The sequence below is a fragment of the Cajanus cajan genome, chromosome 6, assembly GCF_000230855.2.
Source record: "Cajanus cajan strain Asha chromosome 6, NIPB_CcT2T_4, whole genome shotgun sequence".
Taxonomy (NCBI): Eukaryota; Viridiplantae; Streptophyta; class Magnoliopsida; order Fabales; family Fabaceae; genus Cajanus; species Cajanus cajan.
In genome coordinates, this window is record NC_138522.1 from 1813839 (window position 1) to 1885927 (window position 72089).

The following is a 72089-nucleotide window of genomic DNA, read 5'->3' on the forward strand; positions in this document are numbered from 1 at the left end:
AAATAGGGGCCGGAGCTAAAACTAGGACAGAACCTCCTCCTCTAGATTTCCCTTGGTCTTCAAAGAGAAGAAGAGGGAAAGAAGAGAGTATGAGAGAAGAGAGGATGAGAATGAGAAGTGTTTCTTGGGATGGTTTGCAATGGAGAAGTGAAGGCCTATTTATAGCCTCCAAAACACATTAAAAAATGTAAAATAATGGAGAAAAAGATAGACAAAACTAAGTGGAATGAATTAGTGGAATGAATTATAGAAGTTGGTGGGATGAATTAATGGAGTTGGTGTGAATTAATGGAGTTGGTGCCATGTTCTTTTCCGCACCGACTTTGGCTACTGATTTGGACCTTATAGACAGCCGAATCTGAAAATATTTCCTTCATGAAAGTTGTAGGATTTTCTCTTATCTTTCCATAGCCACCAAGTTTGTATCATTTGAACAACCACCGACCAAGTTATACCCCAAAAACCGAGACTTGCCAATCAGCCCAGCGAGAAACAATTGTATAAATAAAATTCCAATTTTGACCTCCTAAACGACCGATTTTGCAAATGGCTATTTCTGCAAAAGTTGTGCGTTTTTCTCTTAGATTTGCATTGACACCAATTTTGCATCATTTGGACCATCACAGCCCAAGTTATGCCTCGGACACTGAGACTAGTCAGTCAGCCCAGCGAGAAATGATTCTTAAAAAAAATTTCACAACTATCTAATTAGATCTAACAACACACATATCTTTCTAAGCATAAATGGAGTATGAATTATCTATAATTGAATTAAAATATAACCACCAAATTATGACCAAATACCACATAGTAATAATGACAATAATAATAATAATAGTAATAATCATGTTGAAAACTGGGATGTTACAACCCGGCTGGTCACTACACACTACACAGTACACCTGAAAACTGGACAGAAAGGAACAAGTGTATACATATAGTGTCTAGAATATACATATATACATGGTCCAAGTCTGACTAGATTCAAAATGTACAAAAATACATCCAAAGCTACTACACCAAGTAGCTGAAACAACAAAACATCAACAAGAATCAGCTCTACCTACCAGCTGCAGACTCACCACTAGCCACCAACCTATCCCTGCTCTGCTCTCATACATAGTATGATCATCGCAGTCCAAACCACATGGAAACAATAAAGGGTAAGCTAGTGAAAAGAATTAGCATATAAACATATACATGAAATATGAACAGCTACAACTATCAGCACAACATCAGCATACACCTCATCAACTATACAGCATAACAGCAATAAGCACACAATGCATCGTCACGCATATCATCTCGGAGATCTCCTACTACAGCTCAGCCTTACGGCCTACAACAACTCAGCCTTACGGACTACAGCAACTCAGCCTTACGGCCTACAACAACTCAGCCTTACGGCCTACAACAACTCAATCTTACGGCCTACAACAACTCAGCCTTACGACCTACAGCAACTCAGCCTTACGGCCTACACATCTTACAACATAGCTAAACAACACAGCTCAACATTATACAATACAACATTTTCAGCAATAACAACCTACGACGTTAACAACTTACATCAATAACATCTTACATCTCAGCTAGTAATATTCAACATAGCTTAACAGCTCACAACACAACAATATTCATCAATTACAGCTCAACATCATAATGCAGCATAAACATCTCACAGCACATCAAAATCATCACTCATCTCAACAACATTCATCATTAACAGCTTAAATCAGCCTAAATAACATTCGGCACAACTCAGCTTTTCATCATACGACATTAACAACATTAATCAGCATAAACAACATTATCAACAGCATGATCAACAACTTTACAATATACAACGTATAGCATATTCAACACATAATACAGCTTATCCATCTTGTTTACAACTCATCTATCTTGTCAAATTACCCACCCAAACAGCACCAATCAACCCAAGTACCTAAAACAACTTTCAACTTAACCAAATCACTAAATGTGAAATGGCAACCTTCACAGAAAACAGCGCATCAGAAGTTATACTAATCTTACCATGCTCATCCTTATCTCACATGAAAGATGAGAAGATTTCCTAAAACTCTCATGAAGACACCAAGTCCTAATTCCTTCATCTACCTTGTTAAAAATGATAAAAACCGCAACAACTATAAATAATGCTAGCAGCTCGACCCCTCTTCACTAAAACAACCATATCTAGAGTTCTAAAACTCCTTTTTGGGTGATTCCAACGCCATTGGAAAGCTAACATCCAAGGCTAAAACTTTCATGAAGACTATAAAGTCAAATTCTGAAAATCAAACGCCCGGCGCAATTCTCAACCAGAGACCTACAGAGGTTTATTGTGCTCGGCGCAATCATCCTGCGCCCAGCACAGTATCAGTAACAGAAACATGAGATTCACGTATGATAGTGCACCCGGCGTGGTTCTCCCCACACCCAGCGTGATTCACACAGGGATTCCCCATTTCAAATCACGCCCGGCGCGAAGAACTGCGCCTAACGCAATTTCAAACAGTAACCCACACCACTTCGAAGATTTCACCCAAAACCTGCAAAAATCAACATCCCAGGCACATGCAATCGGTCCAAAACATCACATTTTCATCATACAACCCGAAAATACCATCTTTTTCAACATGCATCCATCAATCATCAAAAACCCCAAATTTTTCATCAAAATCCCGAAAACCCATTTTCATCACATACAACCATCAATCTTCAAGAAATCAACCACACCATGAGTTTAAGAACTCATTTCCAACAAACTATGCTAAGAAAACTAACTTCCCTTACCTCGGTGCGAGAATTCGAGCTCCGGGAAGAAGACGAGCTTGAACGGAGAAGAAAAGGGGAAGAAGGAGAAGTTTAAGGAAGCTCCGCACGGCTCAGCAAGAAACCCAACACCACTACTCAGCTCCTAAGATTCACCACAGCCACCCAAGATCAGAGAAAAAGGAAAATGGGGAAAAAGAGTGAAATGAGAAGTGAATGAGAGAAGAAAGTGAAAGAGAGTCGGGGAGAGAAAAATAAGGAAGGGGGTCTCACACAAAACAAAATGAACAGGTGTATTAAGACTAAATTACTTAGCCACAATCCTTCAAGTAGATGATGATGACAATTCACTCTCTTGTTTCATGTTAGAAGTTCCCACAAAGGATTTCAAACCTCTCTTTAAGAAAACACGTTTCTCAAAGTGCATTAAATGATCAATTTCATAAAGTTTTTGTTCTTTTTCAAGTTCTAAGAATGAAAAATGTTATATAAATTTTTTTTACTAAAATAATCGATTATTGTTATGAATTAATAATTATTTTATTATTTGAAAATATGGAAAATCCACCAAAAATAATGTAATCAATTATTTATTAAGATAATTGATTATTTCAAAGGTTCATTTTTTAAATAGTCATTTATTTGGCAAGATAATTGATTATTACAATAATGTTTTCTAAGTTATTAAAAAACATAACAAATAATCAATTATTATTAAAGATAATTAATTATTTTGAGTAAAAACCCAGTATTTCAATTCGTCATACCATATCCTCTTTAAATTACTTTTAAACCTCACATATATCATCAATCATCACTTTAAATGAAGAATCATTAATTAAGAATGATTTAGCACTTAGCTAATGCATAAAGCAAAACATACACAAAATAAAACATACAATAAATTACAATTTGCACTTTTTTTTTCAAGAGGCTATAGAACACATTTGTAATCATTAAAACATTTACAATTTTCTTCTTCTTCTTAAGCTTGATCAACATTGGGTTGACATGAGGCCATGTGTGGGACTTTGTCACATCAAACATGAGGTCCCAAAGGTTGCCTACCTCAACCATGTTAGACGTGGGTTGTATGACATCGAACGTGAGTGAGACAGAGGGCTCCTTGCTTTGATGGCATCAAGCATAGGGTGGATATCGCCTAACACGAGTTGCCTTAATTTAATTTATTGTTTTATGATGAAATTGGTGAACATGTATAAGATAGTTGAATCTATTACATGTTATATGATGAGTTATGTTATATGTTGTATATTGATGTATAATGTTGAATCACTATACATTGATCTATGATAGTGCATAGTAGATTAAATGGATAAAAATTGAGTAGTTGTGTTGAGAATGCTTTGACATTAAAGTTGTATTGTGTTGATTGACCTAGGGTTAGCGGGGAAGTTGTTTTTAAGGTTGCATATCCCATTGTAAGGATATTGTATTGTGGTGCTTTGAGAGTCCAATAGGCCAAAAAATCCTTCTTAAAAAGTTGACTCTTGAAGTGAATAGTTATGTCTCCTCTAGAACCTTAGTTGATGCAATATATGGGTCAAGTTAAGGCAAATTAGCTATAAATGACCAATGTTGATTTGTATGTGGACAAGGTCGAGACATAAATGTATAAAGCGACTAAATTAGAGTAAAATATAAGGTTAAGGATTAAAATCCCTAACTAAGTACTAGAAGGACATACTATTTGGAGGGTAGTTAGTGGACTAATTTCATATGTGACTTAATTATGCTAGCCAATGTTGTGGTAGACACATCTAAATTGTTTTACTTTAAGAAGAATATTAGACTTCTTAATTTAAGTGACAATATCTGAGAAACCACGTTATTAGAGATTGGTATTCCAATTGGTTGTTAATCAAGTTGGATCGAAAAAGATCGGGTTGTTCATTTGGTAAGGCCAAACCACTTAAATTGCTTACCTGTATTATAGGAGATCTCCTAATTGAAATGTGTGATGAGACATATAGTTTATGTATTGTGCATATGATGTGTTGATTAAGTTGTTTTGTTCATATGTGATGTTGACTTGTGATGAGATATGTTGTTGTGTTGCAAATTAAGGTGTTGATGTTGTGTTGTTCAGGTTGATAATATATTGTATTGTGTTTTAAAGTTGTAAGTTGATATTATGATGAATTAAATTGAGTTATTTATGTTAATTTATTTTAAACTTTAGCTTACCCTTGCATTTTTTCACGTTGTTAGATTGCGATGATCATACGTAATATGAGAGTAGAGTAGGGATAAGTTACTCTTGAAGCTCATTTTGAGGCCATGTTGATGGATAACAATAAGAATGTTTTGGAGCTATTCTTGTGTAGTTGATAAAGCATGTTGCTTGATCGACAACTAAGATTTCTTTCATACTTTTATATCAGATTACTGTATAATTATGTATGCATTGTTTTTGATTTAGTAGTTAATATACTATTATTTGTATGTATATATACCTTTTGACATGTATATATATAGGTATTGTATGAATGTAAGCCCTAGGTAGTTGTTTTTTATTTTTTTTATTTTTTACCGCTAGTAGTAATTGAATCATTAAGTGTAGGTATCACAGTGGATTGTTACAACAAGAGTAAAAAAAAAATTATACATAAAAAATGATAATATTTTTCTTAAGATTATATGATTTATTGAGTAATAATGTATGTATATATATATAAAAAAAGTTATGTAAAAGTTCAAATTAACATATTCGAATTGCATAACATGTCGAATTGGATAAAATAAATAAATTACAATGCATAATTAACGAATAAGAATTCATACGAACTACTAAAATATGTATGAGATCTTAAATTAAGACCTAGTATAATTATTTCGGAAAAAATGACAACCTACACGTATGACTCTTCGTTTTTTCTTTAATTTACGCTAAAGATATTTTCAACTGATAATTGGAAATTATCTTTTTTACACAAAAAAATTAATTCTTTTCAAAGTGGAGAGATTATTGAACTTTTTTCAACAGTTTTTTCCCCATAAATATGGTTAGGAAACAAATCTTTAATAATGTACTTAAGAAACTCAATTTTTGGGATTATTTAAAATCATTTTTAAATAAATAAAAATAACAGAAAATCTAATCAAAACTAGTTCTTACATTATCAATCCCTATATATTTTAAAAAAATTCTTAAATTTTTTTAATTTCTTATCTAATATAATTTTTATTTATCATAATTATTTATAATTTAAATTTTAATATTCTTAAAATAAATTATCTATAAATAAAAAGTTATCGTATTATAATAAATTATTTATCGTAAATATAAAATATAATTTACATGCTTAAAAATATTTATTTATACAAACTTTAAATATGATTTATATATTCAAACATAATATTTATTTTTATATATGTAATTTATTATAAATTTTATTTATATATAATAGATATAATAATATTTATTTGCTTTGTACTTACTTGATTATTTATTGGTTTCATCCGTTCTTACTTGACTTTTTACTCTACCAAGTTCTTTAAATATCTAACTGGTTACCTTTTTTTGGTGGGCATTTAACTAGTGACTTAATCAATTCTTAATTCAACTAATTAAATTGACCGATAATATCTGTTTTTAATCGTTGGAACCTTGAAAGGAGACCGATATCTGTTCTGTTTTTATTGTTTAATCCACATTAAGATGAAGATTATAAATTCATCTTTTTGTTTAATCTAAATCACGTATATTTTTTTTTATTAGAGATAACTTTTAAGTCATGTAAGATTATTATGGACGATAATTTTGTTTCTTAAAATAATTTCATACTCAAATTCAAATGATATTTATATAATATAATTCTCTCTCTCTATATATATATATGAGTAAATGTTAAATACAATAATTTTATTTTTAAATAATAATAAAAAAAACAATATAGCGTTTTTCTTGGTCCAATATAATATTGTAACGTTTTCCTTCCTCCAATATAATATTTTAACTGAAAGGCACATGCAGAAGCTTCATTGAAGGATCTGATGCCACAAATATCTCATTTTGACGCAAAGCGTACATGGATGCTTAGTTTTGAACTGCTTCAATACCAATATTTTTAATAACTTTTAAATCACCTTCTAGATCTTAACACACTTTTCGTCAAATTCCTAACTTATCTTAGAAAAAGTGTATTTTCAATTTGTATTCAAGTTGACTAGGAAACATCGAAATCCCGGACGACTATTTTAACGTATAAACATATACGACGATAATCTCTCTCCCACTTTCTATCTATCTATTTAAATTTTAAAGAGAGATCAAGTTAGACTAAAGTTTTTTTTAATAATAATTCATTATATATGCATTAAATTTTATTAATCTAAATTTTTATTAAATAAATTAACCAAAAAATTTCTATAAAACTTTAAAACTATTTGATGATTTATTAAATAAGTTTAATTTTAAATGCTGACTATTAAATTATATATATAATTATAAATATTTGGTTTATTTATTTAAAATTTGGTGTACATAATTATCATGTCAATATTATAATGTTTAACTGTTAATTAGTTAATAAAATTTAGTATATTTTTTTATCACAAATAATTAAAAAATAATACAAGAAAAGCAGTTGATTGTTTTAAAAACAAGTCACTTTTTTTTTTTAAATCACGAGTTAGGTTTTAAATTTTAATCTTCGGAAGCAAATATTTATGCCTACGGCAATACCGTACATTAGATTACAGTTAGCCGAACTCTCAATTCTCTCGTTTCTTATGAGGAAATAGATCCCCTGACTTTGGAGGGGGAAAGTTAGGGTAACTTTACACATTTAAACCATTAGATTTGTAATAGTAGATCAGATTGTGACACGTGTACATTTAAGTTAAAATATATTTTGTACACGTGTCACAATCTGATCTATTATTACAAATTCAACGATTGAGATGTGTTAAGTTACCATAACTTTGATATCTCAAAGTCAGAGGATCCGGATGCTTCTTATGAAAGCTTCGCTCCGTGTGGGCCAAAAAGTATTGAAAAGAATACTTTCCATTTTCTTTTCTTTTCATTTTGTTACTCTAAGCAAAGTATATCTCATTTCCATTTTATTTGTCAATAATTCGGTTATTCAAGTGAAACTAGATGGAAAAAAAATGCAATTTAGAAAGGAAACTAGAAGTATGCCTTTTTATTTATTTATAGAGATTAGTATATATTTCACACAAATAATATGTTATTTTTTTTTAATTTGTTTATATGTGTGTAACTACCTCTTTCAATCAATAACTAGTAACATAGCCTAAAAAAGTTAATACTCAGATAAACTATTTAACCTAATTTGATCTTTAAAAAAATTATTCAATAGACATTTTAGCCATTATTCGATTATTTAAATTAGTATTTGTGAATTATCAATTTTTTCCAATGTACTTTATCCAAAAAAAGAAAAACTGGTTGTTACAAAGGGATTTATAAAATATGATAGTTAATAGTTATTGAAAGATATAACTAAAAAAAAATCCATTACAAAAGAATAAAAACCAATAAACTAATATTCTTTTTAGTATAATTTTAGAGAGATTAGAAAGAGTTTCTATGAGGTCACTCTTATAATCACGGAAAGCGATCCTCTATTATCGTGCAATCCTTAGTCATAAGTAACTAAGTTTTCTATTATTGAAAATTGAGGTAGTTATTCAAATTATGTAATTTTTTGGTATTTTTTCTTAAATAAATTATATATTTAGTTAATCATTTTACTCGTAGTTAATGTTTGTTGTGACATGATGAATCTCTTTATGATTTAATGTTTTTTAAGAGGTTGGTTAACCCTTTTGAAATTAAGATCAAGATAAAATACTGATGACATTTATTACCAAGGAATTGAAATAAACCTTATTGATTGACTTTTGATCCTTGGCCTTAACGCATGAGTGTTTAATAAAAATTACAAAAAAATTGAGATTTTTCTTGAATAACTTAGACTTTCTCACTAAAGAATTAGGATTTAAATATAATTGTAATTGTTGAAATAATTGTATAATCATAACATTAAATGAAAAATTAAAAGATTTTATATAGAAAAGAATTAATGAATCAATTTTTGATTGTTCTTCTAATAAGTTCAAATTTATTATAATTTATTGTGTTATTTTATTTTCATTAAATTTAAATATTGAACAATTTCTAATTTTCATAAAATTATCTATTTACTACTAAAATTATATTGTATAATTATAAACCCAAATTCCTATAAATTTGATAACTTGAACTTACTTGTATTCAATTTATTAGATATAACAATCTATCATTTTTAATAGTGTTATTGGATACTACTGCAAAAGAGTATAGATAAGCAAATTTTGTGTCTTATTTATTTCACGAAGTGTGTCTGCACTTAAAAAAAAAAAAAAGTGGGAGAGTGATGTTAGGACTATGAAAGAGTGAAGATTGCAAAAGGGCAAAGAATGCTATTGAGAGGGTCTCAAAATGTTTACGTATAGTGAGAGTGTGAGAAAAAATTGGGCGAGTAAAAGAAGATAAATGCCTATTCCATGAGTGTGATAGATTGTTGGAGAGAATAATGGGCGAGAGGGAGTGTTTAGGAGTGGTTCGTTTTATTTTTTCCAGATATATAAGATAAAGAATGAGTTTTTTTTTTTTGTTGGTATTTTAGTGATAATAAGTGTTAGTGAAAGAGATTTATTCTGTGTAGGTCAAATGAGTGATCGAATCTGTTGGTTAGAAAATGAATGGTGTCTCTTAGGTAGAAAGTGAATGGAGTGGGGTAATGGCTACACAAGTGTTTTCTTAGTTTTCTTACTAGTTAATTTAAATTTAAACATTTCCTTTTATTTGTTTTGATGAATCACTTATTATTATGGTATTTAGCATAATTAGAAAGACAAAAATATTTTCAAATCTGATTTTAAATCAAGTTAATGGTGAACAAACCTTTATTATTATTCTGGGCGTAAAAAATTGGATAGATAATATACAAGTCTACTTTACGTATCTCGGAAGAAATACACTAAAATATTGTTGCAACCTTTTCGAACGAAAAACTCTAAGCTAATTAATTTTCATAATTTCATATAAAATATACACTATTGTTATGAATAATAATTAGTGGCTTAATTAGTGGATGCCAATATTCATTATCAATCATTACCATTTATATTTCTGTTATGTATTATTTCCTTTATTGTTTAATTGTTCAGTTATCACATGTACTTGTAAATAGATTAGTTCTCTCCCAAAGATAATACACCAGTCAGATTCTTTTCTCCATCTCATACTGTCTTGATTCTTCTCTCTACTTTTTCTTCCTTTTATAACACGTTATCAGCACGATAGTCTTTCTGCTATTGGTGTTGCAACTATAAGACAAAGCTGTGAAGAATTTTCTTGAAGAAGGTCATATTTTTTAAGACAAATATTTCAAGGTTAGCTATTCATTTTCCATAATAAGATTTTATCAAAAATTTGTATTGTTTACATTGTTGTGAATCAAAGTACTCTTGAAGACATTATAGTAGTCCTGAAGACACTATTAAATAAAGAAATTCTTCATACATTTTTGAAATCTGTCTAGAAGATAATATCAAAGAAGAATGTTCAACCTCTTTTACTTTATTATTATTTTTTCACCAGAAGTGAGAAAATGATGAAAAAAAATGAAATTGAAGGAATAAATTTTCTCACTAGAAGTGAGAAAATAATATGAAAAGTGAAAAATAAAATAAATTTCACCAGAAGTGAAAATTTTGATATAAATATATTACATTATATTTGATCCTTTGATATAAATGAGGTCATCACCGGAAGTGGAATAATTTTGTAAATGTCATAATTATAATGTTGAATGATATTTGAGGCACATATAAAAATTATGACTAGCGAAGCGTGTCCTCAAGCCTATTTAGGTTTTGTGTGATGTCTTGAAAAGATTAGAGTTTTTCTACATCTGTAATTTGATATTGTTCATGATTAAATTGATTAAAATAAGCAACTTGTCATGTAATTGAACTCATGTGTTACGTTATTAAATCTTAAAGGGTTTGGTTTCAAATCCTATTGATATAATTGATATTATTTATTTTCATAATGTTATGCGTCTATTATTTTAATTGATGGAGATATCATTGAATTATAATTTGATTGTGATTTGTACATAAATATAAAATTTAATGAAATTATGATCAATGTTTATTTCCTTAATTTTTTGATACAACATTTATAAGGAGAATAATTTCCCTAATTTTTAGCATTATTTTTTTTTTTATCTCCTTAAAGTCAACCTAACAATGACATAAATATATTTTTATTAGATGATTTTTATTAATAAGTATAATGAGAAATATTCATTTTTTTTTATAAAGAAAGACATAAACAAGTTATGATTTTTTTTAATGAATATATGATTGTGTTGTATCATTCATTTCCTAAAATGATAAAATAAAGTGTTAGTGAGATATGTTTTTAAATTTTTTTTTGTATGAAGCATTTATTTTTAGATAATATACATGAGATGATAAAAAGAAAATTAGTGTAGATTTTGATTTTAAATTGATGTCTAAAGATACATAACAAGAATGTCATTTTTATAATGATTTCTCAATTTGAAAAATGTATTATATTTTTCATACATCTATTTTGCTCCAGAAGTAGCAATATTTTTTTTTATATAAAAAAAAGGATTAAGAAATATCCTTAGTTGGTTTATTGTCTCTTGAAGACTAAAACAAAATATTGAGATTTTTTTATGCAAGAGACCATTTTAACTAGCATTATTTTTGTCTTTTCATATTCAATAATGCGAGAAATTAATGTTATATGATACTACAAATATAATTGAAGGCTCCAAAAGAACTAATATATTATCACTGAAAGACACGAAGTTGCATATTAAAAATGCATTATATTTTTTTAAGTCTTACAGAAACTTATTTAGTTTCAATGATATTCGTTTAAATGAGTTTCACATTGAAACAAACAATGAAGGAAATGTAGAATAACTTTATATCACGAAACTCTACTTGAATAAAAAGGAAGTATTGGAAAAATTATTTGTTTTTTCCTATGGACTGTATTGCACGTATATTAATACAGTTGAAACACATACTATTGTAAACCAGAAGTTTACAAATCAAAATAAATTTGAGGTTTGGCATGACCGGTTGGGTCACCCTAAGACTATTATGATGCAAAAAATAATTGAAAATTCATGTGAACATTTATTGAAGAACCAGGAGATTCTTCAATTAAATATTTTCTCATGTACTACTTGTTCATAAAGGAAGTTAATAATCAGATCATCACCAGCAAAAATTGGGGATGAATCTATCTTATTTTTAGAATGGATACAAGATGATATTGTGGACCAATACACCCCCATGTGGACCATTTAGATATTTTATGATTTTAATTGATGCATCAACAAGATGATCACATGTTTGTTTATTATCAATTCGCAACCAGACGTTTGCGAGATTATTAGCTCAACTAATTAGACTAAGAGCTCATTTTCCTGGCTATCCAATTAAAAAAATTTGTTTGGATAATGCTGGTGAATTCACATCTCATTCTTTTAATGAGTTAATTTTCCCAACATTAGGGGGAGAACAAAAACAGTTGGAAAAAGATATTAGTTGGAATGAATTATCACTATCTCATCTTGATCCTCGTACAAAACAATATGAACTAGAAGTTCAAAAGATAATTCATTTGCAAAATCTAGCCAACCAATTACCAAATGTATTCACAGATTCAAAAAGGGTGACTAAGTCATATGTACCAGCGACTAATGCTCTAATAAGAGTCGAAGTCCCTGTTGGACAATTTAATACTACAAACGAGTCATAAATACGCCTGAAGCGTGGTAGACCAATTGGTTCCAAGGATAAGAATCCTCGAATAAGAAAGAGAGCTAAAGAGCAAAATGACCAAATTGAGGATGTAAAAACTCAAAAAGATTCCTCTGACATAACTCATATTCCAGTTCAGAAGAAACTCAGGTACCTGAAATTATTGAAAATGAAGAGATCTCAATAAATTATGTCATGAATGGAATACGATGGAATCGAAACAATGTCAATATTGATGACGTGTTCACATATAATATAGCGCTAAAAGAAATAAATGATATTGAGGATCAAGAACCAAAGTCCATCAATGATTGTCGACAAAGAAATGATTGGCCAAAATGGAAAGATGCAATTGAGGCAGAATTAGACTCGCTTGCTAAACGAAAAGTTTTTGGACCAGTACTACGTACACCAAAAGGTGTAAAACCAATTGGATACAAATGGGTTTTTGTGCAAAAACGAAATGAAAATGGTGAAATTGTGAGATACAAAGCAAGACTAGTTGCTCAAGGTTTTTCACAAAGACCCGGTATTGATTTTGAAGAGATATATTCACCTGTAGTGGATGCAAACACTTTTCGATATTTAATTAGTTTGGTTGTACATGAAAAACTTAATTTACATCTAATGGATGTAGTTACAACATATTTATATGGCTCTCTTGATGCTGACATTTATATGAAACTCCTAGAAGGATTTAATTTGCCTGACGATGCAATTTCTAAAGAAGATTATTCGATCAAATTGAATAAGTCCCTATATAGGCTAAAGCAATCAGGTCGTATGTGGTATAATCGACTAAGTGAATACTTGTTACAAGAAGGATATAAAAATGATCCAATTTGTCCGTGTATATTTATAAAAAAATCTGAAAATGGATTTGCCATAATTGTAGTTTATGTAGATGACATAAACATTATTGGAACTCCTGAAGAGCTTTCAAAAGTAATAGATTGCTTAAAGAAAGAATTTGAAATGAAGGATCTAGGAAGGACAAAATTTTGGCTAGGACTGCAAGTTGAATACTTAGAAAATGGAATTCTTGTGCATCAAGAAGCTTATATAACTAAGGTGCTTAAAAGGTTTTATATGGACAAATCACATCCATTGTGCACTCCCATGGTTGTAAGATCTTTAGATGTTAACAAAGATCCATTTTGACCCCAAGAAAAGGATGAAGAAATACTTGGTCCCGAAGTACCATATCTTAGTGCTATAGGAGCACTAATGTACCTTGCTAATTATACACGACCTGATATAACATTTGCTGTTAATTTGTTAGTAAGATATAGTTCTTCACCTACACGAAGACATTTGAATGGAGTTAAACAAATCCTTTGTTATCTTAGAGGCACAATGGATATGGGGTTATTATATTCAAATGTTCCCAAACCAAAACTAAATGGTTATGCAGATGTAGGTTATTTGTCAGATCCTCATAATGGTAAATCACAAACAGGATATTTGTTTACAAATGGCGGTACAACCACTTCATGGCGATCTGTAAAACAAATCATATCAGCCACTTTATCTAATCATGTTGAAATTTTAGCATTACATGAGGCAAGTCGTGAATGTGTTTGACAGTTATATATGAAGATAATGATGCATGTATTGCACAATTGAAAGATGGATACATAAAGGGAGATAGAACAAAGATATTCTACCAAAATTCTTTTTTACGATCTTCAAAGGAATGGTCACTACTAGAAAATTGCAAAATAGCGACCAAAATTAGCGACCGAAATTTATCAGTCGCTATTTAGAGAATGATTTAGCGTCCGATTATGAAAAATCAAAATAGCGACCGATTTAGTGACCAAAATAAGTTGTCGCTATAAAATCAGTCGCTATTTCGGTCGCTAAATAACTTTTTTTGATTTTTTAGCGACAGAATTAAATTCGGTTGCTATTTCGATCGCTAAATTATAAAATTTGATTTTCTTTAGCGACGAAATTAAATTCGGTCTCTATTTCAGTCGCTAAATTATAAATTTTGATTTTTTTAGCGACGGAATTTAATTCGGTCGCTAAATATTAGTTAAAATTAGCGACGGAATTGAATTCGGTCGCTAAATAGTAGTTAAATTTAGAGACAGAATTGAATTCGGTCGCTAAATTGTAAATTTTGATTTTTTTTAGCGACAGAATTTAATTCGGTCGCTAAATAATAGTTAAAATTAGCGATGGAATTGAATTCAGTCGCTAAAAAGTAGTTAAATTTAGCGACGAAATTAAATTCGGTCGCTAAATTATAAATTTTGATTTTTTTTAGCGACGGAATTGAATTCGGTCGCTAAATAATAGTTAAAATTAGCGATGGAATTGAGAACGGTCGCTAAATTAGAAATTTTGAATTTTTAGCGATGGAATTGAATTTGGTCGCTAAATTAGAAATTTTGATTTTTTAGCGACGAAATTTAATTCGGTCGCTAAATCAGAAATTTTGATTTTTTTTAGCGACGAAATTAAATTCGATCGCTAAATATTAGTTAAAATTAGTGACAGAATTGAATTCGGTCTCTAAATCAGAAATTTTGATTTTTTTAGCGACATAATTAAATTCAATCACTAAATATTAGTTACAATTAGCAATATAATTCTATTCGGTTGCTAAATATTAGTTAAAATTAGCAACGGAATTTTATTCGGTAGCTAAATATTAGTTAAAGTTAACGACGAAATTCTATTCGATCACTAAGTAAAACTTAAAAAAATTTATAAATTGCTTAAAAGTGATGATAATATTTTTGTTGAGTATCAATCCCATTTTCTTTTTTTTGTAAGAGCAAGACATTAATTTATATTAAAAAAAATATTTATATGCACTCCTACGTAATTAATACCAATAGTTATTTATGTGAAAAAATATTTAGAGGTTTTTTTTTTACGATTGGATTTTTAGGAAGTTTTTTAATTAGAGTATATGAATTTTAAAATTTCTTATTTATTTTGATCCATATTTATAATATATATTTCTAACTTATGATAACTTTATTTTTAAATGAATTTTTATATTTAAATTTTAAATTAGTATTTTATTAATGATTGATAATTAGAAAATAAAACAAGGATAAATACATTTTTTGAATTTTATATCTTAGATTTAAGATGAATAAATATATTAAGTTAATTAATAATTTATTTAAAATGTTAAAATTTAATTTATAAAAATGATATTTCAAAAGAGAAGGGTTATAATAACATCGGTGTAACTTTTACTAAGTATTACATCGCTCAATAACTTTATATTAAATGTGAATTTTATAAATTCAACCGTTAGATTGAAAGTTTTTTACTCTTAGATCATATATACAAAATCTTATATGAATTCAAGATGATTTGATACTTCATTCTTGTAAAAACAAAATTGACGTAATATATTCATTTCAAATAAAATATGAGCACTTTGATTACTTTTAAGTTGTTGTTTAATTTTAACAAAAATTGATATAAACATATAAAGTGATATGAACTTTCAATCTATCGGTTGGATTTACAAAATTCATATTTAATATAAATTTATTGAGCGGTGTAATACTTAGTATAAAAGTTATACCAGTGTTATTATAACCCTTCTCATTTTAAAATATATAAATTATTACTTAAACTTTTAAATTTATAATAATTAATTTAAATTGTATCATAAAATTAATTTTAAATAGAAATAAGTAGATTGTTAATTATAAAAGTAAGTATATATAAATAAAGATTAATTAAATATAATATAATAATTATTATAAGTAATATAATTATTATATATATTATTATATATTTATAACGGTCCGGATATACCAAAATAATAAGGATCCAAAAATAATATAAGTATGAGATTGAATAGTTGAGGATGACTTAAATGAATTAATTTGTACTACTTATACTAACAACATGCATTTGCTTTTCGGTAGCTTATCTCATAAGAACTTCACAGTTAAGCGTGCTTGACTTGGAGTAATGTAGGGATGGGTGACCTTCTAGGAAGTTTCCAAAAATTATGTAATTAAGGACAAAACATGCTAAAAACTTAAGTATTGTGAAATAAAATCCTTAAGAGGCCAAATATGAGTGGTTCATAGCGACCAAATTTGCACCGTCTATAAAATTTAATAAAATAAAAAATAAATATTTAGCGATCGATTTATTCGGTCACTAATTTGGTCTCATACACTTCAATCACTTCAACCATTTAGCGACCGAAAATTTTTCAGTCGCTAAATAGCTTAGCGACCAGGGTTTTAGTGACTGATTAAATTCGGTCGCTAATTCGGTCGCTAAGGTAAATAGCGACCGATTTTTGCAATTTAGCGACCGATTTTGGTGGTTGCTAAATTGCATATTTTTTGTAATGGGTGATATAAATGTTCAACAAGTCCGCTCAAGTGACAACGTAGCAGATCTCTTTACAAAGTCACTTCCAAGAAAAGTTTTTGAACAATTGATACACAAGATTGGACTCCGTCGTCTTAAAGATTGTATGCATGAGGGGGAGAAATAAATATTTATGAATGATGTACTTTTTTTCCTTCACTAGGTATTTATCCCACAGGGTTTTTCCTAGTAAGGTTTTAATGAGGCACATTCTAAATATTGAACATCCAAGGGGGAGTGTTATGAATAATAATTAGTGGCTTAATTAGTGGATGCCAATATTCATTATCAATCATTACCATTTATATTTCCGTTATGTATTATTCCCTTTATTGTGTAATTGTTCAGTTATCACATGTACTTATAAATAGATTAGTTCTCTCCCAAAGATAATACACCAGTCAGATTCTTTTCTCCATCTCATACTGTCTTGATTCTTCTCTATACTTTTTCTTCCTTTTATAACATATATTTATTAAAATACTCTTAATTACATTTATTATAATTAATACTTTTATTTATTGCTATAGGTGTAGTTTTGGAATAAGAACATGAAATAAAATTGAATTGCTTAAAATTTGTTTATATTTGACGTGAGTCCAAAAAATTTAAGAATTTTTTGTTTACATATTGGTCAGAATTACCACATCTAATACTATTTTTAAAATACTCTTCATTTAGTTCAGCTTCTATTTTTGATAATTATTTTTATTCTTAATTCTTAATATAAAGTTCCAATGAAGAGTAATAAAGAAAAAATAATTATTTTTAATTGAGATTAACAAAATTAAATGATGATAAATAATTTTTTTAGCACATAAGTTATTTAAATTTACTTATAATTGAGTCTGAAGTAGTATTAATTAATAATAATAAAATAAGTTTTTGGGTTTAAAGGGAGTTAAATGAGTACTTAATTATATTTTTTTAATTAAATTATTCTTATGGTTATTGTGTTTATTATCCATATTACTGTACTGTTTTAAATCATATAATACCCGAATAAAGAATGATTCTGTGATACTTATTGATCTTGGAACGCCAGCTAAGAACTGAATTGGCAAAGACAGTATTAGCATGGATGGATTGGTTTGATGGCAGCTCATATGCATACACAGTAGGAGCTTTGAATATAACTGCTTATTTAAAAAAAAATGGGAATTGCACAAACAGAAACAAATAGTATAAAGACAAAGAAAATTGGAAAAATAGGAGGAAACCGGCCTCCAAACACCGAGCTTCCACTAAAGAAAAATGGCAGTAAAATACAACTAATACAAACAAAATGACATTAGTATAAGTAGTAGCAGTAACTATTAGTTATGATATGTAAATTTTAAAGCTAGTGAGACTCTAGTCTAGGTATTTTTGCTTTGTCTCTCTTCGCTTTTGTCCTATAATTTTGAAAATGTATATGTCGTAAACATTCCTTATTTACGAGTATATTATTGAAGCTTTCATCGTTGCGTCCGCAATAAAATTTATGCATACAAAATTTGAATGTTTTGACGGGAGGAAAATGACTGCTCTTCAAAAGTATAATTATTCGCTTGGCCTTAATTCAACAGCAGTTAATAACTAAATCCTAATTGGCTGATTAAGTTGACGTTTTACTGGTAAAAAGAAGAAAAAAAGAAGAAGAAGAAGAAAAGTAATGTTATATCTTTCTAATATTTTGTAAAGAAAATACTAAGTACAAAGTAAATATTTTTAATGACATACAAATATAATGCACATCAATATTATTATTGATCGTACACAAGTAGGAATATTACAAATTAGTTGGAGGATTTAATAGAAAAAAAACTTAGGTATAATTTCATAAATATGATTGGTGTAACGAGTCAATATTTATGAAATTATAACTTAACATCTAAGTAGTGAAAATAAATAATTAAATAAAAACGAAAACTACAGGATGCAAAATTAAACAGAATTGGGTTATAAATAGGCGAAATTAGTTGGTGTAATGAAAATTTTATAAAATAATAAATTAAATTAGGAAAAGGGAGAGAGTTATGTTACCATTCAGCAGTGTCTATATATTTATGCAACAAATATATACATAGGGTGTAAAAATCATAAAATAATTTTTGTCAATTTAACTTGAAAACATAAAGTCTCTAATGTGATTATAATAAAATAATGTACGTATATGCAAATATGCATCTAGTATAAGATGCTGAAAACATGAACTCTAATAATGTTAATCAAGCATCTACTCTAAACAAGCTACATCAAAGTAGCCTTAAGCAAAAGAGCGACATCTCAAGCATGATACTCAAACAAATAGTCTTTTAGTCTAATCCTACTTTACTCCTATATTAATATGATCATCATGGCTCAACAACAAGAAAAATGTAAGGGTAAGCTTGAAATCAAGAAACTACATAATATAGAAGCAACTAAGCTAACTATATAAAACAATTCCATCAACAAAATACATCAACAATCTAACCTCAATTTCAATAACAAAAATCAACATTGATCACAACTCTTTAACTAAACAACTTTCAACATGTCAACTCAACATATAAACAACACAAGTTGTTAACAACTCAGCCACATAACAACTAAACAACATATCAACTTACAATACAATACAACTTAACAATATATCAACTTAAACAACATTGTAACTTAATGTGTCGTCATGCATTTCAACTAAGAGATCTCTTACAACAAGGTGAGTAATTTAAGCGGTTTGACCTTATCACACCAACTTAACAACACAATTTTTTTGAGTTTGCTAGATCAACAATAAATTTGGATATCAATCTAAACCATAACATGATTTCTCAGATTTTATTACTTAAACTAAGAAATTCTAGTATTCCTGTCAAGAAAAGAACAACTTGGATATGAGACTAGCATGACCTTAGCATGCATAACTAAATCTATATAGAATAGCCTGACAATTATCCTCCAAATATTGTTCACATTTCTAGTAATTAGTTAGGAATTTTGCCCCCATACGACCATGAACTCGATTGATTGCTTATATTTGGCAGAGAGTTCTTGAGCAATCATGCTTGATGCCTCTTATGTTACGTTCAACATGACCAAGTTAGAGAACTCTTAACTAACTCATGCTCGGTGTACCAATCCCATGCTCGATGTTTGTGAGGCAGAACACCCTTGACTTGCCTCATGCTTAGCGCTATGAAGTTGCACCCAGCATAATGATGAATTTTGCACTTAGAAGAATCACGATTTTAGCTCAAACCTGCATCAAACTTGGTTCCAACCAACATGCAACCATTAATATCACATATATACTTCGTAAGCAATTCATTTCCGACCAAAAGAACAACATGCAACCACAAATAAGAACAATTCATCAATTTCCTTCTCTTTTCACCAATAACCACAGGAAAACCAAAATAAGAGATTTTCAACTCACTCATCAGCAACACAGCCACAAGAGACCAATCCATTCAACATTCCTTATATACAACACATCAAGAATAACACTATGAGCTTCCCTTACCTCAAAATCACAAGAGGAGAGAAATAAGGAGGAGGAATGGCGAAGAACTCTATTTTGAGCGCTCGTCGCTCGACGACACCACCAACACTTGATTCTCAACTTTGAAGCTTTGAATCACAAATCAACAACACAATCCATGCTTTGGGAAATGATAGGAGCAACCTGTGAAGTTAAAAGGAAGAACAATTCTCCTTTGACTCTAGAACTTATCTCTCTAACCTCTATGTTTCTTAAGAAAGTAAATTTATGAATTTCAAGTCATGAGAAAACCTTATATAACTTTTCCTAAACTTGGTCAATAATATAACCTCAACTCAAAACAACTACTAAACAACTAAACTCATTGTAAGAATTACTTAATCACTAGAGTTTTATAACAACTAAACCACAAATCACAAAGTTCATTTAATTAATAAAATTAACTAAACAATCATGAAACTCATATGTTACAATTGGTGTTATTCTCTAATAAGAGTTGGAGTTTTACCTTGGTATTATGTATTTGTATTTAATGTTGATCTCATTAATATGCCTTTATGCATATTACTGAGGTAAAACTCCAACTTTGCTTGGAGAACACTATCAACCACATTTAAGAAAATGTATCTAAGTTTTGTCCTTAGAGTTATTAAGAAAAATATTAACACTCATTTATAAGATTTCCAATTAATATATAAAAAACACATTTTTAAGATTATTTTAATTTTTTTAAGGTTAAATATTTTTTCAGTCCCTATAATTTCATTTAATTTACTTTTTAATCCCTATACTTATCTTTCTTAATCCTTAAAATTTAAGATAAATCTTTTTAGTTCCTATACTTGTAATTTTTTTTATCCTTTTAGTTTTTGTTATTATTTTTTTTTTGTAATATTGTCTCTTTTATGTTGATCAAACAAACATATTAATTCAACTTTATATGTCTAATATCAAATTTATTTTGCTGAAGTTATTCTAAATTAGGTCTTTCAACACTTTGTACCTCTTTTGTATTCTCACTTATGACACCATTGTCTAATACCCTTTTTTTAACTCACAAAATTAAAGATATCTACTATATTAACACAAATTAGACAATGTTACAAAAAAAATTAGTGATAGAGACTAAAATGATTAAAAATTACAAGTATAAGTATTAAAAAGATCTATCTTAAACTATAAGAACTAAAAAATAGTTGAAAAAGATAAATATAAAGACTAAAAAAATCCACTTTAAATTATAAAGACTAAAAGATAAAGTAAGTCAAATTATTAAAATTAAAAATATATTTTAACTTTTTTTTTAATTATTAGGTATACTTTTATGTTGAATATAGTTATTAACACATGAGCACCCAAGGTAATACGAAATTTCATCAAATAAAAAAATTATTAAAAGCAGTGGATAAAATATCTTATTATTTAAAGTATGAATTCTACTAAGGATATGTTTGTACTAATTATTTCTCTATAAAAACTTTTAAAATAAGAAAATAAATAAATAAAATTTTTAATACGCTAAAATTAATTTATATATGCAAGTTAAAAAATATATTTAGGATAAATACTACAAATTAACTTACAATATAAGTGTTTGTAGAGATTTTTTTTTTGAGGTTTTTATTAAAAATAATGGTGAAACTACATTGGTAATATTAAATGTAGCATTTTCATTTTTTTTTTCAATTTGACTCTCAAGTAAAACCTTAGTTCTAGTTTAAGGAAAATAAATATTAAATCAATTGTATTAATGGTATTTGTTACAATACTTTTGAATGGTATTCGTTACAATACTTTTTTTTCTTCAATTTTATTGATGTCATTTGCTTTAAAATTTTGGAAGGAATGAAAGGAGAAATGAAAAGATCTTTCTCTGTTATTTTTTACTGTCCGAGATATTTGGTAGAGAATAAAAGTGTTTTGTAATTTTTTTTTATATAAAAAGTGTTTCTTAATTTTTGATAAGATTGTTTTTGCTAGTTATAATAATTTTATTCGCCTCGAGTTAAATTATCTTTCATACAAATGCTTCAAAAAAAAATGTGTTATAATTATTTTCCATCCTTTCCCCATCCACATCTTCTAATATCTTTACATCACTGATCAATTAAATATGAGCTCCAACAACAATTATATATTATCTGTTTTCAGTTTTGGTGTAAAAACTTGTGAAATTAACAGCAATTACAATATCGTGAAATTAGTTTTTAAGTCTAATAAGATAAAAAAAAAATGTGATTGGAAAAAAAATTATGCCAAAAATTATATAAACAAAAATTATAAATTTAAACAACTACAAGTAAACATTTGATATACTCATTTAACACCTTGTTTATTATGGATTAAAGTTTATTACAAATTATAAATAAAAATTTATTATTAAAATTTATCAATCGAATATATATAATTTCACTTGTGTAGTGAGGAAACAATTTCTAATAAGCTGCCGGTTCGTTAATACCATAGTTCCTGTCTATGCATGTTGGTCTGGAAAATAACCCAAACATTAGATTTAAGTCTCACATTCAATCACTGTTGACGGAGAAAGCATAGGTCTCTTCACGTATCATCTTCTCCATCTCCTTCTGTACCAAATATCAATATTCCAATATTCTATTTCTTGGTCAGTGCATTATTAATATCAGTGTTGATTATTGGCTTTGCTAGTGAATTCAATCACAAGATTCACAAACCCTCCTAGCTAGCTGTTTTCTTCTTCCATGCACCCTTTTACCTTGTCACCATCATTAATATCAATTTAGTTTACATGATATGTCACCCTTTTACATATAAACAGCAATATCATACCTGCTATGGGATGCATTTGTGGCAAGTTTTCTCCCCCTCGCAGTGCTGAGAGGCCGAAGCGGCAAGTGAGGAGAGAGGGTTCCAGGACACGTTCCTCTAAGCATGTGGGAGAGAGGGTTAAGAGGGAGACTCAGAGACAAAGAGTAAGTGTGCATGCTAAGAAGGGTGAAGAAAATGCTTCTGGAGGAGGAGAAAAGGAAAAACCGGTTGCTAGAAAAGATAAGAGTAAGGTAGTGGAAGATGTTGCTGGAGAAAATAGTAAGAGTAAAGTTGGGGAGGTTAGAGAGAAGAAGATGGCCAAATATGAATTTGTGGGTGGGTGGCCAAAGTGGTTAATTGATAACATCCCCACAGATGTTTTGGCTAATATTGTTCCAAAGAGTGCTGATTCCTATGAAAAACTTGCCAAGGTAAGTATCATCACCGTGCACCAACATTGAGTTTAATTTTCATGCATTTTTGGATAACTTACATTGCATAATGAAATATTTGTGTAATTAATGTGATGTGACATGCATGGAGAAACTTCGTTCAGAGTATATTACTCACCTACCTGTTGTGTTGCAGATAGGACGTGGAACATATAGCAATGTGTACAAAGCAAGAGAAAAGGGCACAGGAAAGATCGTTGCTTTGAAGAAGGTGCGGTTTGACACATCGGATACTGAAAGCATTAAGTTTATGGCGAGAGAGATCAGGATACTGCAGATGCTGGATCATCCCAATGTCATCAAACTTAGAGGACTAGCAACATCAAGGATGCAGTATAGTCTTTATCTAGTTTTTGATTTCATGCAATCTGATCTGACCCGAATTATCACCCGACCCGGTGAGAAACTCACCGAACCGCAGGTAATTGGGTTTCTATTTGATGCTTTTAACAGTCAGAAGCTTAGAATTTGAGATGTTTGCAATGTCATCTATACTTTGATATGCATTACACCATATTAAATAAAATGACTAGTTTTATTGTGACATAATGCAGTTTCTTTTTTTGGATTAATTTTATTTTGTGCAAGATCAAGTGCTATATGCAGCAGCTGCTTTCTGGGCTGCAACACTGCCACGACAGGGGAATTATGCATCGAGATATTAAGGCTTCTAATTTGTTAATAGACAGAAGAGGGGTGCTGAAAATTGCAGATTTTGGGCTTGCAACTTCCATTGAAGCAGAAAGGCCTCTTACAAACAGAGTGGTGACACTTTGGTATAGAGCTCCAGAACTTCTTTTGGGTTCAACCGATTATGGATATAGCATCGATCTCTGGAGTGCAGGGTGCTTGTTGGCTGAGATGTTTGTTGGAAGGCCAATTATGCCTGGCAGAACAGAGGTAAAAGTTTTTTTATTTTAATTCATATATACTGTGTGTATGCAATATCTCAAAACTGACCATTAAGGATAAATACACAAAGATTTTAGTTTCAAAAGCCAAGAATATTCTCGATTCCATGTTCAGATATTTCATATTTATATGTTCAGAGCTTTTGAAAAGCTAGTTTTTCTTATGAGAAGATACGACAAATTAATGAATCCAATCCTTTGTATTCAACCTTTTCTACTGAATTAAAAAATATTTGCCTCATGCATGCATGGTATCCTATGTTTCTAACCTTTTCGAGTGAATAGATTAAAAGCTAGTTTTTCTTATAAGAAAATACGACAAAACTTTGTTGTGAAGTCCATCTCTCTAAGTTTTGAATCTCTAGTCTGAGTAAAGAAGAAAAAAAAATGATTGGCCTCTTCTGTTTGAATTTTTCTTTGTAAGGATCTTTTGTTTGAATTTGGTGAAGGCCAAGAAGGTAGTTACTAGAAATAAAAAGGAAATACAGAGGACATAATAGTTAAAGGAAATAAATACCTTGCCGTCCAATTATTAAATTTGGAAATTGGATCCTTTCTTTAATTTTTACTACTCCAAGAGAGAAGGTTACAGTTTGCATCGTTTGTTCATGTCTCATGCATGTTAGAGGAATTCATGGTTTTCTTATCTTGTCTTTAATTCTATCCTTTCACTTTTCATTCTGGATGGACTTATCATCATGGTTGTTTATGTCTTGTATGAATCCAATGCCTTTTTCTTGGATGTGATCGGTAAAATTAGAAGATAAATCAACAGAAAGAGGATAAACTAGCCAATTGGACTAAAATATTTGTTAAAATTAGTAGCTAAATTAACTGAAGGGTAAAACGATGTAATATAAATCTGCATGCTTAATTACGTTGACCATTATTTGAAATTTGGTAACTACATATATTTTCAAACAAATATTAATCTTTGTATTTTAATTTACTTCAAATAATTAATCATCTTATAAATTATGATAAAAATATTTTTTAATTTCATTTGAATTTTAAAATATTTTAGTAAATAAGATTAGATAATATAAACATATCTATAATAATATACCTTTGATGATTTTGAGAGATAGATGAGCGTGGAAGAAAGTGTCAAGTGCTTTTGAAAATGAAACAAGGTAAAGGAAGAATATTTAACTCCATGATCAAGCAACTGAGATTAACTCCCTGATAGAAAAAATTCTAATAAATGAAAAAAAGGGAGAAAAAGGTTTAGAATTTGTAAGTTTAAACACTAAATGAATTGAGAAAAGGTGATTGTACTAAGCATTTAATGTGTATAGGTTGAGCAGATTCACATGATCTTCAAACTGTGTGGTTCCCCTTCAGAGGATTACTACAAAAAACTGAAGCTAACAACAAGCTTCCGGCGGCCTCCACAGCATTACAAACCCAGTTTCCAAGAAAACTTCCTCAAGTTTCCTTCCTCTTCGCAAGGTCTCTTGGCTACACTTCTTGATCTCAACCCTGACCTACGTGGCACTGCTGCTTCTGCTCTCCAAACTGAAGTGAGCCTTTCTGCTTTTGCTTGTGTCACTAACAACTTATCTTATGTTGCTCTCACAAATTGCAATGTCATAACTTTTTACTGCTTCCAGTTCTTCAAATCTAGTCCATTACCATGTGACCCTTCAGCTTTGCCAGTAATCTACAAAGACGAGGATGAACGCTTACAAACTAAGAAAAGCAAAAGGTATGCTATTTATCAGTTCAACATTGGAAATAAGTTTCCTTTTTTTTTTTCTTCTTTCATTGATTGAAGTAGTATAAGAGAATTTCCAAATTGATATTTATAGGTAAAAATTCAAGTCTCACGTTACAATAGGAAATAACATCAGTATACAAGTTGATTTTGTAAAGATAAATTTGACTCAAATTCACATTTTAAGAATATTTAAAAATTTGAACTAAGTGCAAAGTTGGCTTTCATATACTCCTGTTTATCTGAAAATATTGATGTATTTGTTGCTTTTCATGATGTAGGCAAAGGGTTTCTAAAAGAGGGCAACAATCTCAAACGACTAGTAGTGATGCTACTCAGTCAGGAAAGAACCAAATTGCTGAACAAACCCTTGGAGATACAGAATCATCAAAAGAGGTGATTCATCATCACACATACTAAATCCTTTAAAAAATAAAACAATCTTGTGCTATGTATTATGTTCATGTTATTGTTAATGCATTTTTATACTATTAAATGGTGGCATGCATCCCTTTGTTATTATGTGAAAAAAAAAAAGTCCTAATTTAAGTGACCATAAAGTAATAAATTATGCACATTTTTGGCTTTAACAGAAGCAAATTGAACATCAAAAGCAAGGTCATGAAACGGGGAATAGTGGTAGCAGCACATCATCAGGGTCAAGACTATTTTTGACTGAAGGGAACAGCAGCATGAACACATCTTTATCCCCATTTTCTCTCTCTAGTGGTAGTGTGAGAAAGTCCCCCAAAACAGAGGGCCATCCGAATGCCCTTAAGAACATAAAGAACTATAGTGTCCTCTTACAAGCATCTATGATAGATATGATCAACCGCAATGAAGGCAACGATTTTTCACAGCTTCGGAGGTCCTTCTCTGCCTTGGATTTTCGACTTGAACCAGAGAAGCTACCAGACCTCTATACCTTAACTAAAAACATTTAATTTTGGCCAATTCTAAACATTATATTTTTTTCATTATCATTTAGTTATGTTCGTCACTTCATTAAAAGAGTCGAAATCTTTTAATTAATGTGACAGATATGATTAATTGGTAATGAAAAAAAAAAGTTCGGATCAAAATTAAACTCTAAATAAAAAGATAGCTCGTGTAAGTTGATTATCTGTTTAGGGTGATTTGGGTGTTTTTATTCTAGTATTTATTTTATTTGAGTCACTCTTCCTTGTCGGAAGTTGTGATAAATAAACGAGTCCCTATTCTGGACACGTTGCTACTTAGTAATTCCATAGAAATAATTTTCGAGTGGAATAAATAGTATAGGATGTCTGTAGTGAGACATGCTAAAATTAGAAGATAATGTGATTGTGTTTTCGTTTGCGTTCAATCTGGAATTCTTTTTATTACGATGAATTGTTAATTTTTTAAATAATCGCTGGTGCAATTTCTCATTTTAGAGAGCAAGAAACTTATATAAAATTAGATAGGGGTGGCAAAAGAGGTCAGTCCGACCCGTTTTGGCCCGGCTTGTCAAAAATGGGCCAGGCCAGACCGTCAATAGAAAATGGGTTGGGATAGCTGGCCCGTCCTGTTTAAGGATGAGCTAGCGAGTCGGCGGACCAGTCCACATACCACAAAAAAATTACAAAAAAAAAATATTTTATGTTCAAATAAAAAGAAAACTACTACAAATAAATAAATATAACCTTACAAAATTAAAAATGCATACATATTATACATAATATATGTTCAACAAAAGCAAATTACAAACTTATAACAAAATCAAATAGAAATTAGTTCACTTAAACCAAAATCAAAATCAAATTATAAACTTACAAATTACTAATAAACTAAGTTTTTGATAGTCCACAAAACAAGTCCAAATACAATTAATTAACTTTAGCTTTCTATTTCAAGAACATTAGAAGCTCCCTTGAAAGAAGTTGTCTCTACTTTTTTGTGTTGATCATATTCATCCTTATCTTCTACATCAAAATAAATTAAAAAATAAAAAAATTAAAATATGCAGGTTGGCGGGTTGTGACAGGCCAGCCCACTATTTGGCCCGGTGGGCTAGTGGGTTTGGCGGGTTGAAATATTGGGCCCGGCCCGCCAATTTTTTGCGGGCCAATGGGCTAGCTCGCGGGTCACAGCCCATTTTTCCATCCCTAAAATTAGGCATGGACAAAAGTTTCAAACTCACTAGAATCTCTTCCGAGTCTCTTAGCAATATTTCGTAATATATGTGTGTGTGAGGAATGATTCGTTTACTCCTAGAGTAAGTCTATCTAGACTTACTCCATTCAATAATTCATGTTCTACATAAAATTTCAACAATTTAACCATTGAATTTAAAGATCTTAATGTATAGATCAAATCTATAAATTTTTAAAATATTTAAAAATCATTTGATACTTCGTTTCATTAATTCAAATCAATGTATAAAATGATTTTATGATTATCCGTCAATTTGAATTAATGGAATGAAGTATCAAATGGTTTTCAAAATTTTTAAAAATTTGTAGACTTGATCTATGCATTAAAAACTTTAAATTCAATAATTGGATCATTTAAATTTGATGTAGAACATGAGTTATTGACTTACTCCGTTCAATAATTCATGTTTTACATCAAATTTCAACGATTCAACCATTGAATTTAAAGTTCTTAATGTACATAGATCAAATCTACAAATTTTTAAAAAATTTGAAAAACATTTGATACTTTGCTTCATTAATTCAAATCAATGTATAAAATGATTTTATGATTATCCGTCAATTTGAATTAATGGAATGAAGTATCAAATGGTTTTAAAATTTTTTAAAAATTTGTAGACTTGATCTATGCATTTAGAATTTTAAATTCAATAGTTGGATCGTTGAATTTGATGTAGAACATGAGTTATTGACTTACTCCGTTCAATAATTCATATTCTACATCAAACTTCAACGATTCCATTGAATTTAAAGTTCTTAATGTATAGATCAAATCTACAAATTTTTAAAAAATTTGAAAATCATTTAATACTTCGTTTCATTAATTAAAATTAATGTATAAAATAATTTGATGATTATCCGTCAATTTGAATTAATGAAATGAAGTATCAAATAGTTTTTAAATTTTTTAAAAATTTGTAGACTTGATCTATGCATTAAGAACTTTAAATTCAACAGTTAGATCATTAAAATTTGATATAGAACATGAGTTATTGAACGGAGTAAGTCTAAGTATATATATATATATATATATATATATATATATATATACTAAGTCATGAATCATCTTAATCTCCAACTCTATTTTAAATTGAGTTCTCCGTAATCTAGGTAATACAAATATTTTAATTGAAATTAAAATTGGGTTGCATAAACAATATGAAATTAGTAATTGTTGATTAATTAATTGCGTTCGATATTGTGTCTCACATCTTTTGTTATTATTGTAATAGAATATGTTTTTCTTTAAGTGTTTTTTTGCGCAACATAACACTACTTTAAATAACATATTTTTTTGGTCAAAATTAAGTAATGTAATGAAATATTAATTAATTTTTATTTGCATATATAAAATCATATAAACTTATAATTTTTTATAAAAAATTTTAATTTAATGATTAGATTGATTAATTTTATATTCTACAATTTTTTTTAAAAAAGTATAAGCACAAAAATGTGACACACGCACGTTATTTTCTAACTCAAATTCTTTTCTGAAATAAGGATATTGATTCAACATGATAAGATAAGTAGTATGATAAAACAATCTTATGATTATGATCTATATATTAAATAATTTGTTAAAATAAATAAAATAGGATGATTATTCTATCATATTTTAGTCACTAATCAGATCCTAAAAAAATAATTAAACTTTTTTATTTATGTATTATTTTTTATTTTATAGAGATAAAAAAAATTAAAAAAAAATAGTTGCATTAGAGATCAAATATAAATTCTTATACTTCTACTATTTCAATCCTTTCTCCCAATGACTAAATTAATTATAATTAATGGTTATTTATGTGTTAATCTCCCGAGAAGTAGTAGCTTGCCCAAAATACAGAAATAACTATGTGCCACTTTTCAGGATTACTTTCTTTACTAAACAACATTTTGGAAGTGGAGAAAATTATAAACAAACGTGCGTTAGATTTTACATAGACATGCAGCATGCTATTTGCAAGGCTAAAAGTCAACCAAATATCCGCTATAGAGAGTAAAAAAAAGGGAACGGTAAAGAAAAATCCAATTGAGAAATTGAATTTCATAAGTAATATATTTATAAAATCATATATAAGCGATTTAAGGAATTTTTAATTTAATAATTAGATTGATTAATTAATTTTATATTCTACAAAATTTTATTAAGAAGTATATGCACAAAAGTGTGACACACGCACACACACACTATATATATATATATATATATATATATATATATATATATATATATATATATATATATATATATATATTAACTCAACTTCCCTCCTAAATTAAGAATATTGACTCAACATGAAAAGATAAATAATATGATAAAAACAACCTTATGATTATTTACATATTAAATAATTTGTTAAAATAGATAAAATAAGATGATTATTCTATTATAGTTTAACTATTAATAAGATCTTAAAAGAGTAACTAAACCTTTTTATTTATGTATTATTTTTTATTTTGTAAAGATAAAAAAAAAATTAAAATAATGGTTGTGATAGAAAATATTAAATTTAGGTCTTCATATTTTTACTATCTCAACTTTTCCTCTTTGCCACTACATTAATCTTAATAGTTATTTATGTGTTACTTTGGTTGAGATAAAGGAAATTACATAGTTCTTTATAATTATATTCTCATACTTGAACATTTTTTTTTAACGTTTTTTCATGTATAACTTGAGAGCTGTCTATAATGTAATAATAGTAATTAATTAACATTAAATAAGCGAGGGAATCAAATAAGAATGTAATAAATTAAAACTAAATTTTATAATATACGCTATTTAGATAATTTAAAAATTGAAATTACAAATGATTAATGAAAGATATAAATACACAATTAAAAGTGTCAATAGTCTTATGTACATAATTGTCTCTATAATGTTGGTTGGGAAGGCAACACAATGGTGATTTGATAGTTGTGACAATTACAACAACAAAAATGGTGATAAGAACATGATAGCAGTATTGACAAGGATTAAATAGAAAATATTGGAGGGGTGATAGTAACATAGCAATAGTGATAGAAATATTGGTGGTGATGGCATGAGGTGATAATGGTGACTAGATGGAGAAGACAATAGCATCAGGGACGGAGCCAGGATTTCAATACTGGGGGTGCCATATAGTAATATACATATGAGTTTATATTAAAAATAGGGGGTGCCATATAGTAATATATATGTATATAAAAAAAAATTAAAATTGTTGGGGGGGCCGTGGCACCCGTAGGTCCCCCCTTGGCTCCGTCCTTGAATAGCATAATAGAAGCATAAAATAATAGTACACCTGTATCATAAGGGTGGTGAGGTCTGCAAACTGATCAAAAAATAGTTTATAATGTTGACTAATTATTGTTAGTTTTTTCCTTAAAAAAAGTAGGTAGAAGAGAGAGGTATAAGAGTGAGAGCCAAACAAAGGTGGTGACTGGTGAGGTCTACAAGCCCCAAGTGCTGCTTACAGAAGTAATTGTCATCCCCCACTTCTAGTGATCATTCTTGCAAGCAATATTATTGAGGGTTCCATAATGTTTTGTCCACAAAAAAAAAAAAAAATGAATGAAAATTTAAATATTGAAATGGTTCTTTTATTGATTTTGAAAATTATCTCGTTGATCAATGGCACAAAAATTATTTTGTACACCACTAACATTACTTCCATCCATTTGTACGCGCACCCCCTTCCCCTCACAAGTCTTCTTTGCTAAAGACAGTATTAGATCCACATTTATTAAATATTTTTGTCCATTTAATTCGCTAAAAAATGTGTTATTGGTCAGTATATAATTGTTTTTATATTTAATTTAAGAAAATATAATTATGTAATATTTAATTTAAAAAAACATTATTGAACAACATAAATAAAAAAATTAGACAAACTACAAAAGATGTTACATAATATGATTAAAATAATGTATATAAAATTAGAATATAAATTCTAATTTAATTCAATCTCACAAAATTTACTCACCCTTACTTTATATTTATATACATTTTCTTGATTATATTATTAATTGATATCTTTAACAAAGATAAAAACTCAATTTTTTCTTACTAAATAAATTATAAGATAAATTTTTGTTCAAGATACTCAAAATATACCAAATATTTATATTTATTCTTATTTAATACTTATATTTTCCTTCTATTGTATTTTTTTATCGTTATCGTTATTGTTGTTATCACTGTTATTATCAACACTACCACCATTGACCATTGACATCATTCTTGTAGTTGACAATGTTATCATAATCAATTATTAGTCATTGTCCATCACCATTATCATTGATGTTATCACATTATTACTTTTGTCACTATCATTATCATGCAACTATCACCATAATCATTATTGTTGTGTTAAAATAATTAAAACAAATTGTATCAAGATAATCAAAGGTAATGCAAAAAAAAATTATATTATTTTTGTTTATATTATGTATTATCTATTAAACAATGCACATGATAAAAAAAATCTCATAACTTGAAATTTTCTCTCGTTTTGTTCTCCTTATATTATAACTTAGTTTGCATCAAACATACCTTTTATTATAATTAATATTTATGATATATATATATATATATATATATATATATATATATATATTCATAAATAAATAAAGACTTAAATATTTTTTTAGTCTCTCAAAATTTAGGATAAATTTATTTTTAGTCCATTAAATTTAAAATTGTTGTTTTTAGTTTATGTAATTTTGAAAATATTCTCTTTAAAAAATAATTCATAAAATACTCCCGTTGAATATAGTTGTTTCTATAATTTTTGTGAAGAGAAAATATGTATTTTACACTTTACCGTGAGATTAACCAAACTTTCACTCTCGCATTCATATCAAAGTATCCTCTTTTCTTCTTTAACTATACATAATATTCTTATTGGTTTAAATATATTTTTAGTCCCTCAAATTTAAGATAAAATTGTTTTTGGTCCCTCAAATTTAAAATTGTTGTTTTTAGTCCCTGTAATTTTTAAAAATATTGTTTTAGTCCCTTAAGTCACCAATAATATTTGAAAGTGACTAATTAAGACAGTTATGCAATATCAACCGGATTTAATGTGATATTTTTACTAATAAAGACACGAATAGGTAAATTTTATACAATAATATTTGATAAATTTCTTAACAAAATTTGAATATAAAAATTAAAATAAGATTTTTTGAAATTACAGAGACTAAAAATAATAATTTTAAATTAAAAAAAAACAAATTTATCTTAAATTTGAGGGATTAAAAATATATTTAAACATATTGTTAAACATCCAATGATTCCAATCCTTTCAATCTACGTTCTTGTATTTTTATCTCTACTCACATAGTCCAACGACACGGGTAAGCATGCTAGTTCCATAATAAAAATCCAAACCTATTTATATAGAAGGCCATCATAACCCGTGAAATTATGGTTTACTATTAATTCTCATAAAAATTGTTTTAAGGACCGAAACTAAGCCCGTAACAGATTTTTCTTCACTAAAGCCCATCATGCTAACGGCTTCAACATTGATTAGAATCATTAAATAATTTAAAAAAAAATTACTTGTAACATTATCTAACATACTCGATCTCTATTATCAGTTAAAATTTATTTAAAGTTACAAATTAAAAAAAATATTAATAACACATGATACACACAAATATTAAAAATTAATATAAAATTTTATATTTAATTTCAACGATCTACCTTTAAATTAATTTTTAAATTTTCATATATATATATAAATACTTACATTAAAAGTAAAACTTGATAAACTTATTCTACTCAATAATTCATATTCTATTTTAAACTTTAACAATCCAATCATTAAGATTGTACATAAAGTAGAAATAAAATTTGTTTGGTAAAAGAATATGGTAAAAGTTTGTTTGGTAAGAGGAAAATAGAAAGGGAAATAGAGTGTGTGACACCCTCTATACTCCATATGTTAACATAATGTATAATTTAATAATCATGAAAGAAATTTTGGAAAATAACTTTTAATGAATAATACAATGAGTTAATCACCTATACACTGCCAGTAGAAAATCTTTTTACACTGACAACCAATTATATCTTTTAATTGTGTCATGTCACTATAAATACATTTACTTTTTAACATTGACATGACATAATTAAAAGATATAATTGGTTGCCAATGTAAATTTTTTTTACACTAACAGTATATAGGTGATTAACTCTAATACAATTCACTTGGATAAAAGTATCACATATGAATGAAATCAAAGTAATAAAAAAATTGAAATCCAGTAAAGTAATTACAAAGCAAAATCTAATATCAAAGCCTATGAAGAAAATATAAACATTAAAAGGGATTGAATAATGTGTATAAAAAAATTGCATTTTTTTCGTAATCAAATAGTAACACTAATCTAATGAAGCGCGGAATAACTAGATGGAACACTAAGTATTTTTAGAAATATTTCGAGGGACCTATTCATTGTTTAATGTTCAAGTTAGTAGTATGAATTTAAAGATAGTCAAATATTCCCCAAATTGAGAGATTTAATGTGAAGATCAATACCATTAATGCATATAGATTGAATTTCATAACAAATAATTTTAGAGCAATCATTCCGAGAATTTAGGGTAAAAACTACAAAAATTATGAACTCATAAATAATAAATTTAGTATAAATAGAGACTTTTAATACTAAAGAAAGAAAAATTATTTATCTTAGATGTTCGATATAGAAAATATACTAGAAAAAACTTGATTATTATCTAAGTTCGAAGTTTTTAAAACATATAATTTATCTTTCTTTAATATTAGATGTCTTTATTTATATCAAACTTAACATTTGTGAGTCTCATTTTGCATTATAAAATTCAATCTATATGTTAATGATGTTAATCTTTATATTAAATATAATTTATTAATTATTTTATATTACTTTTATTAAGGTGGCAGCTTTTGATTCATCATATCCAATATCTCACGTCATCTAAAATGCTTTTCCATATACTAATTTGCACTACAACAAAAATGATATTTAATAATATTTGAAAAATGTTACTTAATTATGTATAAATGTTGATAATTTATTTTAGCAACATATTATCAAATGTTATATATAGTCCATGTTACTAAAGACTTTTAATAACATTTTTGCATAATTAGGTAACATTTAAAAATGTTACCAAAGTAGTATTTTTGTAACATTTTAATGATGTTACCAAGATTTTGATAACTTTATAAAATAATAATTAATTTTAATATTACTATCAATTATTATATTTTTATGTCTCCTAAATTAAACTTCTAGGAGTTTCTTAAGTTTTTAGGGAAATATATTTTTAGTTAGTCATCACTAATTATATATAGAATATCAAATTTTATTTATCTTAAATATAACTATATGAGTATATATACTCTTTATGAGTCATTAATCTATTTGATGTGAAACTTTAATTATGGATTACAATTAAATATAAGAGAAATATACTTTTTTGACTCGATGTGGGACTTTGATTTTAGAAACAATTATAATAACATTTTTTTAGAAAAATGTTACAAAATAACTTATATAAAATTTTCTTACTCGATAGAGACTTTGATTTTGAAAATTAGTAACATAATGTAAACAAGAAAATGTTGTTAATGTGTTAAAATCTAGTAGTGTTGATGTGATGAAACACGATTTTTTTATATATTATTTTAACTGGATAAAAATGTAAAAAATATATATTCATCAAGAGTGAAGAAGTCAGTAACATTTTTGTCATTTAAAAAACAAAAAAATTAAAATAACCTCTCCATCCCGAATAAAAAAAAAAGTCATGGATCACGGTGATATCCATATTCAAAGGAACACCACGGTAGAATTCGTCCAAATTCTTATGTAACTCTTTTATCCAATTTTATCTTATCTTATCCAAAACTCTCCCATTGTCTCGTCAAAATCCTATACTTTTATTATTTTAACTCAAGTTGAGATTAATTTATGAAGACGATCACGTGACTGACCTGTCAGATATTTTCTTCATTAATCCAACACTCGCTTACCATCTAGGAAGTCCCCATGTTGCACTATCAAGAAATGCAATCTTAGGCAATTGTCCATAATACATTTTCCCCATGTTCTATATATTCACATGATAGCAGAAATTAATTTCTCAACAATATGCAGCAAAGCGACATTCTGGAGGGTGTGGTTGCACGCAGAAGGAGGGGGAAAAATTTATTAATATGATTGACTTAATCAATCAATCTTAAATTCTTAATCTTTGGATTGGAAATAATATCAAGGGATAAGATTCGGTGTCAATAACAATTAACAAATTCCAAACCTCAAACTATTTGAACCTTTTCCTCTCTCCATATTCTTTTTATACGAAAAAAAACATTATATCATTGAATAATTAAAGCCAAACCCCTTCACAAGATGTACTAGAGTGTAGCTAGTACAAAGTTCTGTTCCAATATCAACCCACACCAAGACCCCATATAAAACAAGGTTCTTAATAGCCTCCCACATATTTATTATCAGCTTTTCTACGCAGTTCTGTTAGTAAACGTATAACAACTAATTGAATGATATATTTTTTTTTAAATTTTTTTGTGTAAGAAACAAATGAAGGAAATTTAAACGACATGAAAGATTGAATCAAATTGGATATAGATTTAGATATTGTGCATCCCTTACTCGTAATATATGTTCTCGAAAGGAGGCATGCATGTCGGAAAGTAGAATGGCCTAATAGTTTGGACAGTGTTAATTATAAGGTAGGACAAATGACAGTGTCGTAAAAGAGCAACAAAAGCACGTGAGTTTGTGCCCTCGATCCCTACTCTTTTGTCCAACTACGCAAAGACAAGTTAAAGCTATTAGTCTCATTCACCATAAACAAATTAAATCCGATCCAAACCAAAGCTTGAATCATATTAATTAATTCTCTCTTAGCCACATGTTAATAATAGCATGCAATGCAATGTTGCGTGCCATCACGTGATGGACCAAAAGTGAGGCTCATGCGGGGCCAAACAAAACCATCACCTTTTTTGTATGCATACGAGGGTCACGATCGACGTGGCTCCAGCCGACGCGTTTCGATTGGACCAAGGACGTGACCCACTGGCTCTACCCCAAAATCCTGATGCAGAAATATGTTGAGACATAGTTACACATTTAATTATTTTTTTTCAGAGTAAGCCATTATAGTTATCAGTAAAGTCATATCGATCTTTAATCGTAATTTCATACTCAAATTAAATATGAAATTTAATTATTTGATTAAACAGTACAAATGTAAAATTAATCATTACTGCAAACAACTTTTGATAGACATGGTCACTCTAGACCCCAACTAGTTGTTGCTCAAATTAAGTTAATGGATGATCCCTTTGTTAATCGGGGTTTGTTCTTAGCCACAAAACCTTCCTTGGATTCTTATTTGTGCCTAACATGCCAACCATTGCGATTGGAAATGAACATGTTTAATTGTACCAACTGTTTGGGTGGTGTCCTTTATTTATTAACCATCATTAACAGGACGAAATAACTAATTAACAGAAAAATTCTAAAAGTGTGGTAATAATCTCGAATTGGAAAGATGCAAATGATGAGGAGATCTTTGATTCCAACAAGGGGTAGGCGGCGGAAAGGAAAAGTTGACTTTATAACGAAATCAGTTCTTATCTAGAAATAATTTAATTATGTTCAATTTCTTTTAGTTGAATTTTCTTCAAAGTTCAAAGCACTTTATGACGCTTGGTAGGTTGTCTCTATTTTATGCTATATTAGCCTTAACTTTGTGTGTCATTGATCACTAAGTTGAGATATAATAAATAAATGAATAATTCCAAGCATTTGACAAATATTTTTAGCTAGTTTATTATTCTTTTTATTAGTTGGAAAAGTTTGTTTGATTATATTAGCTAGTCGTATTTGATTTTAGTAGTTTTGTAGCGTTTTTCAAGACATTAACTAACGTAGTATTTTAGTTTATACATTCTAGTTTTTTTTTAAAATTATATTTCTTTTTTTCTCTTAACATATTTACTAAATAATTACATTTTATATTTTTTACACAGTGTATAGATAATAATGTTATTATTCCACCCTTTTTGGTCTACTTAATTATGTTATTATTAATTTGAATTTGGTTGGAAATATTTTAGGATATATTATAAGATTATCAATAAAATTATAAAATGCACTATAAGAAAAAAAGTTGAAACTAAAAAATGTAATTAACGTAATCGTTGTGGAACTTTGAGTATTTAATCAGGTAGATATGTTGCGGAACTAAAGGGATTGGAGGGAGGTAGGGGTTATCAACAACCCGAGAACCCGAAAAAGTCGAAAGAAAAAGGTAAACGAATGATTTCGAATGGATTACTGGTTAAAGCATATTAAAAAAAAACAGTATAATATGGATAATTTTTGTCGAACTTGGTTTGAGCTATTTTTTATCTATCGATATCCAAACCTAATCGGGAAGGAAGAAGAAGTCGAACTAGCATGGTAGAAAGGGGTTGGACTTAGTAATAAAAAAGATTGTGGACCATGTTGAATGGAAGAGCACGTGTTCATATTCGTTAGAATGCTTCCAATCTTCATATTCGTTGGAATGCTTCCAATCTTCATATTCATTGGAGTACCTCCATTTTTCATATTCGTTGGAATGACTTCAATCTCACTTGCAGGTCTCTTGTATCCCTGTGTCAAAGCTCAAAACTAATTAATTGATTCAGTCTATTTTATTATAGGTCTAATCTGAAGTAAACTGTCCAACCCAAACCGTAATCAAACAAATCCAAACCTAACCTAAATTGAAAACTCAACGGTCAATTATTGACTATTTTTTTTTTTAACTTAATTTTTATCGGATTGGGTTTTTTTAGGTCCGCACCCGACCAAACCCGTCCGGTAATCAGTCCTGATGGGAGGAGTGTTTATTTGTTACTATTCAGAGCTTTCATTCCTTCAAATTTTCAGATGAGTGGAAATTATTTTTGTCAATTCTTCTCAATATTTTTTTATAAGACAAAGTATCATTATTGAGAGTATACGAAGTAAAAGTACCTTTAACCCATTTGCAAAGCTTTCTGAATCAAATGATGAACAGTGTAGTTATTACATAAAAGACCATCAAAAGGTGTTTAAGAGTGGATTTCCTTATATGTGTTAATAATGTAACTTAAAAACTTCATTCAGTCCTAGATTGTGTCTGTATGGAAAACAAAATATTCTAGAGTTTAAATTTGAACGGCAAGTGCAGGTATAATCTAAGTGAAGTTATTCTCATGAAGAAAAGGGAAATTATATATAAAATAAGTCAATTGTTTCACACACTGAAATTGAATACTTTATTATTTATAGGAGAGGGGTAGGAGAAAGAAATAAGGAAATACGTGATTTTGCTGGTTTAATTATAGGGAATTGGGTGCCATATGTGGTCATATATGCTGTTGACATTTTGGTATGATGATATTAATATTTAGACTGATCACTGGAATTTATCAATATAATATCCAATTAATGCGAAAACTTCGCTACATGAAAGCATTATCAATCATATTCCTCTATGGTGGTATACATAAAATAATGATTTTGTAAAGCAATATCTGATTCTGATTAGGTTAGGTACAAACTAGTTAGCCGCCTAAATAATCCTAAATTATATAGAACAAATAATAGAAAAATAAAATACTGTGATTGTTTTCAGTTAATTTAGAGGATGGTTATGGATGTATCTTTAATTTGTATCATAAGAGTTACTAGATAGGCTCAATTTAAAAACCGCCGTATGATTTGGTTTCGGGGTAATTGCTTAGGTAAAAGGTATCTCTCTTTCTTTATTAATTTATATTTATTCCTAATCATTCTTTTCCATCAATGTTTTGTCTTTGATACTTGTCATCAATATAAGTTGATGTTTAATTTATCGGCAATTAAGGGACAATGCAGCCCCACAATGATATATGAGCACCCCTTCCCATGTGATTTTTCTTTACATAGCATTTTTGGTCGCCTTATTTGAAAATGATCGAAGCCCCATCAATGTCGGTTATCTATTGAGGTTCGTTATGTGGTTTCCTTTCTTGTTGAGTGAAGAGCTTTGCACATGATTAATGGAAATGATATTGTACAAGGACAGTAACTAGATAAGAGGGTAGATGCAACTCTTCCTAATTTCGTATCTTTGTTTTCTATAGGGCATGCATGGTCGCATATCAGCCACTAGCTCTATGCATGTGGCACGGAAATTTGTTCTGCTAAATCAGGTTTTGTGCTCGAGTGAGAAACTCAAAATTTTATTAATTGCTTAATCGCATAGTGATGGAGATCTCACTAGCATCTCCATATCGTGTACGTATACATATTGTGTGAAATTTAAATTTCACAATGATCTATAATTTTGAAAAGGTTCAAGACTATAATTTGAAGATAATACACGGTGGAGAGGAAAAATTTTCACTCACACTCCCGAGAGAGAGGAAGAACCTTTGTATTATGTCGCTCAAATGGTGAGCCACTAAAATCCATCTGGTGGTAGAGATATTGAAGTAGTTGTATATAATTTTAAATTCAAACTTTGAAGTTGTTTTTTGTAATTTCAGTAAATAAATAAAAGTTGTGGTTCATACGATCAAGCCTAATTTCAATTGATGCCAATTTAAAGGCACACCGCAGTGCCATTAGCTATTTATATAGGCAAAATTATGGAATAAAATAATACAAGGCTTAAGGACTAAGTATATTAGGGAGTAGCAAAGTCTACATATCTAGAAACTACAAGTATGGTTCTCGGCATAATCAATCAGCATATGAAGTTGAAGGGAGAATCGCAATTTCAGCTGCAGTTCTTGTAGTGCATCTAGAATCATCAGAAGTAAATGGTAGCCACGTAAAATAGCTGGAGGAATTAAAGTCGGTGAACTTCTCATACTGAAAATTTCAAAATCTAATCCACACCATTTAATCTTTATTTTTGAATTCATTCGAATAAATTAAATATTTCTTGAGATACTTCTTAAATTTAATTTGAAGAAAATTTTTTCATATTAACTTTTTTAAAAACTCCTTTTTTTTGTCTACATATTAACTATAGTTTTAGTTTATCTTTAAAAAAAGTAATTTTAATTTTAATTTTATTTATTTTTAAAAAATTGTTTATGAAAAAAAATTATTCAAACAATACAAAATAAAAGAAAGATGTTTCATAAATTACGTCAGGCTGACAGTATATATATGTAGAAAATTGAAATTCGCCATATTCTTTAGAGATTGGAAAGGCAAAAGGTGATAGCTCCAATCCTCTTTTCATTATTATATACGGCCTTACAGTTACAAGTCCCTTGTACGTATAGAGTATTCTAGAAATGGAGTGCTCCCTTTTATTTTAGGTGATTTATACTAATCTTTTTATTTATAATTTTATTCCTTAACTCTTATATTAATATTTAATCTAGGCATAACATATTTTTGGTTGCAGATCTTTGTTGATTCACGAATGGTAGAGTGCAAAATGTTTGGGAACATGAAGGGAATGAAGCCATATATTGTGGTCTTAGCTTGGATCCTCTTTTCGAAGCAAAAGGTTGTCATTTTCAGGCAGGACAGAGCAGGAGACATTGATTTGAACCAAAATTGTAGCCATTGTTTTTCTTGTCCTGAAAGAGTGCAGTGCACCACATGTCTTCACATCCTTCTTCTCTTTCTGCCTATAAAAAGAGGCCTTAACTACAAGATTTTGAAGCAAGTTCAAGGTTTCTCAGTAATACCATAGATATTCAAGTAATTAAATGGCTTTGTTACCGACCAAACGCTGCCTTCTGCTTGCTTTTCTCTTGCTTTGCTTCGTTTCTATTACTGCTACAGGTCAGCTTAATTACTCTCCTGTGTCTTTCCAAATTAGCCTTAAACATATTTCTTGTGGCTATATATTTAACTTCATTTAATTTTGATTTTTAAAAATATTTTTGTTAATTTTAAAAAGGATTCTGTCCCATTTAGTGGTAACATAACATATATATCACTTTATCATTAACGGGTAACAAGAATTATTCAAAAAAATTGAAATTTATGAATAGCAAAATTAACAACAAAAATTAGAAAATTAAAAATACATATATTAAATCATGTCTATAGGACGAAACATATATATTTTACTCTTCAAAGTTCAAATTATAATTAATTATGTGTTGTTCGGTGTTTTCATTACAGCCAGAAGTTTAAGAGAGACTAAGGACGATGGGTTAGCTCCAGTTTCAATTGAGAAGAGCCACGAAAATCAATTTAAGCCAAACCAAGGAGGGGAACAAGATATTGGTGACTTGGCTACAATGGACTACACTCCTGCAAAAAAGAATCCTCCAATTCATAATTAATTCCTAGCTTTTTCTGTTTTCATTTTTGTTAGAATATATCCACAGTGCTTTTTTCTGGAATTCTGAACTTTGAAGCTACAGGCCGGAATTAGTTCCACACTTAAATCACACCTAGCTGTTTTGAGCAGGTACCAATCTAGCTGCTACATATAAATTTAGAAGTTAGAACTTATATGTAAATAGTTTTTGAGCTAAGAGATGTTAAGGTAGCATATTATTAATGATCAGAAGAATTTATATTCATAATATATTCACCCCTATCTTATCCTTTTTCAAACAAACGTACAACTATAATTTCTTTCCCAGAATCGTAATATATCTTGAAGCATATGTAATTTAAAGAAGATAACAGTTTGAGGTATGATGAGTTGCTATAAACAATTTGAAAGAATGGTGGAGAATTAATCAACTTTGAAGCCTTAATCAATATATGTTTTTCGTGACATCTGGGAATGTTTGAAGTCATAACCTGCACATTAGAACTTGGAAGACGCTGTAGGAATGCATGAAGGTAAATGAAACAGTTATTTACAAATGAGTGGATCAGTCGTCACAACTCACAACCATTATAATTATGCACTATATATAACCAAGTTGTACAGTACACAAGAAGACAAAGAAATGTCCACAAATGAAATAATATATTTGAAGAATAATTTTATACTCCATATGGCATTCACGAATTTGAAGTTATAGCGTCCCATTTTCATGATACTACACCCTATAAAGTGCTTTGGAAGCTACCAATCATTTGCTTAATCATACACTCATATAAGTTAAACAGAAGCCAAATAAGCAGTGAGAAGTGTAATCAGTAATAGCCATTTCCAGCCGAACTTTTTAATTTGTATGCTTAATTATTGGTAAGTGTAAAAATTAATATGGATGAAAATTAACGATTTATATCGAGATGAATATATATATATATATATATATTAGCTAACAGGTGATCGGCGAAGAATTAAGCTCTAATGTAAGCCCATAATTCAATAGTGTAAGGGAACTTAGTAATTAGAGAATATATCAAGTATGAGGGGGGAAAATACAGCGGTAATAAAGATTACTGAGAACACTGAGAAATAAATATCAAATTATGGAGCATCCGAACAAGATTCCAAACATATCAGTTTATTTCATTATTTCATCACTTATTATTGAATCATTCCAAATGACTGTTCTTGATGTGTGTTGATAAGAAAGAAATAATATATCAGAATTTTTAAGTTTAAATTAATCTTTAATTATCAATTTTAATATTTTATGTGAATCATATTTATAAAAAAAATTTGGTTAAATTAAGATAAAGTAAACGTACGTCTACTTTGCAATATATATATAATACTATGCATAAATAATAGAGTGAATGGATAATGTTAACTATTTAAACCTTTTTGTTTGGGGTGCCACTAACGAAACCATCACAAAACACATACGATCTGTCATAATCTTCTTTAAAGAAGGCGTAGGTGCAGCCATTTTTCATTCTCACTTAACTCATAAAAACTATGATTACGACTTTATGACGAAGAATCTTATTAATTAGCCTTAAAACCCGAAATTTGATAAATTGTTATTGTTCAAATTAGCTCACATAAAGTTAACGTTTAGTTAGGCCAAATCACATGTCTACCTATTTCAAAGTGGGGTAAAATTTTTTTTTTGATAAAAGTTAACGTTTAATGCTAGATAAATTATTGGGTGCGGTTTTTTCTTTGGTGTTAAAAAGAAAAGGGTGCTCCAACCCTTATAGAAGGATAAAATATCTCTACTCAAACTGCCTTGTAGAACCTAATGACGGGACATATTATAAAACAATATGTATGATATATTGTTGGGAAATAATCCCCGCATGGAAGATGAAGATAAAATGGATAGAGATATAAATACAACATAACTATAAAATAGTGAAAATATGAATATGAATTTAACGTGATCTCACCTTTTGTCTACATGAGAATATTTGAATATATATTCATCCATTTGATGATGTTTTTGATAACACTCCACTTGGCAAGCGGACCAAGTTTCGATGTAGTAATTAAGTATCGTCCTCAGAGATTTGAGAGTTTAGTAATTCTTGCTCTAATGATTTAAAAGGGAATGTTGTTATAATTGCAAATGAGAAAAGATAGAGTAAAACAACACAATAAAATGAAAGTAGTAAAAATAATAGTTAAGAAACAAGGATTGGTTCAGAAGTACTTGCAAACTCGTAGATCTTCTTAAAATAAATGCGATTCTAATTTCATTATTTTCACGTTCATTTAGTAATCCAACAAGATTCCTCAAGGTTGAATCCTAAAGCCATTAATCTCAAAACATGATTCTTCTATGTTTTGAGTTTAACATTTTGCATTAAGAACATTGACTTGAACAATGTGACTAACCAAATCAAGTCTATTCCTAGAATGAGAAATGATTAGGTGCGAGATTCAATTCGAGTTTTCAAAAATATTTTCCAACTGGATTCAAAAACCAAAATCATACCACGGGTGATCAAACCGATAGAAGCATTAAGTAAAGAATCAAGCACAAATAATGAGATCAAAATGCACATATTTAAGAAGAAGAAGAGTTAGTAGTTACATCCAACCAATCCTTAATGAGTTTAGCCACACATGGCCATTACAAGATATAAGAAGTAAAAGAAGAGATTACAAAGTGGGAGATGAAAACAAGGGGTTGGGCTTCGTTCCCGAATGACCCAGTTGCCCAAGTCTTCGTTCTTGCTCTGTTTCTCTCTTCTCTGAGGTCTCAATCTTGTTTCTCTCTCTTGTTCGTGATGGCCCCTGCTTTTCAGATTTTCCCCTTTTATATGAGCTTTAAAATAGGGGCAAAAAGTGATTTTTCTTCCCACAACTGCAACTGTAAATCCATAGCTATGGCTGTGGAGAGTCCTTTAAAGTGAAGAAACCTCCAACGCTGCAGTTGTGGTTTCACAGTTATAGTTGTGGCAACTCTTTCAAGCTTAAGGAACCTCCAGCGCTGCAGCGGTGAAGCCACAGCTATGGCTGTGGATCTCTGGAATTTTTGCTAGGTCCTGGGTGCTCCATGGCTTTAGCTGTGAGTCCACAGCTTGAGCTTCAACTCTCTGGAACTTCAAATTGCATTTCAGATTTCTACAACTATAGCTGCAGATCCACAACTATAGCTGCAACTTTTTGGATTTCTAATTCCTTCCTAGATTTCCACAGCTCGAGCTCTAGATCCACAACTATGGTTGTGGATCTCTGCCTTCCTAAATTTTCTGCAAAAAATGAGGAAATTCCTTAAGATTTTGCTATTACTCTTCTACTCTTTTAGTATAACTTGATTCTTTCAATTTAGAGGGTAAAATAACATATATAAATATCTACAATTACCAAAAAGAATACCAAAAGTTGAGTGCAAATCATGCATAAAAGACACTCAACAACTACCCCAACTTAATCTCTTGTTGGTCCCCAACAAGATACCAATCAAAAACCAAAAAGGTCACTTCCTACTATGAGATTTCTTCTGTATCAACAATAGGTAAACACTCAATCAATTCACTATCACCAACCAATTTCTACTCACTGAGGTGCCCACAACAACAATCATGCTCAACCACAAAAATTGCAAGGCAAAACATAGCATGAACATTACAAACCAATATCTGAACATACTTTCTCAAAAATGGCTCTCTAGGGTGAGTGTTTCTCTCAATTCCATTCATCATTTCTATGAACATAAACATTGATATTATCTCTTCAATACTACTCTTTGAGAGAAAATTAAGGATCATAAGGACTTTTTGAGGGTTGAGGGTTGATTGAGGCTTGGCTTAGATCATATATACAAAATTTTATATTAATTCAAGATGATTTGATACTTCATTCTTATACAATAACATTGACGTAATATATACATTTTAAAATATAATAAAATATGAACATTTTGATTATCTTCAAGTTATTGTTCAATTTTAACAAAATTTGATATAAACATATAAAGTGATATGAAGTTATAATTCAATGGTTGGATTTACAAAATTCATATTTAATATAAAATTATTGAGCGGTGTAATACTTAGTAAAAGTTCTACCAGTACCTTTTCAATATGAATTAATGAAATGAAATATCAAATAATTTTCAAATTTTTAAAAAATTTACAGATTTGATCTATGCATTAAGAACTTTAAATTCAACGACTGGATTGTTGAAATTTGATATAGAACATGAGTTATTGAATAGAAGAAGTTTACCTAGACTTATTCTTGAGTAAATGAATCCCTCCTATATATATATATATATATATATAATGTGAGTAACTGTTCATATAGTTATACTTTTCTATTTTTGATTGTAGTGTAAACGAAGATAATAATTATTAAAATATTTTTTTATTTTTATTAATGAAATGGTGTAATAGTAAAAAAAAAATATAAAGAACAAAAAGAGATTACTAAAAGAAATAAATTGGAGATAAAAGAGACATTTTATCTATTAAATGGAGAATGAATGGGAAATCAGTTGAGTTTGACACATGTACTTTTTTTATTGTTCATGGTTAGACATTATTTTGAAAATAAAAGATGTTATTAAAACAAATTTTTACCTATATAACTATGAACGAATAATAAAACTACACTTGTCATATGATTTGACATTTATATATTAAGAGTCATGTGAGCATTCATAGTTGAGACAACCATAATTTATCAACACATCTCTTGACAAATAAGAGTAAACTTCTAAGATTAATTTATGTGAAAGAAAAGTTAATAGAGGACTAAAAATTGACAAAAAAAAAACTTTAAAAATGACTAAAAATTAAATTCCTAAAAATGTTGAGGGACTAAAAACTTATTTAACCTATATTTAATTATATTCTTAATTTTTACCAAATTATTCTACGAATGAGTTGATTGACTAAATTGAAGAAGGTATAAAGCAATAATAACAATTTAGTTTTACTTATTATGAAAATTCAAAATTTGCTACATTAGTGACACAATGCTTGTATATTTGAGATATTTGTGATTTGTCATATATAATTATTGTAATTTTATTTTTACTTTAAATCATGCATTAAAATTTGAATTAAATATTTTTTTTTCTATTTCTTATTTGTTTCAATTTATAAAATATATATATTTTTTAATTGTTCAATATGATAACCTAACTTGACCAACCTTATTTAAGTCAAGTTGGGTTGGAATGGGTCGCTTAAAAAAATTCACAAACTCGAGCAAACTCAATCTAATTACGTTTAATTGAATTGGATACTAAAAGAGTTCAAACTTGACCTGACTCAATCTATTTACTCCCCTACATTATATACAGTAAGTAAAGTTGTAATCTACAATTAAAACATAATAGTGAGAAAAACTACAACGTTAGTTAAAAATAACAAAATAGTTTAAAAATTTGTGAAAAGAAAAAAATGGGTATTTTTATTAGAGCTATATTTGTAATATTTGTGATGCATGGACTTATTTCTTAATCAACTCAAAATATTATTAATATATCATTAACTTATAATGTGTGTTTTAAATTGCGAGAAAAAAAATTATTTGTGTTTCTTCCAAGTATGTAAAGCCTAACATATTACTACATGATAATCATATTCATAAATATGTAAATCATAAACTAAAAAATATATTGATGCAATTTTAAACTTTAAATTAAGAGTATAATTACTACATCAATTGTTCCAAGATAAGCATAAAAACAAAATTAGAACATCAAAATTTAATTAAAAGCCCTTCAAATCACTTAAAGAAACATAATTTTAACTTTAATCTTTAATAGAGAATTTGAGAATTTCAATTTTCTATCTTTTTTAACTTTTTTTTTTGCCACACAATATTTATTTCAATTAACTTTCAGGTAAATTTCTTTTTTTTTTCTCTCTAGTCTCTTATTATTTCACATGCAAACTTCTATATTCTTTATCAATTATGGTTAACTATCGTTGATATATTTATTAGTATGAATTTATTTTTAATATATAAATTAAGTTTTGAAACTAACAAAATTGTAGTTTAAAATAAAAATTTAATGTATAACTAATTCAAAAAAAAAAATAACTAATCATAGAAATTCTTTTCAAAGTTATCCCTTATTGAAAAATATCCCATGATTTTTTCCCATTGCAAGATGTGATCAAAGTATAGAACATCAATAAACATAAATGTCCTTCCTCCAACTAATTTTAAATTGACATGATTTATTAATAAATTATACATAACAGATAAAAAAGACTGATTAAGCATACAATTAAAAAATGTTTTTATTATTTATCTAAATAGTAAAATTATTATTTGTATTGTGCATGAAAATTGTCCATAATTTATTTTATTGAAAATATATAAATTAATTATAGTTAACTAGATGAGGAGTCAACGAGACTCAAGTTTTTTAATTATTTAGCACTAGAATTTGACATGATTGCATACATAATTAACTACTATTAAATAAATGAATTGGATTAGTTAGTTAAGAGTTGTGGAATTTTTTTTTAATAAAAAGTAATTATAGTTAGTATATAAAGTATTAAATGTAAAATTGACGGAAAATCACAATCGGAGAATAACTTTAATTTATATATATTAAGATGAGATATTTACATAAGATTATTATTATTATTTGGCTAAAGTTTTTGCTTTTTTAAATACTATATTTTCACAAATTATCGGCACAAAAAATGAGGTGACAAGTGTGTCAAAAAAACTAATGGAGCTAACTCAGACGTACCATCTCAAAATTGATAGCACGAGAGAAAGCACCCACATCATATTGAGTTCGTATAAGCTTATCTTTTTGCAGTCACACTAGTTTGAAATAGAAGAACAAAATCATTCACCAAAGGTCAAGTTATGGATCTGTTTTTCCCATATTAGTTTGGCCAATTCCACTGTATGGTGAAACTTGCACATCGCCATAGGGTGGCTAGATGGTGGCTCATTCTCCATCCTATGGATCATCACATTCACATAGCTTTTATTGGCCCTCTAAATCATGTTCGGTTCATGCGCAATTTGCAAGCGACAAGCCAGGCCTACCAAGTAGATAATCGCTGGACTCGTCCCATGTGATACATACGAACACTGTCTATTGTCTTACTCTTCCAAAGAAGAAAAAACATTGTCCAATGTCTAATCTGACACTGATCTTAGTCTCACCCATGTCGCCTTTTCTCCCTCCATTCATTAATGCTTTGTATCTTCCATCATTAATTAATCAAATCTCCTGTACACGTAATCTAACTCGAGAGGAAGAAAACACCCGCAACAAACAAAACCACCATTATCTCTCCCTGTGACTTAGCAATAGAGGTACGTTAAAGTAAATCAACCTTCCCACAAATTCAATTAATCATTGCTACTAGCTCCCAAATAATGCATCAACTTGAAAACTTTTTTTCTTAATTAATTAGCAAGAAAATATATTCATGCCCCAGTTCCAACTATGTGTGACTTTAATCATTTGAATGATTACTTAGAATTAATTAATTATAATTTCCCCAAGGGCCCTTGCCATGGAGACTGATTGACAGAAACAGATGTATAAACGTAAATCATTCAATTATTCATCAATAAAAGAAGGGGAATTGAAATTGTTGATTACGAAGTCCAAAATGTTTGCAGGTGATAATTAACTCTAATGTTTTTTTTTTCACTAAAATCTTTTCACATTGTAAATTAAGGAATTGACAAGGTGAGGTACGATGCTTCAGAGTGGCAGGGTAATTAGGTTGCAGGCCTGACACATGGCCCCGCATCAATGTTGCAGGCTTGAAGCTGTTATCTTGTCTGTATATTCTGCCACAGACCCAATGGCCCAACTCAATTTTTCCATATATTTTCTCCTAAACTGTAGCAAGCCATCGGCATGAATCATGAATGTCATTTTCTAAGGGCCAAGAGGTATGTGATATTGTCACCTAGCATTAGTCTTTAACGTAACTAAAAAACTCCAAGAGCTAGTTCACCAAATCAATCAAGGAAAACATAACTCTGAGAAATCGAAGACTCTAGCTACATCTAGACTTTGATCGTATTTTATTGATCAAAGGTTTCTGCATAGTCTGCACAGACAGAACATTTTTATTCCTTTAACCGTGGTAATTTAAAAACTAAGGCCATCAATTTTCAACGTACCGTTTATATTTTTTATATATAAAAAGGAATAAAGTTGTGTATATTTAATTGAATCCGAAGACAGAGACAAGAGTCCTGTATGGCTGTATGGGAGTTTCTCGCATGTGACAGAACCCGGATTGAAAAGATAAAATCCTTAGCATCTGTTCTAGATTTAGGGACAAAATCTATCACTAACTAATATGCATGGGAACAGTTGGGGAACAATATTAATATATAGATGATAGGAGAAGCAATTGGCCATGAAAATAAAACCATGATAGTAGTAATTCATGTTAGTAGTGTTAGAGATGACACAGACTAAAAATATGATCTAAATAATATATATAAATGAAAAATAACACTTATTTTATAAATAAATTTTGTAAATAATTTTCTGGTTTTCTCGTTTAAATGTTTCCCCCAAAAATCACGATAGCCATCTATTTCAAGCCAGACATTGTTGACATGACACCCTCGTAGACCATAAGGCTCATGTACAAATTATTACCACTGTTGTCCAAGGATACGTACCTAATTATCTCAATGGCATGTGACAGTTAACAAGCAAGTCCTGCGTCTATATATAGCAGTGGAATGAGCATAGGTATGGCATATTCCGATAGAGAGCGATTAAGGAATTATAGAGCACACAACACAAGCCTAATTCTTTTATAACATGGCTGCTTCACAAAACAACCGCATTCTATTTGTGGCTTTCGTCATCCTCTGCCTCTTCTCCTCCCAAACTATAGGTACTTCTTTTGTCACCATAAAAAATTCATTCAAAATTAAATGTTCCTATATTTTAATATCATGTTTCTCTCCATGTTTTATTAATATGTTTTTCTGATTTTTGTATTTGCAGCAAGAACATTGAAAGAAAAGAACAACCCAACTAGCGGGGATGCCAACAAAGTTCAACATAATAAGGAAACGCATGCTGAGGTATTTAAGCCTAAAGATGAGGACGTTAACGTTGCTGGTGATGTCTTCTCAATGGATTACACTCCAGCATCAAGGAAACCACCGATTCACAATTAAATAGTTTTCAATTTTTGGTAAAAGAAAGTATATACTATATAGTATAGAAAAACATGTACTAAATTTAAGAATAAGTTGTGCTATTTTTTGTAAAAAGGTTATTATTACCTAGATCTAGAACATTAAGGTAATAAAGTATATTAGTTTTTTTGGCTACAGTAAAATTCGGTCTCAACTACGTGGTTGAAGTTAGCTTCACTTTAATTTGTTCTATTTCTTTATGGTAATTAAATACCCTTAAAAATTTAAAACTACAAAAGATAATTAGGGTAATGTTTGTAAAGAATTAAACATAAAATATTTATTGCTAAAATTTTGTCCTAGCTATAGACTGCACCAAACCCTCATGAAAATTACATAATTATTGGCTCATCTCCAGACATATGCATGTGTACAGTGTACTACACAAGATAGCTATTTCAATTCTAATTAATGTCATATTTCGTTGTGGGAACAATTGTTGCATATAATTCATGAAACGCAGTGAAGTTTTTATCTATGAATAACCTTCACATATATCCAACTAAGATTTTTCACACACACACGATCCATGATATCATGAAGTTTTGGGCAGGAATAAATTAAAGAAGTTTACATGGATAAAAGAATATAAAATTCAGCTTAAACATGGAGACTTTTGCTATCAGGAAAAGGAAATGCGATATATATTTATATATATAGATATATTGTTAAAAACTATAAGCAAGTATCATGCTCTATTAATCTTCCATGTATTAAAACAATAACAAAGGCATTCAAGAGTTTTTAATTTTTAATTTAATAAGATGTGTAAAATATTTTTAATACATAAAGGGCGCTAAAAATCACTCTTTATTTATTATATAGAAGTATCTTTTGGCATATACATGGCTGCTTGTGATGAAGAGGCCAAAATGTAATTCATCTTTGTATATATATTGTGTTGACGTCCTTTCCAAATGCAATTATTATTTTAATATATAAGCTGGAAGTTTGTTTCAACTCTGCAATCCTGTTCGCCATGCACTTTATACTGTGTTTATTATTTATTGAGACCTATATGTATATATATGGTTGTTGCTTAGCAATATAGGTTCGTGTCTGCATGCGTATTGGTTTTTTCTTTCTCGATCTTTCCTTTGATCATGCTTTATTGTTTTATTCATTTCCAAAACGATAAAAGTTTGGTATGAATAGTATATTAATATTGATTTTGAAATCACAAAATTTAGTACAACTCATGTATAAGCATGAGATTTTACTGTGGAAGTTGATATGATCACCACTCCATAATATTACAAAAAGAAACTGCAGATTCTATCTATAAGCGTAAGTAATATGAGATATTTGAATTTGGTTTATTAAATGCTTAATCAAACTTATTGATTTAATCAATAAATTATTGAGGTTGAATTAAATTAGATCTATACTATCCGTATCACGAAGCCGAGCTTGAGCTCGGCACTAAAGCGCTAAATGACATCGGATATATGTCACATGACATCGGCCAAAACAGAGACCCACTACATATTGGGCCGAGACTAACCTCAGGCCCAAATTAACGTTACCCTCACATAAGAGAAAAATCCTAATTCACATCAAAGTACGTGCACTATATATGAGACGATTACACTATCAAGTACTAACTTTAGCATCAAAGTCCCTTTTGCAGGTACCACCCCCACTTCGGAGCAGCCGACGTATCCAGCGAAGGAGGCTCACCAATCTTGCCCAGTAGATCGTCCCTTACGACTGATCTCCGGTAAGAACATTTGGCGCCCATCGTGGGGCCGATCAAGAAATCTCTTATCAACCACGCTTATGATTTTCACCCGAAGCCATAGTAGACGAGCAACAGACGAACATGATAACGCAGCAAGGATGGAAGGAGAAGTGACTTTGAGACGCCTGATCGAGCAAGTTGATCAAATGCGACAACAACACATTGCTAACCTGGAGAGCATGCGCGCCCGACACGAGACCGATCTGGCAGCGTTACAAGCTAAGAACGAGCGCATCCGCACCCAGCTTCCCCAACGCCCCCTAGATCAGCCCTATCAACCGAGCAATCAAAACGAGGAAGAAGGGCACTCGGTTTCCCCGCCAATGACTGCGCCTAGGGCGGTGACCCATAGGTCTACCGCACATCGGTCACATGTACCGACGTATAGATCAGACCATGAAGTCAGCAACGCACCAGCCCAGGCTCCAGGACACAAGGCGAGCATCTACCGTAACCCTTTTGTTGACGGCATCATGGAAACGCCTCTCCCTTTTGGATAGAAGCCCCTCAACATCGACTGCTACGATGGCACCACCGACCCAGATGAGCATGTCGATCTGTACGTCACACAGGTGAACCTATATACTAACGATGATGCTATTTTGTGTAGGTTTTTTCGACCTTGCTCAAGGGATCGGCACTCGCCTGGTATACTCAATTGCCAGCAGAATCAGTCGATAGCTTCGACACTCTAGTGCGGTGATTCACGGTGCAGTACGCAACAAGTTGACCACATCACATCACGTCTGCTGCCTTGGCCAGCCTCAAACAGGGCGACGACGAACTACTGAGGAAATTCATGGAGCGCTTTGCCAGCATCTCAGTCAAAATCCGCAACTTGAACCTCGAGGTCGCCCTACACGTCATGCTCATGGCACTCAAGCCAGGACCTTTCGTTGATAGCCTTTATCGACGACCTCCCTCGGACATGGACGAACTCCGTACCCGAGCTGCTGGGTACATTCAGATGGAAGAGTACACCGTGTTCCGTGACCAAGTTCGTGGAAAACCACAGGGGAAGAAAGACCATGGCCACAAAAATAAGGTGAGAGTCACCAACGATAGCCAATTCAAGAAGGCTAGGTCAAACAAAGGCAGGAAGTACGACTTCTACACCCCCTAGAACGCCCCCGCGTACACATACTGGAGGAGGCTAGTAATACCGACCTGATTACTCTGCCACCACCAGGGCACAACCCCAGTAGCACGAACAAATCCAAGCATTGTCGGTATCATAAAAACTATGGTCACACAACCGAAGAATGTCGCACACTCAGGGATCGCATCGAGGAACTTGTCCAAGTAGGGAACCTCGGACAATACGTCCAATGGCAACAATCTCACAGAAGAGGCTACCATGGACGAGGACGAGGACGAGGCCGAGGCTCCGACACTCGCATAGATCAACCCTGCGGGTCTCAGCAAAACATCGGTAAAGTAGTGCAGGCCGAGGTAAGTCATGATACAGGAATGACTCCCTTGCGTGGAGTCATCAACACAATTGCAGGTGGCTTCGCAAGGGGAGGCTCCAGTTGCTCAGCACATAAAAGACACTTACGAAGCATCAAAAACGTCCACATTGACACCTCGGCCCCGCACCACAACATGCCACCCATCACCTTAACGAATGACGACTACACGGGCATTTGTCCAAACCAAGAAGATCCCATGGTCATCGCGGTGGAGGTAGCTAATTGGGAGGTCCACAAGACGTTGATTGACCAAGGAAGCTCAGCTGACGTCCTATATTGGCCAACATTCTTAAGGTTAGACGTCCCCCATTCCCTAATCTAACCTCATACAGAGCCCCTAGCTAGTTGGTTTTACAGGTGAACGAGTCCACACCCGGGGATACATAGACCTGCTAACAACCTTCAGGACTCCTCCTGACTCAAGGAAGATCATGGTCAGATACCTCCTCGTAGATGCCAACACGTCGTATAACATCATCATCGGCAGGACGACGCTGAACCAACTTGGAGTTGTGGTATCTACCCCGCACTTGACGATGAAATTCCCAGGAAGCAACGGCAAGATAATCTCAGTTAGGGCAAATAAAAAAACATCTCGGCAATGCTATGCCGAAAGCCTAAAGGCTTCACCATCAGAGGAGCACCGCCGAAGTAACTCCCCTACAGTAGCTCACATAACCCAAGCTGGCGTCACTGACCTGGATCCGAGATCGGAGTCTTGCGATGGACGACCGGTCTAATCGACGAGCTCGTCGACCTTCAAATTGGTAAATTTCCTGGCCAATGTACGAAGATAAGCCAACAACTAAACCCAGGGCTGCGACAAAGGCTCATAAAGGAGATCTCCAAGAACGCTGACCTTTTCGCATGGTCAAGTACCGACATGTCAGGTATTGACCCTAACCTCATTTGTCACAGGTTAGCTATCACAAAGAAGCCAAGCCAGTCGCTCAGAGAAAAAGAAATGATGAACGCGGGTTTCATCCATGAAGTCAGATACACCACGTGGCTAGCCAACATGGTACTCGTCAAAAAGAACTCGGGGAAGTGGCATATGTGTGTCGATTATACCGACCTTAACAAAGCATGCCCCAAAGACTCATACCTTTTACCGAGCATCGATAGATTGGTTGACGGCGCCTCCGGCCATGCCCTCCTCAGCTTTCTAGATGCATATTCTGGATAGAATCAAATCATGATGTACCCACCAGACGAGGAGCACACGGCTTTCATCACCGATCACGCCAACTTCTGCTACCGCGTGATGCCTTTTGGCCTCAAAAACGCCGGAGCCACTTATCAAAGGTTGATGGACAAGATTTTTCACCAACAGATCGGATGAAACATGGAAGTCTATGTAGATGACATGGTAGTCAAAACCACATCGGCCAAGTTCCATGTTGTTGACTTAGCCGAGGTGTTCAATCAGATACGAAAACACAACATGCGCCTAAACCCCGAGAAGTGCGTCTTCGGGGTCCAGGGAGGTAATTTTCTCGGCTTTATGATCACCAACAGGGGAATCGAAGCCAACCCAGAAAAATGTAGAGCCATCATACAGATGCAGAGTCCCCAATAAGTCAAGGACTTCCAACGACTGACAGGAAGGTTAGTCTCTCTTTTTCGTTTCATGCCTAGATTGGCAGAGAAAGCAGGACTGATCTTCAGCATGCTACGTAAGCCAAAAAGTTTTGAATGGACCGACCAATGTGAAGAAGCCTTCGAGAGCTTCAAAAGTTTCCTTGCAACTCCACCAATCTTACAGAGGCCAGATCATCAATCTGACCTCCTCTTGTACTTGGCAGTGGCTGAAAATGCAATCAGCGCTGTTGTGGTACAAGAACGTGACAAGAAGAAAATTCTCGTATATTACATCAACTGCGTCCTCCAAGACACGGAAAAAAGATACCAAACAATTGAAAAATTGGCCCTAGCACTAGTCACCTCGGCTCGACATCTCCGACCTTATTTCCAAAGCCATCAAGTCGTGATGAAAATAGACTACCTGATCAAATAAATACTGAGAAAGCCAGAACTCGTCGGGCGCATGATAGCATGGTTAGTGGAGTTGTCCGAGTTCGGCATTCGATATGAAAATTGAGGCCCTTTGAAGGCCCAATACCTAGCAGACTTCGTGGCCGAGCTCACCCCGACCTTAGCAGACGACGAGCAGGTTTGGACCTTACACGTTGACGAATCTTCTAACACTAAAGGAGGTGGTGCAGGTATCATTCTAGAAGGCCCAAACAACGTTACAATTGAAGAGTCCCTCAAATTTGGGTTCAAAACCACTAACAACCAGGCCGAGTATAAAGCGTTGTTGGTAGGATTGAGGTTGGCACGAGACATTGGACAGAAGGTGAGATGCAACAGTGATTCCAAGCTCATGGTGGAGCAGCTCAGTGGTGTTTATCAAACCAAGGATCCATTGCTGCAACGGTATTACCACGAAACATCCAACTGGATGGCATCCTTCGAGAAATTCACAGTACACCATGTTCCCCGAGAGCAGAATGCCAGAGCCGATCTCTTGTCCAAGTTGCACAAAGCGCCCTGGGAAGCATCGGACCATCATCCAAGAGACCATCAACTCCCCCAGCCTGGATGCCAAGGTTATAAGCGTCAATGACGTGGTGGACAAGGAGTGGATGACCAACATCTGGAACTATTTGCAAGAAGGGACGTTGCCGGAAGATAAAGATGAAGCTCAAATATTGAGAGTAAGGTCATCTAAATTTATCATTGTGGCAGGTGAACTTTTCAAAAGAAGCATCTCGGCCCCTCTGTTAAAATGCTTGACCAAGGCCCAAGCCACCTATGTTATTGAGGAAATCCACCGAGGCATCTGCGGCATGCACTCTGGCGCGCATTCAATGGCGACCAGAGTAATCCGAGCTGGGTATTACTGGCCCACACTGAAGTTAGACTGTAAAGACTACGTGCAACGATGCAAAGAATGTTAACAATTCAGCAATGCACATCGGCAGCCACCGGAAATCTCCCTGCGAAAGGACAACTAAAGTTCCTCCTCGTCGCTATCGACTACTTCACCAAGTGGATTGAAGTTTGCCTGCTCGCCAAGATCACTGTCGAGAACGTACAAAAATTCACTTGGAAAAACATCATTTGCCGGTTCGGTATCCTACACTCTCTCGTCACCGACAACGGAAGGCAATTCATTGCGCAAAGCTTCGAGAATTTCCTCCGAGAGCTCGGAATCAAACACCTACCAACCTCGGTAGAACACCCCCAAACCAATGGCCAAGCCGAAGCCGCGAACAAGGTGATACTTCGAGAACTCAAAACGTGACTAGGGAGTGCCAAGGGATAATGGGTTGACGAGCTCCCCAGCATTCTCTGGGCGTATCATTGCACCGCTGAATCAACGACTCAATAAATGCCCTACAGGCTGACCTACGGAGCCGATGCCATGATCCTAGTCGAGGTCGGCGACACATCTCATCGACGTCATACCTTCAACAATGAGCAAGACACTCGGGAAATGGCAGTCAACCTCGACCTAATAGACGAACTCTGAGAAGAAGCTCGGATCAAAGAAGCTTGCAAACTCTGCGCCTCTAGATGCTAGAATACTAAGGTCCGACCTCACTCTTTCTGAGTCAGAGATCTGGTATGGAGACTACAAGGAGAGGCAAGAAGAGACCCATCAAAAGGGAAACTCGTGCCTAACTGGGACAGTCCTTTCCGAATTGCTGACAACTTGGATAATGGAGCATACCGAATAGAAGAACTCAGTGGCAAGGCCATTCCAAGAACTTGGAATGCCACTCACCTCAAATTTTACTTCAGCTGAATTGTACAAAGGGGGTGTTGTACTCTTTTCCCTACCTAGTCTTTTGTCCCAAAAAATAGAAAAATGGGTTTTGGCTGAGAGGGTTTTTAACGAGGCACACCCACAACATCAATAAAATGACTCACTTTACTCATATTTCCTCAATTACATGCTGTCTTGACACGATTTACATTAAGCCAAGGTCGAATTTGAATCTTGGCACGAATTATATTAAGCCAAGGTCGAATTCAAACTTTGGCACGAATTATATTAAGCCAAGGTCGAGTTCGAACCTTGGCGCGAATTATATTAAGCCAAGGTCGAATTTGAACCTTGGCACAAATTATATTAAGTCAAGGTCGAATTCGAACCTTGGCACGAATTATATTGAGTCAAGGTCGAATTCGGACCTTGGCATGAATTATATTAAGCCAAGGTCAAATTCGAACCTTGGCACGGATTATATTAAGCCAAGGTCGAATTCGAACCTTGGAATGATCTATGTCAAGCTAAGGTCGAATTCGAACCTTAGCACGATTCGTAAATCAAGGTCACATTCAGACCTTTGCGCAAATTATGTTAAAGGTCAAGTCTGAACCTTAAGGTCGAGTTTGAACCTCAGAGAAAATAAAGGTCGAGTTCGAATCTCTGAGAAAATAAAGGTCAAGTTCGAACCTTAAGGCCAACTTTGAGCCTCAAAAAACTTAAAGGCCAAGCCTTAGCACCAAGTTTGAACCTTATAAAAGCAAAAAAGGTCTAGTACGAACCATGACCAAAAATTCAAGGTCACCCCTAGTCGAATTCATTCAAACGCAAGATCAAAAACAAAAACTCAAATGCAAACATAGGCGAAGTCTATTCAATATAAACAGAGAGTTCATACATAAAAACTGCAAAATAAATTAAGTACATGGAAACAAAAGGAAAAGGCCTAAGAGGCAGCGTGGTCACTTGTGCTCTCGGACAAGTCATCTTCATTCACCAACTGCCCACCCCGCACATCCTTTTCTATGTGCATGGCAGAAAGGTCCACCCCGGCCGCAAGCAACCTAGCCTGACGCACCACCTTGGCAAAGCCCCGCCAGTGCTCAATCACAACGGCACGCTCGGTCTCGAGAAGCTTCTCCTCCAAATTCTTTTTCGAGGAGATCAGCACATCCATGTCAGCCTTCAAGGCCCCGATCTCCTCCCTACCAGCAAGGAACACCTCGTCGCATAGGCGCTTCTCCGCGGCCTCCCCCAACTCAGCCTTCAAGGCCCGGTTCTCCTCTTCCAAGGACAGGACCCGGCTCCGCGATCTCCGTATCGACCCTGCAAACCTTGGCAACCTCTTGCAGGTTACCAACCTCGGCGGCGTACGCCTCATTGGCCTCCAGGGCAATCTCCAAAGACTTCTTAGTCTTTTAAAGATCTCTCCTCAAAACTTGGAGCTTGGCTTCACTCTTCTTCGCCTTCTCCAGCTCGCCCTGAAGCGTCGGCCACTTTCGCCTCCAGTGGTCCACTATAGCGATGGACCTCTGCATAAAGATCCATAGAATCCAGGCCTTCCACCAGACCAACCTTATCTATCATCGCCCTGTCAGCGACGAAGGCCAGGTCCTCCTTAAAAAACTCCCCAGCAGTCATGCTTGAACTCCACAACGATGTCACGTCTAGGGATACACTTACGTGATCCAGCCTTGACATCGTATGTTTGACATCGGATGTTTGACATCGTAGCGTTGCACGATACACCTTGGTCTCGGAGCACTTGGAGGAGGAGGCGCAACGGCGGAAGGAGCCGATCCCAGCACCTTAGAACTTGAGCCTTCCCCGCGAACCTCGGCAGAGGAAGGCACCGGACCCACCTGCATCAAAATCAAAATAAATTTCTAAGTTACAAGCACAAGAGTAACACAAGAAGGACAATACTGAGCAAGAGTGAAGCAAGAACCTGTCCCTCTGGGGTAGCCTCCACCACAGGCTCCCTCGGAGAAGTCTCAGCCCGAGGACTCTTGGTCAAATATATGGGGGTGGCATCGGCGGCTTTAGACGTCACCTCCTCGAGAACGGGGGCACCCGAAGCCTCGCCGACCTCCTTCTATGCCCTCTTCCTCTTGCGACGAGTCTCCAAGGGGCAACCTCCTCACCAGGCTCAGGCACCTCGAGCTCCTCGGTGTTAAATTTCACCTTTAGCTCGCGCCATTTGCTCTTTCCCATCAGACCTGCCAACACAAAACATCATAACACATCAGAACATCGCTAGAAGCAACAAAAAAAGAAGAGACAAAGGGAAAACAATGAAGTACTCACTCTCTAAACCCCTTTCTTTATCAGTCAAATTGGCAAGGGACAGGACGAGTTTGTTGTCCAAAGGGCATGGAAGCTCGGCCAATTTAACGATGTCATCCTTGTCCGAATTCGACAAATGAAGACAGCTCGACCCATTGAACATGACTAGGCTTTGCTGCCAAAAGAAAGGGAACCTCGGCTCCCCTTCACTGTGGAAAACCACCTCCTCCCTTGGATTGGCAACCACAAGTTGGATCTGGAAAAACTCTTTTTTGAAATTTTTGTAAGATTGAGATTAAAGCTGGAACAACCCCCCAACCTTACTCCCACTCAAAGACACCCAGCCCAAGGGGGGCTCGCCCAACTTCAGTTGGTAGAAGTGCAAGAAAACAGGCAAAGACACACTCATTCCTAGGGATGAGCACAAAACCTGAAAAGCCCTCAAAAAACCCCAACTATTGGGGTGCAATTGGCAGGGAGCCACATTGACAAACTTAAGGAAAGCACACTCAAACTCGGTGAATGGCAAGCAAACACCGAGGTCCCTAAAGAAGCACTCGTACATGTAGAAAAAGGGGGCATTCGGGGTACACTACTAGAAAAATTAAAATTAGAGAGGGAAAAAATCCGTCACTAAACTTCATAAAATCCGTCACAAATAAGTTAGTGACGGAATTTGTGACGGAAATGATTCCGTCACAAAATTTGGCGTCACAAAATATTTAGTGACGGATTATTTTCTCCGTCACAATTAGTGACGGAATTAAGGCGTCACAAACAATATAATTTCCGTCACAAATTTGTAACAATAAATGTTTAGAAATTAATAAAAATCCGTCGCAATTTGTGAGGGATTAAATCCCTCGCAATTTGTGAGGGATTAAATCCCTCGCAATTTGAGAGGGATTGAGAGGTATGTAAAATCCCTCGTTATTTGAGAGGGATTAAATCCCTCGCTATTTGAGAGGGATTGAGAGGTATGTAAAATCCCTCGCTATTTGAGAGGGATTAAATCCCTCGCTATTTGAGAGGGATTAAATCCCTCGCTATTTGAGAGGGATTTTATCCGTCACTAACTGGGATGAATCCCTCGCTAACTGTTTGATTACTGAATTTGAGAAAACTATTGTTTTAAAACTCTGGTAATCGATTACCTATACATGTAATCGATTACCAGACAATGGAAATCATATGTTCGAAAGTTATTTATTAAAAGGTTCTCTGGTAATTGATTACCCATTTATTGTAATCGATTACCAGAGACTATTATTGAAACAATATCAATCAAAACAAAAATATCAAGTCTTTTTTATGAAAATGCATGATATCATTTAAAATGAAGATAAAAGAACAATACAGACATCAAGAGGAGTTCCCAAGATTAATGATGTGCTTAATCGGCAAAACAACACATGAAAAATAATGAATGACCTCTATCAGTGTAACTATGACAATAAAGCTTCATTGGAGTATATTCATAGCCATGATACTTTTCATCATTTAGAGATCAAAATCCACAAGGCACACATTTAGGCAAAGAAATGGTTTTACCAAGTGTTTTTACTGTTATTTAACCCCAAAATTAGAAACAAGACAGCTTATATGATAAAAACTACAGAAAATGATGCAGTACACGAGGACGTTACTTGAAAATTTCACTGGAAATGCAGCAGTATGACCATTAAGTCTAAGTTTTGCCCACAAAGAAACACAGAGGTTTTATTTATTTCTATATCCAACTGGTGAATTTAAATTTTATTCAAGAGAATATTAAAGGAACACATAATTATTACCTGACGTGAGTAATGCTCAGCATCCCTCTTCATGGCAGCCATTTCAACTCTCATTTTTTGCATTTCAGCCTGAAACAGAGAAACCAAACGTATCAATAATGGGAACGGTCTAGTTCTAAACAGTGACATTTAATATGCATAAAAGATAGAAAATAATCAAAATATGTGCTCTAGTTATATTTATACAGAAAATCGAAAGTGCTTTGAATTGGTGGCAATAAACAACAAACGACATTGACTCTAAATATGCTATACACTTATCGATAAACTTTGTAGACAATATGAAATATAAGGAAACCTAATAAAGTTAAAAAAATGGCCTACTTTCTTCTCAATAATCTGTTTAAATACCTGTTTTACTTGATTTGCCTCTTCTGGTGACTTTTTTTGTTCCCGGCGCACACGGGCTTCCATGTCTTGTAGTTCTTGATTTAAAGTTGCACATTCAACCTGATAATAGATGTTACCAAAAACATTTTAGCAGATTTTTCTTTCAGAATAGTAATCACTAATCAGCCTTCACATTCAAAAAGGAAAAAACGTTAACTATTTATTCATGTACCTCAAGAAGTGCCACCTTCTGCTCAAGTTTTGTGGCTTTAGTTGTCCTCTCATCTGCTACTCTCTGAAGAGAAGCAACTAATAAATCAATGTTTATATTTAACCTAATGTCAATAACAATTCCACAAGCAAAAGAGCTTGACAGGGGGAACCAAAGCAGGCTTGTTATTAACTCCTGATTTATCATTGTGGAATTGTAACTATTGCTCATTAATATTTTTAATGGTAAATCAGATATCTAAAAAAATTAAATAGCAAGACCAAAAAGCACCATATTGATGACAATATGATGCCAAACTTTATCAAAAAAGCTTGAGGGAATGTAGTCAGACTAACATAGAATTTTAGAGTAACCTGAAAAAGATACGTCACCTCAAAATTAGCAATGAATCCTATGATGTTTGAAAGAAGAACAAGGTTAAGGTATGCTACAAATACCTTTGCATGGTGGGGGTGTTGAAGCATACCAAGCAGATCATGGTAAACCAGAACCTGCACGAACAATGAAACTAAATTAGAAATCTTCTGCTTTAAGCTTTACCTAGAAAAGATTTCTTTCGTCTCTTCACCAGAAGAACAAGTGTAAAGTAGAATTGAAACTCACAAGCAATGCTTTGTTCAATTATCTGAATAATGACTAAGGGGTAACCACATTAGAATTCCATCCCTTGCTATAAGCAGTAAAGACTAAAGAGACTCAAGATCAATCTTAAAATATTCTCAAAACTCAATAATTTCTACACGCATACATATGAAAGTGGCAATATCATTCAAGAGAAACAATTAATCACGAAACAGAAAGTCCAAAACAACAATTTGATGAAACAAATAAAACAATGATCATGCATATTTAGCTATACAAAATTGGTGCCACTGCCACCAATGTAGGCCGCACTCATCCTTTAGCCAAAAGAGCAATCAGGCCAACTGACCTGTCCACTGCAAAATGGTCCAGCCCCAATTCCAATAGTAGGAATTTGAAGGGCTGTTGTTGCTGCGGCAGCAACAGGTGCAGGCACACATTCCAGAACAACAGCAAAGCACCCTGCTTCTTGCAAAGCCAATGCGGTCTCTACAACCTACACAAATTCATTTCCTTCAGTTAAAAGACAACAATAAAATGGATTAAACACCAAATAGGTGCATCAAGACACACACCTTGACAGCACTAGCAACATTCTTTCCTTGAGGTCTAAACCCCCCCAAAACACTAATGGCCTGGGGAGTAAGGCCTACATGGCCCATTACAGCTATTCCAGCTTCAACAATAGCCTTTGCTGCAAAAATTCTCGAAGGAGACCCTCCTTCCAATTTTATGGCATCCATTCCTCCTTCTTTCAAAATTTGAACTGCTGTATCCACCGCCTGCTTAAATTCAAAAAAATAAATTACACCATTATCCCTTGAAATTCACAAAATTGCAAATAAACCTTTTCTTTACCCTTATAATAACTCTCTTAAGTTGTTTGAAAAAATGACGGTGACATCCATAAACGTTAAAAAGCAGGGTAACATTAAAAAAAGCAGAGGTTACCATGAAATCTGAGGAACACGAAATGCAGGAAAATTAGTGTAATTTACTAGAATAAAAAGGACAACACTTAAAAAGCATTGAAGAATGAGTGAAACAACTAAACGCAAAAATGCATGAGGATGCTTCTGCTGCTTCCTCGTTTCTTCCGGCGTCGCTTCGATGGGAACGGAGGCAGAGTCCCTACAATAAGAGAACGATAAACAATAAAGGAAAAACGTTACAGAGCATTGGCGGAAGGAAGAGGAGAAAGATTGACAGGCTTATGAGGGTGGTGGAGGCGGCGGGGAGGGGTTCGTTGGATTGCTCGATGATGGCGTCGATGTCGGAGACTTCAGTGTAGGATTCGAGAACCTTCTTGCAGTAGAAGCGGGAAGCACTAGTCTCCCACCACGTAAGGCCGGATGTGGTGCCCGCGGAAGGTCATGAGCTTATCCCAGGGGCGCGCGAGACTTTTTAGGGTTTCAGCTTCAGGGGCGCGCGCGAGGGAAATTATTTTCGTTGAAGAGGGCTCCCTTCTCCCCTCTTTTAGGGTTTCTTAAATTACCCTTTTGCCCTTCTAGAAGGCTTGGGTCAAATTGGGCCCAAACTGATTTGAACATTGCAAAACAAGGCCCAAAACGTTTCCAGATTCCGTGGGTCATTTTCGGGCTCCATTTTGACCATCTTAGGCTTCGAATTAGGAGATGCACATTAGTGAGACATTTGTAGCTTTTTCTCTTAACTTTCCAACGCCACCAAGATTGCTCAATTCGGAGTCCTGTAGCTCTAGATAGAGCCAAAAAACCGAGCGAAGGTCAAACTGTCCAGAAACAGAAATTTGTTTAGTTTTGCAAGTAGGCCCATAATTCAAATGACAGGAAGTTTTTAAATTATAAGTTAAGAACTTATTAGTTAAGAACTGAAAAATTATTAGTTAAGAACTGAAAACTTATTAGTTAAGAACTGAAAAATTATAAGTTTGTGAACTAGCTAATTGAATTGGAAGTTTTTTGTAGGATAATTGATAATTATAAAATGTTAAGAAATAATTCTTATAACGAGGATGAGAAAATGACAGGAAAGATAAAGTAGTTTTTAAATTAAAAAGAATAAAAAATAATTTCAAAAAAATAATAAGGATAAAAAAGTAAAAAGAATAAAAAAAAGACTTACAAACTGAGTTATTTCAATTAATTTATAAAAATAAATTATAAACACCCATACTAAACAAGCTTATTTAATCGAATTAGCTTGTAAACTAGTTAAAATAACTTAATAAGCTACTTAAATGCCTTCTCTCAAACACAATCTAGATCAACAGATTTAAAAAAAAAAAATCACTCTTAAGTATACCATATAACAACTCTCTGTTAGTATTGATTATTATTCTCAAATAACAATCGAGGATTTGAAAAGATTAGAGTTAGTTCTTAAAATATTTTAATATTGATCATTCAATTAAATAAATTAAATTCACATAATCAAGTCAAGAGATCAAAGTAATTGTTAAATATATTTTTATCTTCATTGTGAAATTTAAAATATAAAAAAAAAAGAAATTAATATATATATATATAACAACACATAAATTTAGAAAAATTAAAGCTAACTATATATAATTTTTTATTCATATTTATCACCCGATTATATAAAAATTGAAAATGAAATCAAGATAAATAAATTCAGAAGATAAAATCCAGAAAATAAATCTAATTCTAAATTTTTTGTTATATTTATAGCCTAATTCTAAAAGAAATATGGAAATCGAGGATACTCATCACTCATTTAAGTAAACATTGAAATTGAAATCAAAACAAATCTAGAAAGGTGAAACAAATTCTAAAAAAGAATATTTTTGTTAAAATTTAAATTCATATTTTTTACTATAAATGAAAATATATAATATAGTATGTGACAAATTATAATGCATATAACAATTTAAGAAAAAAATAGTGAAAATAAAAATAATTTAATTGGAAATAATGTTATAATTAAATTTATATTGACAATGAATGAAATAAATGAAAAATATAATAGATTGTGTGGCAAATTATAAAATTGTCTAAATCCTCAATTCTAGCAGATAAATTGACTATTTGTTTGAAATTTATTGTCTTGGAAACTTTTTCTTTGTCATATGAAAATATTTTGCACACATTAAAATTAAAAACAAGATTTTCTAGTAAATATTATCTTATATTAATTTTTAAAATTATTAAATATTTAAAAATTAGCTAATATTTATTTTTATAAAATTTATTTTAAAAATCTCAACATATAAATATATTTTTAAAATTAATTTTATCATGATAGAATCAAATTATCATATCTAACCTAATAATTTAAAATTTGAGATATTTGAATTGACTTAATTATCCAAACAAAATATTTTAAGAATGATAGAAATTGAAATCAAAGTAATTCAAATACTAAGAATTTAAAATTCCTTGAATTTGTAAAATTCTTCATCCAAACACACCATAAGAGAATGCAATTGTAAGAGACAATTATATGAGTAAGATGTTTATTGTATGGATTAGAATACTATGTAGGTTCTTAAGAGAACCTTGAGAGAAACAAACAAACTATGCAAGTTTATATTTTGCTTTTTGATTGTTCTGTTGTATTCCTTGTTGCATGACATGTATGAATATCTATTTAATTCCACAAATACATGAGTTTTGATTTGAATTAAACATGTTTGGTATTTCAATTATGAAAAATATTATGTTATTCAATTTTTGTTATTTGTGTTATGGTATGTGGCGTAGAAGGTGTCACACAAATGATATATATTTATTATTAATAAATACATAAAAATATATATATATATATATATATATATATATATTATATTTTTATAATATTATTCATAAATTAATATCAATAATATTATTAGTATATTTATACATAAACTAATAATTTGATAAATATAACTTATTATATATTAATATACTTTTACAAAAATATAAATATACATATCTTATCTACTATATTTATATTTTTGTAAAAGTATATTAATATATACTAAGTTATATTTATCAAATTATCAATTTATCCATAAATATACTAAAAATATTATTGATATTAATTTATTAGCAATAATAAATATATATCATTTGTTACATTAATAAAAATTATAGTATATGTTAACTTAAATAAGCAAATAATTGTATAATTTTAAATTATTATTATTATTATTATTATATATATATATATATATATATTAAAATTTTAAAATTATTAAATTTTTAATGGGAGAGATTCAAATTGCACAATTATGATTTTTGAGGGACTATAATTGTTCAATTAAAAATTAAACGACTAAAATTGCACAATTACAATCCTTTAGGGACTAAAATTATCCAATTAAAATCTTAGGGATCAAAATTGCACAATTACAATACTTGAGGGATCAAAAATGTAATTAAGCCAAAATTAAATTAATATTTTTTTTTTAATTTCACAAGTTTTTTTATAAATATTTTTAATGAATGTCTTAGTTTCTTATGTTCAAAATTGACAATTTTTTATTTAATTAAATGAATTTCATAATTTTTGTAGTCCTTTAATGAAATAAAATATTTTTAATTTTATTATTTTCTTAAAAAAATTTAACATATTTTCTTTAATTATGCATAATTCTTAAATATAAAAGTTTCATAAATAAAATTTAATATTTTGAGAGGAAACAATTTGTCACAAATTTTTCACAAAATATTTTAACCTATTTGTGACAGAATTTTGAGAGGGAAAAATCTGTCACTAAATTGTTTCATTTTAGTGACGAAATTTGTGACGGATTTTTTAGAGACGAAGTTCATTCCGTCACAAATTTTTTTTTTTATTTAGCGATGAAATTTGAGACGGATTTTTAGAGACGAAAATTTTTCCGTCACAAAATCCGTCACAAATTTTTTTTTTTTTATTCAGTGACGAAATTTGTGACGGATTTTTAGAGACGGAATATATTCCGTCACAAAATCCGTCACAAAAGTCAATAAATTCTAGTCCGTCACAAAACTTAAAATTCCCTCACAAAATCCATCACTATTAGCGATGCTATTTTTTCCGTCACAAAATTCGTCACAAATATTAATTTTTCTAGTAGTGGTACCCGCCATGTAAACACGCTCACCGGGCTGGCAAGGCTCTACTCGGATGAGTTTGGAAATCTTTGAACTACAAATTTTAAGGGATTTCCACATGGCGTTGACATCCAGAAACGCCCGGAAGCGACTCTCAAACTCTTTGACATTCCCCCTGACCCATTCGTACCCTGGGACAGAAATAGGGGGTGGGAATCCTTAGGGTTGTTTCCACCCCTTTTCTTTTCAGCAGTGACCCTTTCTCCGACCGCCGCCTTCCCACGCGCCTTGCCCTTACCTTTGGCGGGCGCAGAAGGCGCGGTACTCTCTCCCTCCCTGGCCATGGACAATGAAGAAAACTAGAAAAGAGGAGGGGTGAAAGGCAAGACAAAAGAAGAGAAGTATCTGGTACTCCTTCAAACGATAAGACAATGACGAAGAATGGTGACCTGAATACCAAAAATGGCAACGATGGACGAAAATGGGAACAGTGAAGAGAGGCGAAGAAGATAAAGAGGGGAAACTAAACGTGAAGACGAAGCCAAACGAGTGAAAGTGGAAGTGCGCGAAGGGGAAAGGGGCAAAGTGTTTTCAAAAACAAAAGTGAAAAATGACAAAACGGACAGGCATTTAATAGGGCTCATAATGACGGGTACATCCCATCATTATAAACCGTCACCCCCCATTAGGCACCTCCCATGCATTTTGGAAAACGAGACGACACTTTATGACACATGGCATTTTTCCTAAGAGGCATAAATGAAGAGTCGCGACCCTTCACTAAACTCGGCATTAACTCCTCAACCCGTGATCTTCGGAGCTCGGGAGACTAGTGTACTATCCGTATCATGAAGCCGAGCTTGAGCTCGACACTAAAGCGCTAAATGACATCGAATATACGCCACATGACATCGGCCAAAATAGAGGCCCACTACATATCGGGCCGTGACCAACCTCAGGCCCAAATCAACGTTACCCTCGTATAAGAAGAAAATCCTAATTCACATCAAGGTACGTACACTATATATATGAGACGATTACACTATCAAGTACTAACTTTAGCATCGGAGTCTCTTTTACAGGTACCACCCCCACTTCGGAGCAGCTGACGTACCTAGCGAAAGAGACTCACCAATCTTGCCCAAGGAGACTTACCAATCTTGTCCAGTAGATCGTCCCTTACGACTGATCTCCGGTAAGAACAAGATCTAATAATTTATTAATTGTGTAAATAAGTAAAATTCACACTTTGTAGGCTTGAAATTCATAATTCATATGAATAAGTACATGTAAGACACATCTAAAGATATAGTAACAAATTTATTTAATATATTTATTTGGCGGGTTGTAGTTTTTACTTTTTGTTATTTTATATCAATCATTTACCTGCTTTTTTTAAGAGTAAAATATTAAAATTAATGAGATTATCCTTCTCAAATGAAATTTCTTCATCTCCTTCATCAAAAATAATTATCTTTACCCTTATTATGTAATCTGTATTAATTCAAAATAATATTTTATCTTTACTTTACTTTATTATTTTCTAGTATAAGAATTTTGTCCGAATTGACTAATTCCTTATATATATATATATATATATATATATATATATATATATATATATATATATATATATATAAAGTTATAATAATATCGATGTAACTTTTACTAAGTATTACACCGTTTAATATTTTTTATATTAAATGATAAATTTTGTAAATTCAATTGTTAGATTGAAAGTTCTTTACTCTTAGATCATATATACAAAATTTTATATTAATCCAAGATGATTTGATACTTTATTCTTATAAAATAAAATTACGTAATATATACATTTTAAAATATATTAAAATATAAACATTTTGATTACTTTCAAGTTGTTCAATTTTAACAATTTGATATATACATATAAAATGATATGAACTTTCACTCTAACGGTTGAATTTACAAAATTCACATTTAATATAAAGTTATTGAGTGATATAATACTTGTAAAAGTTACACCGATGTTATTATAATTATATATATATATATATATATATATATATATATAGTGTATATGAAAAATAAATGATAAGTGTTAATTTATATGAATAATGAATTCGTTAATAAAAACACATTTAAACTTATTGATTAATGGTGAGTTTAACTCACCGTGATTTTTTAAGTAATAAATAGTTATTCTTGTGGTGATCAAAGTCACCATAATTATGTATATATCATTTTTTTTATCACCAAATATAAATAAATAAATAAAACATTAGTAATATACAAGCACTCGTCCATCGCGTGTTTAAGCTCCTTATAAGATGAATTTGAAACCCATGTCCGTATCCATTGTGTGTTTATTGAGCACCTTATAACATGTTATTTAAAATATTTACTTGAATTTTTCTGTTTTTCTAAATTGCCAATAAACAAAACTATTTTAAGTAACATGTAACTTCTTTACATATGAGAAAGAGACCAGAACAGAGACACAATTTGGGGTAGGTAATCTACATCTGGTTTTTACAATAGAAATGCTAACAATATAATATGTAATATGGTCTTTCTAAATATATTTTAGATTGACTGAAATTAATAATTGAAAATTATCAAATAATAAAATCGTATTTTTATATGAATTTCACATATAATTTTGTTTTTTAATTTTAATTATAAGAAAAAGAGTTTGTTAGAAATATTTCCTTAAAAGAATATGTTAGTATATATGTTGTACATCAAGATTCCGTATACATACCATAGAACTAGCAAGAAGAAAAATTTAGAATTAAGAGAAACGGGAGGAAAGAAAGAACTTTGCTCAGTATGTATTTTTCCTTCAGAAATGC

General features: G+C 31.4%; 2 protein-coding genes and 1 long non-coding RNA gene across 3 annotated transcripts; 2 read left to right on the top strand and 1 right to left on the bottom strand.

Annotated features, from left to right (window-relative positions):
* Window positions 1–22902: 22902 nt before the first annotated feature.
* LOC109795966 (putative serine/threonine-protein kinase At1g54610) lies at window positions 22903–28274 on the top strand. Its single transcript, XM_029271238.2, has 7 exons — window positions 22903–23682; window positions 23840–24124; window positions 24292–24603; window positions 25913–26137; window positions 26228–26322; window positions 26613–26727; window positions 26925–28274. Exons 1-7 carry the CDS (start codon window positions 23278–23280, stop codon window positions 27273–27275), a joined length of 1788 nt encoding a protein of 595 aa, XP_029127071.2. The 5' UTR covers window positions 22903–23277; the 3' UTR covers window positions 27276–28274.
* Window positions 28275–50412: 22138 nt separating this feature from the next.
* LOC145958899 (uncharacterized) lies at window positions 50413–52200 on the top strand. Its single transcript, XR_014434446.1, has 2 exons — window positions 50413–51713; window positions 51827–52200. It is a non-coding gene; the product is annotated as an uncharacterized LOC145958899 (long non-coding RNA).
* A 10357-nt stretch (window positions 52201–62557) lies between these two features.
* LOC145949289 (3-methyl-2-oxobutanoate hydroxymethyltransferase 2, mitochondrial-like) lies at window positions 62558–65145 on the bottom strand. Its single transcript, XM_083059367.1, has 7 exons — window positions 65134–65145; window positions 64813–65019; window positions 64587–64733; window positions 64093–64146; window positions 63656–63718; window positions 63445–63543; window positions 62558–63162 (listed from the first exon to the last, which is right to left on the bottom strand). The coding sequence occupies exons 1-7, from the start codon at window positions 65143–65145 to the stop codon at window positions 63049–63051; spliced, it is 696 nt and encodes a 231-aa protein (XP_082915493.1). The 3' UTR covers window positions 62558–63048.
* Window positions 65146–72089: the final 6944 nt, after the last annotated feature.

Bases quoted from the DNA above. Each gene is read 5' to 3' on its own strand.
- LOC145949289 (XM_083059367.1), bottom strand. The intron at 63,719-64,092 runs GTATTTGTAGCA...GCTTCTCTTCAG, and splicing joins AACACCCCCACCATGCAAAG to AGAGTAGCAGATGAGAGGAC. The intron at 63,544-63,655 runs GTACATGAATAA...ATCTATTATCAG, and splicing joins AGAAGGTGGCACTTCTTGAG to GTTGAATGTGCAACTTTAAA.
- LOC109795966 (XM_029271238.2), top strand. From the start codon at position 23,278: ATGGGATGCATTTGTGGCAAGTTTTCTCCCCCTCGCAGTGCTGAGAGG. The intron at 24,125-24,291 runs GTAATTGGGTTT...ATTTTGTGCAAG, and splicing joins AGAAACTCACCGAACCGCAG to ATCAAGTGCTATATGCAGCA. The intron at 24,604-25,912 runs GTAAAAGTTTTT...TAATGTGTATAG, and splicing joins TTATGCCTGGCAGAACAGAG to GTTGAGCAGATTCACATGAT.